At 35.9% G+C, this 67,310-nt stretch overlaps 6 protein-coding genes across 7 annotated transcripts in view; 4 read left to right on the top strand and 2 right to left on the bottom strand.

Annotated features, from left to right (window-relative positions):
- The window catches only part of zmynd10 (zinc finger, MYND-type containing 10), a 4,507-nt gene extending 2,686 nt beyond the window's left edge, over positions 1-1,821 (bottom strand). For both annotated transcript variants that reach the window (XM_059551848.1, XM_059551847.1), the window contains exons 1-6: positions 1,626-1,821; positions 1,439-1,547; positions 815-931; positions 665-718; positions 351-503; positions 174-262 (exon numbers count right to left, since the gene is read on the bottom strand). In XM_059551848.1, coding sequence (XP_059407831.1) covers positions 174-262; positions 351-503; positions 665-718; positions 815-931; positions 1,439-1,547; positions 1,626-1,711 — 608 coding nt within the window. In that variant the 5' untranslated portion in view covers positions 1,712-1,821. The remainder of the gene's footprint in view (positions 1-173; positions 263-350; positions 504-664; positions 719-814; positions 932-1,438; positions 1,548-1,625) is intronic.
- A 1,816-nt stretch (positions 1,822-3,637) lies between these two features.
- On the top strand, positions 3,638-5,297 carry LOC132141798 (fibroblast growth factor-binding protein 2-like). Its single transcript, XM_059551462.1, has 2 exons — positions 3,638-4,535; positions 5,041-5,297. The coding sequence occupies exon 1, from the start codon at positions 3,653-3,655 to the stop codon at positions 4,517-4,519; it is 867 nt and encodes a 288-aa protein (XP_059407445.1). The 5' UTR covers positions 3,638-3,652; the 3' UTR covers positions 4,520-4,535; positions 5,041-5,297.
- Positions 5,298-9,569: 4,272 nt separating this feature from the next.
- Positions 9,570-11,012, top strand: LOC132141799 (fibroblast growth factor-binding protein 1-like). The gene is made up of 2 exons (XM_059551463.1): positions 9,570-9,687; positions 9,841-11,012. The coding sequence occupies exon 2, from the start codon at positions 9,862-9,864 to the stop codon at positions 10,450-10,452; it is 591 nt and encodes a 196-aa protein (XP_059407446.1). The 5' UTR covers positions 9,570-9,687; positions 9,841-9,861; the 3' UTR covers positions 10,453-11,012.
- Positions 11,013-15,585: 4,573 nt separating this feature from the next.
- LOC132142188 (annexin A5-like) lies at positions 15,586-22,042 on the bottom strand. Its single transcript, XM_059551850.1, has 13 exons — positions 21,921-22,042; positions 21,651-21,689; positions 18,934-19,018; positions 18,581-18,675; positions 18,322-18,435; positions 18,096-18,186; positions 17,893-17,972; positions 17,671-17,721; positions 17,371-17,464; positions 17,188-17,283; positions 16,846-16,904; positions 16,457-16,579; positions 15,586-16,356 (listed from the first exon to the last, which is right to left on the bottom strand). Exons 2-13 carry the CDS (start codon positions 21,651-21,653, stop codon positions 16,294-16,296), a joined length of 954 nt encoding a protein of 317 aa, XP_059407833.1. The 5' UTR covers positions 21,654-21,689; positions 21,921-22,042; the 3' UTR covers positions 15,586-16,293.
- Positions 22,043-28,283: 6,241 nt separating this feature from the next.
- LOC132142189 (ubiquitin carboxyl-terminal hydrolase isozyme L1-like) lies at positions 28,284-30,951 on the top strand. Its single transcript, XM_059551851.1, has 9 exons — positions 28,284-28,430; positions 28,529-28,540; positions 28,939-29,067; positions 29,335-29,470; positions 29,713-29,798; positions 30,048-30,095; positions 30,190-30,259; positions 30,351-30,409; positions 30,539-30,951. Exons 1-9 carry the CDS (start codon positions 28,398-28,400, stop codon positions 30,620-30,622), a joined length of 657 nt encoding a protein of 218 aa, XP_059407834.1. The 5' UTR covers positions 28,284-28,397; the 3' UTR covers positions 30,623-30,951.
- Positions 30,952-47,294: 16,343 nt separating this feature from the next.
- Positions 47,295-58,924, top strand: LOC132142191 (neuronal acetylcholine receptor subunit beta-2). Its single transcript, XM_059551852.1, has 7 exons — positions 47,295-47,722; positions 51,521-51,666; positions 52,670-52,714; positions 52,981-53,090; positions 54,988-55,933; positions 57,046-57,188; positions 57,390-58,924. The coding sequence occupies exons 1-7, from the start codon at positions 47,659-47,661 to the stop codon at positions 57,403-57,405; spliced, it is 1,470 nt and encodes a 489-aa protein (XP_059407835.1). The 5' UTR covers positions 47,295-47,658; the 3' UTR covers positions 57,406-58,924.
- Positions 58,925-67,310: the final 8,386 nt, after the last annotated feature.

Below are 67,310 nucleotides of genomic sequence, written 5' to 3' on the forward strand. Positions count from 1 at the left end.
TCTGACAGCACCCATTCACTGCAGAGGATCAAATGTTGAGCAAGGGATGTAAAGCTACATTTATGTTTACAGAGAAGAAATAAACTCATTTACATGTTGGACAGCAAATTCTCATTCTTGGGTGAGCTATTCCTTTAACATTGTCTCTTTAAAATGAGCAGAAGTTTAAATACCTCTCAATGTGATCGGTGATGGAGCACAATACTGACAGAGCCTTGACAGAGATTTCAAACTCTAACATGTCACTTTGTCTTTGCAGATCCTGCAAGAAACAGTGTACAAGTTTTGGTAAATGTAAAGTAAATGATGCTAATGAATCAATGCTGTAATGCTCAAAAAGTGTTCTTCACCTGTAAAGATGTAGTGTCTGACTGCTGTGTGTGTGTAACTCGGTCCTCCGTCAGGATCTGTCTAGAAACAGAGCGTCCTGCCAGCAGCGTGAGTTTGCGATGACAGTAATCCAGTAAATCAAGCACACTATCACCAGCAGCCTCGCTGGACTCCTGTATGTGTAACACACACATCAACATTTAGGCATTTTTATATTGCTGTCAAATTAGAATGAAGTCTTAGTTTTTCGATCATCTACTTTTGCTGCATTTTGTTTTTTGAAATCACACATTCATATAAATACAAACCAATTTCTCCGTGAAGATGTACTTACCTTGTGGTACATGATTGTTTCCAGCAGGTTTATGATGGTAGCTTCATGGTGAATCTGGAATTAGGAGAGAATGCAATGACGGAGAATTTATTTAAATAATAGCCTGGCATGGTTTGGAAAACCTGGTCATTTGAAGCTGACGCCACTTACCACCATGTAGAGAAGAAATGTGCTCTTTGGATTAAAGTCCTGGAGTTTGCAAATTATGGGAAACACTTTATGTTTCCAGACTTTTGTGAGTATCATTGCATGCACCAGTGTGGGTATCTGGAAGAAACCCAACAAAAAATCTGCTTCTTTACAACACATTTGTGAAAGTGTGGTAAGATGTGCCAGTGGGAAAGTTAATCAATAATTAGGCGATGCTTTACAATTCAAAAAGTTAAAGTCGTTAGAATTATTATTATTTATTTATTTTTTTACTATGATTGCATTTCTTTGATCAAAAAAAAAAAAAAATCCACTGTCCTCATTTGTAAGTTGCTTTGGATAAAAAGCGTCTGCTAAATGAATAAATGTAAATGTAAATACAGTAAAACAGTTTTCCATTTAAATGCATTAAAATTAGTTTATTATAGTAGTGGTTAACCAGATTTTTTTAAATTTATTTATTTTTGTGGAAACCAAAAAACTTTTTTTAAGGATTCTTTTAATAATAGAAATGCAAAAATAACAGTATTTGAAACTGAAATCCTTCGTAAAATTATAAACGTCTAACGTTATACTGTCTCTTGTCATCAAATTTAATGCGACCTTGCTGAATAAAATAATTACCTTTCCAAGAGAAACAAAGAGGTCTTTTATGAATTCCTCCTGATTGGCACTGGCATTCAGAATAGCTTGCATATTCAGCTTCTCGATGTACTCATGCTGGCGAAACCACCTTAACAAAAAAAAAAAGAAAAAAAGCGGTATACTTTAGAATAGATGAACCTCTTTAATAGATATTCAGGTAACTTACCTTTGGCTTCCGATGTCGCGCAATGCCATCTTCTCCAGACTCTGCACATAACCTTCGGCTTCTCCGTGCAGAAGAACTGAATCCATCGCTTTTGAACGTCCTAGACTGTGAAACTTAAAAGATTTAATGTTTTCGTTCGCGCTTTATACTAAATCAACAAACGGTGCGGATAACACTTCATGTTTCGTCACTATGGTTACAGGTAAACACTGAGAGAGCGGAAGTGACGAGCTCTTATGACACTGATGCTGACTGGTTCTCTGAATGATATATATAAAGCGAACATTACATTATTCAGTATATACATCCCCTAGACGTACATTTTTTACATCTAAAAGTTACTCCCTGAAGAATTCTGCATTTCTAACAAAATTAAAGAGGTAAATTTAAAATTTTTGCATAATGTTTATCCAACTAACCATGTTGTCAATCTTGTCAATTTATATATTTTTTCAATTATATATATATATATATATATATATATATATATATATATATATATATATATATATATATATATATATATACATATATTGCATTGTACATTTTTTATTCATAAATCCAAATTTCTCAATACGTTACCTAGATTTGATGTCTTCCTTGCAGAGATTTTGCTTATTGTTAAATCTCTTAGACACATTGATAATAATAAGAATAACAAGTTTATTAAGGCTTATTATGATATTATACTTAAAGAATTATTTTCCTGTCTTTATTTATTTATTTAATTATTTATTTTTGTTGTTGTTTTTCATTGTCATTGTCAATTGTATGTCAATGCAGTGCTATTTTGTATTTGCATTTCTTTTGTCTTGGAATAAAAAATAAATAAAAAAGGTTCTTTGAATGATAGATATCCAAGAGAGAGATGGTGAAAAATGGTAAACCAATGCAACATTTAGGAATTACACTAATACATTTTCTTTAGTGTTAGTTTGTTATTCAAAGGCCCTTCTGCTGAGGTTTCACTAGCCCAAACAACGTGTGTAAGCACATTCTCAAAAATTCTTGATCAAAGCTACCTTTTAAAATGCCATTTGTTTGTAATATATTTTTTATATCTACATATATAATTTTAATAAAATTTTTAATGTTGTAGTTGGTGTTTTTTTTTAAATTTTACAGCTAGAAAATGATAAAATGAAGGAAGGAATATAAGACCTTCAGAAATCTCAGGATGTTGCTATATATCACGTTTAAATCCTGCTTTCCTTCATGTGTGTGTGTGTGTGTGTGTGCCTTGAGTTATATTGTCTTACGAGGAGTTGATGTGAAGGCAGTATTGTGAAGCACATATATGCACAAAACTTCTATACACACTGTCTTTTAATCTACCAATGTTTCGTGATTTCTAAATGTTAACTTACCTGATCTCTGCAGTAGCTAAAAGTAAATGCTTACAAATGAAAATTCCCCATGACTCCTCATAAACCGTGTCAGAAGAGAACTTGTTGTACTTCACGTAAACCAGATGTTTGCCGCATTGGTTGAAGCTGACAAAACAAATGGGTTCCAGGTGAATTACTCTCCTTGTCTCTTCCCCTGAAACTAAAACGTCTTTCACATCAATAGTCAATAGCCCACTTATGTTAGCATGTATAATTATATAATGAAGACCATGAATGTAACCACACCCATGACCTTCCCCTCAAACCATCAACACACACTCAAAGAAGAAATGAAAGAACTCAAAACACTATTTTATGAAAAATTAATTCATAGGAATTCTTTCATACGATCTAATAAAAAAAAATTGTATGAGCTACTTACGTTTGAGTTTTTATTTTGCACAATGTGATTTTGTATGAATTCATGCAAAATTCAAAAAGTTATGTTCTCCCATGAGACTGGGTTGCAAATGTCATGCCACACAAAACTATGCGCTCTCAAAATCACTTACACACCGATCACATATACACCACACACACACACACACACACACACACATACACTTCTCCAAAGATTCCTACAATTAGTTCTTTCAGGCAGCTCTTTACTGGAGACTAGAGGCCCATCAGACTCGAAGGATGTGTGCAGTCTGCTCTGCTCAAAGACCCCTTTGTGGGACTTGTATTTATAAAGCCAGCCTGCACCTCCAACACCTTCTACTCAGTCTCTTCTACACCTCCATCATGAGAGCCAAATGCAGTGCCACTGTCCTTCTGGTCTGTTTCATTTGGGCCATCAATGCTCAGGCTCAGAACAGCAGTATCCAGGCGAACAGCATCAACCACATCGAAAGCACCCAAAACAGTCGACAGCAGCAGCAGCCGAAAGGAAGCATCTGGGATGAGCCCATTCGTTTCAACAGTAAAGCAAAAGATAGCTGCGTCATGGTGATCTCCAGCCAGACCAACTTCACCAAGCTGCGTGTCTCCTGCAAGAGCAAGGGGAAGTCATACTGGTGTGATTTCCTGGGCAAACCTAACCTCTGCAGAGCGTATAACAGCAACCCTCGACACTACTTCACTCAGATCATGTGGGACATGAGGAAGCTGCAGAACGCCTGCCAGGGACCACAGGTTTACAAGCCGCACATGTGCCGCTCTGCTTCGGATGAGGTCCAAATGGCGTTTCATGCCTCTTGGCCCAAAATCTCCATCCCCAAACTCACCCAAGCTTCTCAGAACCAGCAAAAGCAACAGCAGCAGGTCAAGTCCAGCATCACGCCTACCAAACCACCCGGGCAAAAACAGCAGCCTAAACCCCAACAACCAGCCAAACCAGCCAAGCCTGCCGTTTCCAAGCCTGTTTCACCACGTAAACCTGCAAAGAGCATCACAGCGAGACCCACCGTGGCGGAGGAGAGTCAAGCAACCAAGATAGCAGAGGAATACTGCTGGAAGAGTCTCCAGGGTGTCTGCGCATACTTCATTAACTGGTTCCAGAATTAATTCATCAAAACCTCTGGTAAGCACATAATTTTTTAGTGAATTACCAATCAGTGCTTATGTGGAAACTTGCTCTATATCACGTGTTAGAAAGATCTGCTACTGTATCTGACTGTAGCGTAAAAACAAACAAACAAACAAACACAAACTACAGTAGCACAACATCACTCTGATGTTCAAACTGCAGGTATTTTACATAAAACTAACTCCTATAATTGTTAACTTTGGCTTGAGGACTAGTACAAGACTAGTTTAGCGTATTCAGGAGATGAAAGACTGAAATTCAGAAGCTTTTTAGTGTGAAAAGTTTACAGTGGAAAGCAAACAGAAATAGGGTTAGACACAAAGCTGACTCAGTGAATCCTCACTGCTGCTTTACACCCGTGTCAAATACCTGCCTAACCAAATTTGAACAGGATATTTATGTTACATCTCCACACTTTAACAAAATAGCTCAAATCAAATTATTTATATCCATTAGTGTTCACATTTTTATCTTTTGATCCATTTTCTCCTCTCTGTAGGTTAACAGTGTCAGAGACTTTCAGATTGTCTGACAACCGGCCAAGTGTTTCCTCCAGAGACCAGGACTCTCTCTTATCCTCTGTGTGTGTGTGTGTGTGTGTGTGTGTGTGTGTGTGTGTGTGTGTGTGTGTGGAAATGTGGTTATGACTGGTTTTGTGTGTTTTTCCATGCAAGTAAACGTACGTACAGGAACAACAGGAATGAAAGAAAGAAATTTGTAACATGTTGCTTAATTAAAATATTTCATATTTCTTAATTCTCTGTGTATGGTGTCTGAACACAATCAGTGTTTTAATTGTATTTATTTATTTATTTTTTTTTTTTTGCTTGCTCTCTGGTCTCAAGAATCTCATGTTCTCAAATTAATCTCACACATTAATTTACATCTAATTTATTTTCAGAAAACAATTATAATCTGATTTCTGGAATATGCTTGCCTCTGAAATCTGAAGCAAAGATTCTAAAAAAATTAATATTAATAAACAAAAATAAAAAGTTATTAAATATGATCAGAAATCTGTAGATGACAAAAACATGTGGTTCCAAACCTAACTGAAACAAGTATGATTTTTGTTTAACACTTACATGTCAGAGCACATCAACACCACTAGGGGGCAATATATCATCTCATTTAAAAATCCTCAAATTAAATGGTTACAAAACTAAACAGTTTTAGTTCCCATTGACTTCCACTGTAAGGACAAAAACTACAATGGAAGTCAATGGGAACCAAAACTGTTTGGTTACCGATATTCTTCAATATATCTTCTGTTGTGTTCAGCAGAAGAAAGATATTGGAATAACATAAGGACGAGTAAATGATGCATTCTGAATTTTTATTTTTTTTCAGTGGACCATCCCTATAGTTAATCTGCTATAACAGGGGCTAATGTATGGAATTACATTTGTTTCAATAATAATGAATGAAACTTTATAAAACTGAACGTAACTTTTTCAGAAACTATCAAAAATATGCCATTACAAAAGAAGGAAAAAACAATGAAAATGAAAAAAATGAACTCAGTCGCACAAATTTAACATGCTCTTCAAATATGCTTCATTCTCTGTTAATGTTTTTCAAAGATTCGTTTTCGCTAATCGTGGATTATGAATTCATTGCCACAGATTTCGCTTACGGTTCGCGGTTTTTCATTTGGTGTTTTGACACAAACCTCTCTTGGGGGCGGGCTTAACAGTGATCTACTCTGATTGGATAGTGAGCTTTTGATGGACAGGTGCTCTCTGACCGGGAAGTATAACACATATTGGAAAGCTCTCGTGATTGTGATTTGTATTACTAAATATGTAAATAATATTTGACCTTCGATCCTCTCAGTCTGTAAAGATGAGCTCTTATCCTTCAAGGCAGCCTGAAGTAAGCTTGTGTTACTGAATGACAATAGTAACCTGCAACAAACTGTAGCACACTGTAACATGAAAAACTTGTATCGATGTTACTTCAGTAACACAAGCTTACTTCAAGCAGCCTTGAAGGACAAGCGGAGGAGGAAGATGATGCCGCTCCATGTCTATGTCTCCTGAAAGCTCATCTTTACTGAGATAATTGAAGGTCAAATATTATTTATATATTTAGTAAAACAAGGCACGACATATTGCATACAAATCACCGCGAGAGCTTTTTTTTTTTTTATTTCTATTTTTATTAATGCAGAGAACATACAAAGGTACAAACATACATCACATAATATCTACATCGAAAAGAAAAAAATCTAAACAAAATTAAACAAGGAGATCAAAGGCAGAGCAAATCTAACAGTCCTTATAGCTTTCTTTAGTAGATACTGAGATTACATTCATATAGTTTTCCATTTCATTTAGGAAAACAGAGAAGACAGGTTTACAGTCGGAGAATTTGCATTTGTGAATGTGAAATTTGTTTTGGAAATTTTTAAATTAATAACACAACTGTTATTTTCGTTTGTGGGGTCAGAGTCATAATACCCAAATATAATGTTTTACATATGTACTGAGAAGACTGGCAAAATCTTACACTTGACAAACACACCAATATCAAGTGTATGACATGACCGAAATAAGTGTACAGTTTCTTCAGAACTCGAACAAAAAGAGCATGTAAGATCAATGTCAGATTTAAATCTTTGTATAAACTTCTTTACAGGGTAGAACCTGTGTATGAGCTTAAAATAAATGTCTTTCACTTTGTCTGTGAAAAAGAAATTTTTGCGGTAGAGAACAACAGATTTAATCACCGCGAGAGCTTTCCAATATGTGTTATACTTCCCGGTCAGAGAGCACCTGTCCATCAAAAGCTTACTATCCAATCAGAGTAGATCACTGTTAAGCCCGCCCTCACGAGAGGTTTGTGTCAAAACACCAAACGAAAAACTGCGAACCGTAAGCGAAATCTGTGGCAATGAATTTAGAATCCACGATTAGCGAAAACGTATCTTTGAAAAAAATTAAGAATGAAGCATATTTGAAGAGCATGTTAAATTTGTGCGACTGAGTTCATTTTTTTCATTGTCATTGTGTTTTTCTTCTTTTGTAATGGCATATTTTTGATAGTTTCTGAAAAAGTTACGTTCAGTTTTATTAAGTTTCGTTCATTAGTATTGAAACAAATGTAATTCCATACTAATGGGGCCATAGCCCTAGAGCTACAAAGACAGACTGGAATTTTTAAATGTCACACTGCCATGCCTTTTTATATATAGTGTATTCTATAAGTTCTCTGCAAACATTTAACCAAAAGAAAGAAGAATGCATGTATTTGTATTATAGAGAGCTCAAATCCCTCTAGATCCCTGTAATCAAAGAGTTATGTTCTGAATATGTGCCAAACATGAACACACCCTACAGACACAACTCATGCATGTTGCACGGTATATTCTGCCTTAAGTTCCCCATGGCCTCTTAAGGCTCAAGTCCCACTTCATTAATTCTTATAATACTATATAATTTAGTATTGTCATTAATATTATTATTCAAAACATACTCTCTGTTTAACATAGAACATTTGCAAACACCTGGAAACTCACAGTCCCATCCCTTTCTATGAAACGGGTCATAGTGGGATTATGGTCACAAAATCAATAATCACAAAGCAGATTCATGAGCCTGATTCTCCACCAGACACATTCACAAGCAGTTTCTGTAAAAAAAAAAATATCACACTCACAATCGTTAATACAAACTTAGCTTTATCATTGTGTGAGATCATTTCATGAGTGATAACCAACGCTTGGTCTTAGTTGTAACAACAAAGACATTTTTCGTGATTGTAATAGTTTCACTTTATCACTTGATCCCTTGGTAAATAAGTAATGAAAATGAACAAGGAAATTGTACTTCCATGGATGACTCATTGTTCATAACTCAAACAAAACTTCAAAGACTTGGTGTAAAATGAGTGTTATTTAGTACCATTATATATTGTAATCAACATTTGAAGTGGATCAAAACCTTTCATCAAAGTTGTCCAAAAACCAAAATCATCACCAGTTCTTGTCTTAGGACAACTGATGAACTTTTTTTGATCCACTTCAAATGTTGACTACTATATACATATAGATATAAAACCATCGCACAAACACCTGAAGACTATATATAAATATACAATATCCAGCGTTCTGTCTTTCTTTACCCAATTTCTAACTGCCTTCCCCTCAAAAGTGACCTAAATTCATTAAGCTCCAGTTAACATTCCTCAAGTAGATGCACAACACACTTTAAGAAGGGTCATTGCACAACTTTAGGTATAATACTTATTTTACACTAATTGTGTGCAAATGCAATTGCAAAAAGTTAATAAACAGTTAATAAAGCATATTAAACTGATATAGAAAGGTATGGTTCAGCTATGAAATTAGGCCAGAAAGACAATGACAGGGACCCCTCACCCCTACCACATGAGTGCACACTCACAATGGCCCATTAACAAAGCATTTTTACACACCAGGACATTGTACAGTACACAAGCATAATGGTGTTACGTTTATGCAGCCCTATGTCTAATCCTGTACATGGAAATAAGGAACAGGTTTTGGTCTTGTGAGGCCCCAGGAACCTTACTTCTGCTGCTATCTGTCTGTGTTCTCCTCAACCATTTACCCATTCAGATGCAGTGTATTTAAATCAGATTTACCTTGCTCTCAGCTCGACCTGAGCCCTTTTTGTTTTATTTGTTTTTTTTTAACCAAAGTGCATGAGCTCAGATCAGTAAGGCCTTTGATCAATCAGTTCCAAAGAATAATACAAAACGTGCTATACTTCAAATAAAACAAGTAAAAAAAAAAAAAAGATTGAAAGAAATAATATTGAATAACAAGAAATATATAAGCAATTTTTGTAGGCTGGGCATTTTGGACTAGGGACACTATATTAGCTAAAGGATTTCAAAGGGTTAAAAAACCTCAGTCCCATGACAGCAATGTAATTCCTATCTTTTATTTCAGCCCCCTCTAAAAATGCAAATATATGAATGACGCAGGCAGTGGATTCCTGCATATGCAGGAGCTCATTAAAGGGTTTCCTCCTGTTTGACAATCTGATTGTCCAGTAGTAAGTGGGTGTGTCACTTGACATATAAATACCTCGAGTGAGTTCATCTTGACGTAAACTGGTCAAGGAATCTCATCGCCCATCTGTCCTCCTTACTCTTATAGGTAAGATCAATTAACTTTCTGGTGTAAATCAAAGTAGTTTTTAACTTAAATGAAGAGTCTAGCTATATCTATAAGACTACAAACTATAACTCTATTGCATCTTTTGAAAGGTAAAAATTGATCATGTTTAATCTCATAATTAATTTGTCTCAGATCGTTGCGTCACTGAAGGAAATGTCTCTCCGTGGGACTGTTGTGCTCCTGCTGCTCCTGTGTCTTTCTCAGCTCATCTTCGCTGCTGACAGCATTAGAGAAGCGAGGAGGAAAGGAAAGAGGCTGGAGAGCCGAGCTGATAAGAACATTTCCGTACACAAAGGAAAGTTTACTACCAAGGACAAGGCGCAGTGCTCGTGGGTGGCGCGCGGAGAGCACAACTACACAATGACTGTTACATGTAAGCCTGGAAACGAGGATGGATTTAGCTGTAAATACACTGCCAAGCCCGCGACGTGCACCGAGTATGGGTCTAATCCCAAAGGTTATTGGAAACAGATAGCCAGATCTGTTAAAAAGCAGAAGAAACTTTGCGCGGATGCGCGCGCACTGATTCGCGCGGGCATGTGTAAGCGTGCGCCGCTGGCCGCGCATTTCAAACTTACGGAAATGTCACAAGAGAAACCCCCCACAGAGAAAACACCGACGAGCACGAAGCTCCAGTGCACGGAGCGGACTGACCACAGCGAGGTCGCCAAAGAGATGTGCGGAGATTCCTGGGCGAGTCTCTGCGCGTTTGTCTTTACTATAGTCCAGAGTGGAGACTGCTGAGCATGTGTGTGCATACGTTTGTCGGTACTTTCGTGATTGCATACTACTGATTCTGTTTAAGGTGTAAAGCATCACGTATTTTATTGAACACACACACACACAAAATGCACTGGAAGGTGGATCAAGATGAACCCACCACTTGTAGTTTTTGCCTTGACCATAGTGGCACAAACTTTAATCTTAACACGTTTAGTAAATTCGTAAACAGTTTTTTAATGTTGGTATTTCATTGGAGAATAGTGAGATGTCTATTTATGTTATGTTGGATATAATTTTTTATTTATATTTATTAAAAGGGCATTTGAGAGACTTAGGCAAAGTAAATATGTTGTTTTTATTTTGAAGTGAGAAGTTTCGGTAGACCCTTTTATTTCTCATAATAATAATAAATTGGATGATGCTCCATCCTCAACTTCGTAATCATCTGGTTTTCATATCCATTTTAAACTTTTTCAGCAAATGTAATTATTTTCTTCAGTCTACTATAAATGTACATGACACCCATTGTATTGCATTGTATGTATTTATGACATGCAAAATAAATATTTTTAAGTATCTGTGTTGAAAAGTATCACCCTGGTCTTGTGAAATGGTCAAAAGATATTTCATAACAATATAAGCTTGATTAAAAAGCTTATACAATATAAGCTTGAGGCATGATGCTTAACAAATATAGCACTTATTTATTTATTTATTTATTTTTGGGGGGGGGGGGGGTTAACCATAAAAACCTTGCTTTTCCTGGAAAGCTTTTGAGGAAGTTGTCAGAACCTAATACTCAAAAACCCTTCTCACACACTCACTCACTTTCATTGTCTGTGGAGCAATGGAAAAGATAAGGTAACCACAGATTCCAAACAGGTCTCTCTCTCTCTCTCTCTCTCTGTGTGTGTGTGTGTGTGTGTACTGGTATTCCCTCTGTTATGGGGACCAAATATTTCCACAAGGACAGTAATACCAGTAAATTTTTGACCTTGTGGGGACATTTTTCTTTTATTATTATAGTGGTCCTCATGATGAAAACAGCTTATAAATCATACAGAATACATACGAAGTGTTTTGAAAATCAAAAAAACCTGTAGTTTTGTGTGAGAGGTAGGTTTAGGGTAAGGGGAGAGAACATACAGTTTGTACAGTATAAAACCAATATGCCTTAGGAATGAACCCATAAAACATATAAATACAACATTTGTGTGTGTGTGTGTGTGTGGTGCACCTCACATGTTACACTTCACAGTGTGTGCTGACATCCAGTCTGCACACAGTCTTTGGAAAAATGCATATATGTGTTTAAAGGCTTGGCTATTGATTTAGTGTGGACAGTTTCAGTTTTCTATAAAATTTTTAAATCATTTTTAAAGAAAGAGGATTTTTTTTTTTTTAATAAAGGTACCTTTTTAAAATCTTTTTTTTTTTAAATCATGTTTGAAAACACACCAATGCACTGCAGCGTAATGTGTAATAAGTCTCTGATTGGGTGACAATATTTTATTAGAGTTTTCAATGGTTATATGACAGCTCATATAAAGTGTTATAATTTGTAATTATATATGCATGACTGTATAAAAGAATGACTGTGTGAAGTTCAGACTGTAATTACCAGATGGCTTTGATCTCCTCTGTAAGTTACACAAAAGATTACATATTAACCATAGATAGGAAGTCAAATTAAGAATACACAGTGACAAAGTGTTACTTGGCCTTCAAAACAAATGTATTAGACTTAAACCCTTGCCTTCATGACCCCAAAGGATGATTTGTCACATGTGTTGATATGATGTCATATAAATGGAATGTATTAGTTACCTCACAAATCATGAACAGTATTTTGAACAGAACACTATAGAATACATAACAAAAATAACAGTGTGCTAGACATATATCGACACCCTGAACATGTGAATGGCATAGGTTTATTTCTCACTTTTATTTTTCATTATCATTATATTTCAATATTTCATTCTGTAAATGCAAGAACCTTTGCAAAACACACACACTCACTCACTCACATTCCCACACTGGCATATGAAACACTTAACATTATTTGACTAAACCCATAATGAAACTCATTCTTCTCACCTAAAGGTCAAATAATGACTCACATAACCATCCATGACATTTCTTTCATTTTAGTTTCCCATGGGCACTGAGACAAGACACACACAAAAGCTGAACATGTCCATCCTTTGATAAATCCTCAAATGGGTGGTCTAACATGTGTGAACCTGTGCAAGACAGCAACACGGTGCATATGTGCACATGATGAGTCGAAAGCATAAACAGTGCAGGTTTACAGCATTGAACTGAAAGAGGATCAGTGGAAAGCACATACATGCATCTTATTCACATTTACTTCCTACTGACTTGAAATTTAAATAATTCTTAAAGAAACAGTTCACCCCAAAATCAGTAAATGTTGACTGAATATTCACTTTAGAGTGCCTAGAATTTAATTTCTTATCAAGTTAATAAAACTATACTTTTTATATTACGATTTCACAACCCTACCCCAAACAGACACCTTTTAACACATTTCAATATTTATGATGTATAAAAGTGTATAATCCTTCAATATGATGAAGACAAATAGATTTGACCTGCTGTCTATGATAGAGTAAAATAACGACTTTGTATTTCGGACATCAAACTAACAAGGGTCTAATATGAGTACTACCATTTGTTAGAATGACTTTAAGTCATAAGATTTAAATAAATCTTATGACCATTTGCCCACACACACACAATAACACCTGGGGACTTTTTCTGACTGGCAGATTTTGGATCATATCATTTCCACAGCCAATAAGAAATACTTAATTATACATCTGATATCAGTTACTGCCGTCTTTCTATCGTTCCCACACACACCCAAAACATTAGATTGTGAACATTATACTTTACAGTTTGCATGATCACATCACACCACATTCCACTCCAACGTCTAGTTAACGGTCAAAGTTTACAATCATGTCATCATGCCGTCAAGACAGGTTTTTGGACCTTGCCATTTTGGCAATATATATATATATATATATATATATATATATATATATATATTTTATATATCTTGTCTGTATGAATATGTGAAATGGTATTACAATTTACAATAACTGTATTATATTTAAATATATGTTTAAACCTTAACTTTACTGTATTTTCAGCATCATTACTCCAGTCTCCAGTGTCACATGATCTTCAGAAATCATTCCAATATGCTGATTTGCTGCTCAAGAAACATTTCTTAAATATTATCAACGTTGAAAATGATTGTAGCACATAATCATTTCTTCCAGGATACTTTGATATTCTTTGACCAAACAGAAAGTTTCAATAGAAAGTTAAAAACAACTGCAGTTTGTTTGTTTGTTTATTGTTTATTTGTAACAACGTAAACGCCTTTACTATCACTTTTGATCTAATGGCCACAAACCCAAGTGTGAGTCATACATAAATAAATCTGTAAATAAATTGATACTGTATTAACATGTAAGTGAACCAAACTTAAACTGAGACTAACAGAGATGAGTCTTAAAACTGCACCTGAGCTCTTTTAACATCAGGATAATTCTACAATCTCTTCAAGCCAAAAAAGAACAGTCGGAGAGGAACACAGTGCACCTCTCATGTATCAGAATACAGGTCAGACATCAGTGTGTGTGTGTGTGTGTGTGTGTGTGTGTGTGTGTATAAAGGGAAGTTTCAAGTCTATTCAAGTTGCAGCTCAAACAGACCCAGGCATTCACTGGAAGAGAACAGACTCGTAGCAAACACATATTTGCGAATACATGTGTGTTCTCATCTCTTCCATTCAAAAATCATGTTTTTACATGACTACTGTTGCACCTGGGCTTCTGGAAGAGCTGAGAGATCAAAGTCGTACAATTTCGGTAAAAGGAGGGGTTTACCTTCACACAAACAAACAGACGCATGAGGCAACCACAAGGTTACACAAATACTGAATATATAAAGCTCCAAATGTCTAACTACATGGATATATTGTATTATGACCTCAAAACTGCCATCACACAGCCTTAATTTATCATGACAGTAATGCTTCCTCTCTTTCATTCACTCACACACCAATGCAGACACATGGGAGATGTGTATTGTTTGGTGGGCTGGGTTTCACATTCATTGTTCCTTTGTGTGGAACGAGGTGGCCTGACAGCCCCACCCATGAATTCAGACATTACTATTGGACGATATCCCTCACCTATTGGTACAACATCTCCTCTCTATTGGCTGTGACATACACAAGGGTCTAGAATCAAAACTAGTCTTCATGAAACTTACTCAGCAGACAAACATCTGACAAAGCACACGTACACAACCAGAACTAAAGCATTTCTTGTATAGACAGATGTGATTAAAGCATGTCTACACTTGCAGGACATTCTTCAATATGTCTATAGTGATACTAGAAGAATTACAAGCAGACTGTCAGTTTAAAGTCTATGGATTCATGATCCTTACTTCATTATAAAACCAGATTATTAGAGCATATTGCACTTTCTGACTATTGAACTATATGTATGACTATAAAACAATCATAAAATCAATCTATAAACAAACTACATGTAATGTAGTCGCAAACTGGTATGCATTAATCATCTAATTCTGTATTTATTTCACACAGTAGCTATTTGATGTCTGTTCTAGAGTCATTTCTTTGACTAAAGCGCCTCCCTGTGGACAATACTGTCACGTTTTAACTTTCTAGATTCAGCTTTCACTTTATAACACTACAATTTGAAATGATAAAGTTATATTATATATATCAAATTTAAAATGAATGCTTAACTGAAAATAGCTTTGTGATGATATTGATATTCAAGGTTAAAACAGATATTTCATGGTAAAAAAGATTACAGCTGATATAAATTCAGTTCAGCTAAAACTTCATTTCAAATTTTAGTGTGCTTTGTTAAAGTGAAAGTTGAATCTATATTATTTTACTTATTGTTCTAAATACTCACATTTACTTTCAAGTTCACTTGAAGTTAGCTCTACCAGCAATATACAATAAGCCACACATCAGAAAACACATCAAATTTATCAGATGGTCATAACATGCAGCTATTCTGACTACTGTCAGATCATTATCATTATGTGGTCAGTCATACAAGAGATTGTCTGTTTGCTTTTATTTCATGAGTTTATTGCGAATATCATGGCAATGAAATATTAGAACATTTTAGTAGTAGCACCTTTTTCTTCAGCTTTTAATGAGCATTAATACCCTTAAAAAGGGCAAACATTTTGCTTATCTTTATTTGCTGTGGGTAAACAAAAACATTGAAACAAGCTTGCTAATAATGCCAGTTATGAGACTGGTTGTGATATTATATTGCTGTACTGAAATGTCAAGGAAGTTAGTAACCATACAAACCATAAAAAAAAAAGTGGAAAACTGATTAATGCATTTAAAATATTGCTTTACTGAGTGCAAATGAGTCTTTGGTTTTATTTATAATAGAGCGGAGTTAACAGATATTTTCATAACAAAAATATCTTTAAAAAGTAATTATTAGGACTTTTTTTCTGTAATAGATCAAGTCAAACAGAGAATGGTTATTGTGTTGTTCTCCGTCCTTAATATTTTTATAGTTTCTACTAAAATATTTTTTCTCTCTAAATCCATTACACATTTCATGAAATATGAATAACACAATTTATTTATTGCTTACTTGAATTAAAAAATTCTATGTGCCATGCATAGCATCTTCACAACCGGACAAGAGATCCTTCTATCGATTTGGAATGTAATGTATTTGTAATTGGTCCTGAATTGGGTTCAGAAGGGGACACAGATCTCCCTGGGATCTGACCCACACAGAGAGTTTATGCATCATCACCACCACACAGCAGCAGCAGGGCTTTACGGTAGTCACCTGAGGTATCACCCTGATTTAAGAGAACGGTGAGAGAAGATTGAGTTCCGCTGATATGGACAAACAAGAAAATCTATAAGGTGTTAATTGCTAAATATGGAGCACAAGTATACCTGAATCGTTTTGTGCAGAGAGGTTGAAAACTGCTTGCGGAATTCAGCTCGTATATCCATCATGTCCACCTCACTGCGGGAAACCATGATCCTGATCAGTGTCTGGTCATCAGTGCCTGAGCCCTGCTCGAGCAAAGCAGAAATAAAGCAACAGGGAAGTACTTTGTAGGGTTATTACAGTAAACGGAAAATGTAATTATAAAAACATTGATATTTGAAATAAAATAAATATTAAGTGAAAAAAAATGTTCAATATTCGAATTTATATTTTTATTCACTTAATGTACTAAAATAACTCAAATTAAAACCTTTATAGGAGATAAAAACTAAACTAAAAACAACAAAATTACTAAAACTTTAACTAAGATTAAAATAAATAAAAACTTCACCTTCATGGCATTGTAAAGGCTCTCGGCAAAATAACCCGGCACACTTCGGGCACACTTCACTGAGGAGGAAGAGAAAAGAGTGTTTTAAGAGACAAAAACCTTCATATGGGTGCATCTTCAATTATAGACACTACTCCCTGTCCTAATATGATAAAAAAAAAAAGGATTTTTAAAAAATTTTATACTTGTTCTTTAACTTCCCATCTATAATAAAATTATAAAAATAGCTAAAAAGGGAAACATTTTTATTTTGCACTTTCTTATAAGAACTTGATTGAAGAATTAACCATATCTGATCGATAGAGAGAGAGAGATGTGTGTGTGTGTGTGTGTGTATCTTACCCACGGCCAGCAGTATTTCTTGGAGGGTTCCTGATGTCTCTCTTTGGATGCTCTCCTCTATTTCATACCCTGAGAGCTTTCTATACTCATCAAACACTGCAGAAAAACCGTTAACAGAAAACAATTGAATATATAGAAACAAAAATACCAGTTTCTTTACCTAAATGCATGTGTCAAACTAACCTCTCCTAAGGTGAGCATTACTACGGTTTCCCAGTATAGTGATGAACTGGCCTTCATCGGTTCCATACTTTTGTTCTCCTGCTGCAAGCAGAGCCTACACCACGAACAGTTTTGAAACGAACTGTTATTACACACCACCAGCACTAGATGGCAGCATTTCAACGTTCTATATCAAGAACTTTCTTTTTGACATCCAAACTTTTTTTCAGAGAAAGAAAATGACCAGTTTTAGTCAAAAAAATATATTTGCAAACATTCAGTTGCATTGGATTTGATGTGCACTTACATACACAAACTTACCTTGGCATCGCTTTGGATGAGGTCCTCTTGTACACTCTGCTGTCTGCTGGCCTACAGAAAAATCATTATATCAAATATATATAGTAATGCAACTAAAATGACAAAACAACCACACTTAAGTTTAAGGTCGTTTTTGCAGTGGACTGAAATTTCCAGTGCTGTTAACATGCACAGATACATTATTGTTCATTTAAATCGTTGTATTGTTAATGGACTACGTACTTGTAGCAAAACAACCAGCATCCTCCTGAAATGACCTCCAGTGTCACCAGTCACATCTTCCTCCAGATCATCATTATGCTCTATAATATACATACAGATGTCATTAACATAAAAGAGATCATCATTCAACATATTGCTTTACAGGCACATATCAAAACTAATAACTAAGACTTAAAAGACTTCTAATGCACAAACACAGTTACCTCGCTTGTATGAACTTTTGATCTCGTTGACTTGATTAGGTAACCTTGATGCCAAGATCTCAATCAGCACTTTCTCATCTGTGCCTGCACCCTAAGACAACAAATGCAAAAGTGCAGATATAAAGCAATCGGTCTAAAAAAAATAAATAATGAAATTTCTTTTTCACTACAATCATGAATATTTTTTCTTTTAATGACTGACAGCCCTAAAGTTATAAGTGTGTACCTTAATAGCATCCCGCAGACATGTGACATCATACATGATGGGAGGAGTCATCAGAGCTACTATCAGACTCTCAAACTTCCCACCCAGCTCTGACTTCAGATTATCCACCAAATCCTAAACAGATGAAAAGAAAAACACAGAATGCATCTTTTAAATATATATTTTCTCAAGTGATTGTTTAATGTATCATGCACAAATTCTAATAAAACAGTGTTTAGTATACATGGCCTGAGTACATAAATTATGCTGATGAGATTACATTTCCATGCAGGGTTTTGAATGCAGCCTTGATCTCTTGGCGCTGTGCATTACTGCGTGCTGTCAGCAGCTGGAGAATAGCATCCTCATCAGTGCCTGAGTAAAAATAAAAACAAGTAATGTTGATAATGAGTAATCGTATATCCATCTCTTATACCCAGATGCAATATTCTCAAGTTATTCATTCATGAGAATGAAGCAAACTAATTAAACAAGCAAAATGTATAAACACTAATGGATCCACACACAGCCTTGATCATGCAAATAATAATAAACTAGTCACACTAAATGTGTAAGATCTCTGCAATAGATTCTAATTAGCAGTTACACATTTAATACAATTGTCAAACTCACCGAGTCCTTTCATGGCCTTGTAGAGAACTTCAGCATCATTGTTAGCATTGAATCCACCATGGGCCTTCACTGTGCCTCTGCCAGCCTAAAACAATTAGAAACAAAAAAAAAAATCAAGTGTTTCATGATCCTTTTTAAGAGTATGTATATATTTAACTTCAGGAACTACAGTAATACATCTCTGAGTCACAACCACACCCACGTTTCCTCTGACTCTCCAAAAAGATGTGCATTTAAACTTTTACATGCAGTAGTTTTCCACATGGAAACTTTGAGAGACTACCACAGATCTTCTGTGGTTTGTGTGTGTGGGAGACAGAGCGGTGATACCAGAATACTGGACACAATTCATACTATACCACATCTACAAATTAACATTGTTTTCCTTTTTAAAAAAGTATTGTACAGATTTACTTATTATCTGCATCCTGTTCGTGACCTAAAACTGTGACCTATCTAATCAAAGTCAGGAAGTTGTGTAAGATTCCAGAAATAATAACCAACGGATGTAAACCAAGATTTTGCAAGAACACAGTCAAAGATCATGCTGATCATGTGATCTTTTGGGGGGAAAAAAATAAAAATTTCATACAGTTCTTAAATCCTTCAGACATTTTCATTAACTTGAACATGGAAAACACTGTCTGTTTGTGGATCAAAGGAGTCAAGGTAAAAGATACCAGCAGAAACACAGGCACGCTGGTTTGTTCTCATCTCAGTTAAGTCCTCTGGGTGACAATCACACTACTGACAACAGCCCTCAACAAGGCCTCATTAAAACAAACACACACTAAAGCCCTTTTCTGAACCTCGCTGTATGCACACAAGCACAGACCATACTGCAAATCAATCTCGAATTGCTTTGCTTCTATGTAGCTGTTGTACACCTATTTAACACTACAAGACATAGCTTGCTTTCAAAATCACATACTTTCCTTAGTATATATTAAGTGAAAAGAACAGTATGTCTGAATTAGTAGGTAAAAAGCACCCGGATGTGCTACTGGCGAGATTCTGAAATGTGCATACAGAACGATGTCAAAAAGGCCATAGACAGTATTTCAGGACTTGGAACTGTTTATTATATATATATATATTTATCATACATTTCTGTGGTAAGGGGTAGTATGCTATAATGCGTACAATGTAATGTGCTAATACTATGATAAAATGTCAGAAGCTAATCCCCCAGAAATTGTCCAATAAGCAAAATGTTTATTGTGTATAAACTTGCAGACAGCTGCTGATTTAGACCTGCCAAACAACTTTTACTTACTACTCACAGCTTTTTTTATTAGATAAACTAAATGATATTTTGTTTTCTGGGAGAGGAAATGTATTGTTTGTTAATGTCTCAGCTTCAGGAATGTGTTGAATAACTCAGGCCTGAATACTTTCTGTGGTTATCTAAGAATCAGGAGCCATCCATTTAACATCCAGCCCTAAACAGAACAGAATCCTACTTGTGTACGATGGCAACATCATGCCTTACAGATTTAATCTGTGCAAACAAGACATTTAAGGAAAAAAATGGCAGATTCCTGAGACATAGTATAAAACCTATCACACAACTTTTTCTATATCTTTTTATAAAATTTCACACCTGTGTCCACTCTTTTATGAAGTCACATTGATTTATATAGCACTTTATACAATGCAGATTGTTTTAAAGAAGCTCATCAGTAATAAACAGGAAAGTAACAATCAATGTTTCAAAATTTGTTAATTATAATACAGATTCAATTTCAGCTGTAAAGCAGCTCCACAAAAGACAATAGTGTCATTATTCAGCTCACCAACAATATCTCACAGGCTAGTTTTCCCCCCTTACATTTTAGGTAATTGTGCTGTTCATTTTCCATTTTATTTAGATTATTGTACTTCATTTAGTTCAAATTTTACACAAAATAAACAAAATATGATTGTCAACACCATCAGATTCCAAATCCAATTTATACATAACAAACATTTCTCTTTCTTCAGTTCTTTAGCCTTTTTGTCCTAGTAGCCTACTCAAAACCCTTGTCAGTAGGAGTCAAGTTACTCAGCCTTTGTCCAAACAATAGAGCGAGCAAACATCCGACATATCCAAATTTAAGGAAATTAATGCAATATTAATTTGCCTGCAGCAGACAAGCTGCCATTGTTCTCCAATCTGCACGTTTCTGGTCAATCTAATTTATTTATCAATGCACATTGCAGCTTAGGTATTAATGAATGAAAAGTGATTTCATTTTCTCACTAAACGTAGTCGTATCATAGCACCAAAACATTACATTGCTGACTTTGTTCTGTATTAAATATTATTACTATGCGCCACGTTAGCGGAATTAATTCACCAGTTTACTTTAACTCAATGTAAATGAGGGAGACAGACAGGAACGCCCTTCGGGTGGCTCAGCTCACGAGAGTGACTCATCGATGCTCTCATTTACAACTGTTTTGTTTCTTTCTAAATATTTGCAGGATACTGAGAAAGAGTTTGTAGTAAGGATTTCTGTAGTAAGAGTTTGACAGCAATGCAACAATTAAACATGGCTCCTAGCACATTCAATGTTTTTTCTTTCTTCCCTAAGCAACTATTATGGGCGTCGGCACATGAAATGTCGCAAATCTATAGAGAACATTAAGTATCTTCAAAAACAAAGGCGTGTTCAAAATTAAAACACGCTACAAATGATGTTAGACTTCCATTGCGGCAGTAAACTATAACTTACCATCTTTGAGATTCACGTAATACTTCACAGAGTCCGAAGCTAAAAAAAAAAAAGAGAGAGAAGAGACAGAAAATAACTGTGCAGTGATAAACAGCAATGTGAATATAATGCATAATGTTATTATAATAAAACAATATAAAGCTAATTTATCAAATACTGAGAAGAGAAAAAGTTTGAAATGTTTTCATACAGAAGAGTCGTACCTGTGAACTCTATAGAAACATGAGTAGATGAAGGATTAGTGTAGAAGTGCAGTTTCCATTCACTTACCGAAGAAGAGTTTTAGTTTAGGAGCAGATTGACGTCAGGGCAGACCGAAGCAGCAGGAATGAGGAATGAAGGAGGAATGAACTCGACTGCGATGGGTTGAGCCCATAGAATAAATAAAACCCCTGAGCCACACCCTGGCAAATCAGCCAGACGCTGTGGCTTCTGGGTAGTGGTGTTTTTCTGCTTTCTTCTTACATTTCAACATATCTGTGCATACGAAAGCAATGAATCACATCCGAGGACCAGGCATTGCAGAAGATTACAGTACTGAGAACCATGTAAGCATTTATTATTCAAACTTATAAACATCAACTTTCTCCATCCAGGAGGCTGGTTTGTGCTTCTGGTGGGTCCCCCACCCTGTTGGTCAACAAAGTATTGTCCCAGCAGGTGCTCTAATGGTTAATAAGACAAACAGAGGAAAGCTATCTGCCAGACAACATATTAAGTCTATTCAAACACACAAATGTGGGTGTCACATTACACAAATCTAATGGTTTATTTGGAAAGTAACCCATTGTTTATCAACTTCCACGTGGATGTGTGCAAGAATTGCTGATCAAATTTCAAGCCCATACACAATTGCAACTGCAATGTGCTTTAAAAAGACAGATGCCCATATAGCAGATGAATACATAAAAAGCCATACTCCTATGTATACCATCACAACATTTTAGATGGAATTGTTTTTAATGTTAGTATGTGCACATGTAGTGTTAATTCACCTGTAATCTTAGTGTTTGATAAAATTGTTGCTTTTATAATAATAATAATTATTATTATATTAAATCAGCAATTTTCAATAATGCTGTTGTCCCTTTTACATGCAGTTATAATTAATGGGGGCGTGAGTTTTCAAGCTTGAAAAAGGACACAAAAGCATCATAAAAGTACAAGAAAATTTGTCTATATGATCCATGCATGAATTCTTGTGAAGTCAATAAAGAATTATGTGATGCAACCATTAAATGGATTTTTCATCTAAAAATGGAAACTTGCTGCAAATTTTCTTACCCTCAGACCATCCATAGATGAGTTTTGTTTCTTTAACAGATGTGGAGAAATGAAGCATCACATCACCAGCTCATCAATGGATCCTCTGCAGTGAATGGGTGCCGTCAGAATGAGAGTCCAAACAGCTGATAGAAACATCACAATAATCCACACCACTCCAGTCCATCAATTAACTGAATCAAAAAGCATGTTTAAAATAAACAAATTAATCAATAAGACGTTTTTAACTTCAAACTGCTGCTTCTGGCTTAAACATGAGTTCTCTGTATCCATAATATTACTTTCTTCAGAGAAAGTCTGAATCAGAAGAGAAATATGCAAAGATCAAGCACTGTAAAAGCACAAGTTAAAACAATTTAAAGCAGTTCTAAACTGTGTCAGTTTATTTCGACAACAGGTGAAGGACCTTATTACCAGAGGAATGTCATTATGGATTATGGCCAGAAGTGATGGTTTAAAGTGAATTACTTCTTACTATTATACAGCTTTCCTCGTCAAAAAAAGATAATTAATGGACTGTAGCATGGATTATATTGATGTTTTAGCAGATGTTTGGACTCTCATTCTGATGGCACCCAGTCACTGCAGAGGATCCATTGATGAGCAAATGAATACATGTAATACATTTTCTCCTAAAGTGTAATGGCCCAATACATTTTAAAAATAAAATGTAAAATTTTTTCTGTGCCCCCAGAATCATTCTAACCTTTCACCCCAACTGTTGAGATTTTCAGTGAATATTGCGATTTAATAAATTACATTTACATTTATTCATTTAGCAGACGCTTTTATCCAAAAGTGACTTACAAATGAGGACAGTGGAAGCAATTAAAAACAACAAAAAGTCCAATGATATATAAGTGCTATAACAAGTCTCAGTTAGCTTAACACACGTAGCAAGGGCTTTTAAATAATATATATAAAAAAATAAAACAGATAGAATAGAAAAAGAATAGAGCAAGCTAGTGTTAGAGGTCTTATATATATATATACACACACACAAAATTGCATAATAAATGAAAAAATAAAATACAAAAAAGATTAGAATTAGAATAGTGAGTGCTAAAGTTAGAGGGTCAAATAAAGGTAGAAGAGACGGGTTTTAAGCCAATTCTTGAAGATGGCTAAGGACTCTTGGATTGAGTTGGGGAGGTCATTCTACCAGGAGGGAACATTTAAAAGTCTTGTGGGATGGCACAATCAAGCAACGTTCACTTGCAGAACGCAAGCTTCTAGAGGGCACATAAGTCTGAATTTAGGTAAATGGGTGCAGAGCCAGTGGTAGTTTTGTAGGCAAACATCAATGCCTTGAATTTTATTCGAGCAGCTATTGGTAGCCAGTGCAAATTGATAAACAGAGGTGTGACATTTGAGAGATGGCGCCGCACATGGCTGCTTCAGTGCTTGGCTCTCCAGTGTTTGTACTGTTTTTGTTCGTTTTTCCTGTTTTTTGTTTAACAAACACGATCAGTTTCACCAGGGATGAACTGCTGAACATTCGGCAGAACACACCACATGATATTTTTCCGGATTTCTATTATACAGACGTTTTACTGAACATTGTTATCGGAGGAGCAGCGGCGCTGATCAAGCGCTTCAAGACGCGCAGACGGGGAAAGCGAGCGGGAGCGCTCGTCAGACTCAGGAAGCGCGGATTTCGAACGCCGTTGCCTAGCATCCATCTCGCAAATCTCCGCTCTCTACCCAACAAAACGGACGAACTCCTTCTGCTCTCTCGGACAAATAAGGATTTCTCTCACTCTGCTGCTCTGTGTTTCACGGAAACCTGGCTGAATGACGCCATACCGGACAGCGCACTCCATCTGCCGGGCTTTCAGCTGTTTAGAGCGGACCGCGACGCAGAATCAACGGGGAAATCGCGCGGCGGCGGGACATGCTTTTACATCAATGAACGGTGGTGTACAGATGTAACTGTATTAAAGAAGATGTGCTGTCCTGATCTAGAAACGCAGTTTATCAACTGCAAGCCGTTCTATTCGCCGCGGGAGTTTCACTCGTTCATTCTGGTTAGTGTTTACATCCCTCCTCAAGCGCAAGTAAGTCTGGCTTTACAGAAACTCGCTGATCAGATCACAGACACAGAACAACAACACCCGGACTCTGTTTTAATCATTCTTGGGGACTTTAATAAAGCCAATCTCTCCCATGAACTGCCAAAATACAGACAGCATGTTACCTGTCCCACCAGAGACAGTAATATACTGGATCACTGTTACACCACAATAAAGGATGCATATCACTCTGTTCCACGAGCAGCTTTGGGACGTTCTGATCACTGTCTGGTTCATCTTATACCGACCTACAAGCAGAAACTTAAATCTGCTAAACCTGTAGTAAAGACTGTGAAGAGATGGACCAGCGAAACAGAGCAGGATTTACAATCTTGTTTTGACATCACAGACTGGAGCGTTTTTGAAGCTGCTACCACCGATCTGGACGAACTCACAGAGACCGTAACATCCTATATTAGTTTCTGTGAGGATATATGCATTCCTACCAGGACTTATTTAACATTCAACAATGATAAGCCATGGTTTACAGTAAAACTCAGACACCTTCGTCAGGCCAAAGAGGATGCCTACAGAAATGGGGACAGGGTCTTGTACAATCAGGCCAGGAACACACTGAACAAAGAGATTAGAGCGGCTAAAAAGACCTACGCTAAAAAGTTGGAAGACCAGTTTACTTCCAACGACTCTACTTCAGTTTGGAGAGGACTGAGAGCCATCACAAACTACAAGACACCATCCCCTTGCACTGAGGCTAATCAACGACTTGCTAACGACCTGAATGAGTTTTATAGTAGATTTGAAACCCCCAACACCCACTCTGACCATCTCCCTGCACAACCATTAACACCTCCTGCAATCCCCCTCTCCATACCTCCTGCAATTCAAATCTGTGAAGATGATGTGCGCCAGGTCTTCAAGAAAAACAAAAGAAGAAAAGCACCAGGCCCAGATGGCGTTACACCAGCCTGTCTGAAAACCTGTGCTGACCAGCTGGCCCCCATCTTTTCACAGATCTTCAACAGATCTCTGGAGTTGTGTGAAGTGCCTTCCTGCTTCAAACGCTCAACCATAATCCCCATTCCAAAGAAACCCAAGATAACAGGACTTAACGACTACAGACCTGTGGCTCTAACGTCTGTCGTCATGAAGTCGTTTGAAAAACTGGTTCTGGCTTATCTGAAGGACATCACTGGACCCTTACTAGACCCCCTGCAGTTTGCGTACCGAGCAAACAGGTCCGTGGATGATGCAATCAACATGGCATTGCACTTCATCCTGCAACATCTGGACAAAACAGGGACTTATGTGAGGATCCTGTTTGTGGACTTTAGTTCGGCTTTCAACACCATCATCCCAACAACCCTCCAGACCAAACTGACCCAGCTCTCTGTTCCTAGCTCTATCTGTCAGTGGATCACCAGCTTTCTGACAGATAGGCAACAGTTAGTGAGACTGGGGAAATTCATGTCAAACAGCTGCTCCACCAACACTGGTGCCCCTCAGGGATGTGTTCTCTCCCCTCTGCTCTTCTCCCTGTACACCAACGACTGCACCTCTAAAGACCCCTCTGTCAAGCTCCTGAAGTTTGCAGACGACACTACAGTCATCGGCCTCATCCAGGACGGTGACGAGTCTGCTTACAGACAGGAGGTTGAGCAGCTGGCTGTCTGGTGCAGTCTTAACAACCTGGAGCTGAACACGCTCAAAACAGTGGAGATGACTGTGGACTTTAGGAGAAACCCCCCTGCACTTTCCCCACTCACCATCATGAACAGCACTGTGACTGCAGTGGAGTCATTCAGATTCCTGGGAACCACCATCTCTCAGGACCTGAAGTGGGACAATCACATTGGCTCCATTGTGAAAAAAGCCCAACAAAGGTTGTACTTCCTTCGCCAGCTGAGGAAGTTTAACCTGCCACAGGAGCTGCTGAAACAGTTCTACTCAGCCGTCATTGAGTCAGTCCTGTGTACTTCAATTACTGTCTGGTTTGGTTCAGCTACAAAATCAGATATCAGAAGACTACAGAGAACTGTTCGGACTGCTGAAAGGATTATTGGTGCTCCCCTGCCCACCCTCCAAGAACTGTACACATCCAGAGTGAGGAAAAGGACTCAGAAAATCACTCTGGATCCCTCACATCCAAGTCACCCCATCTTTGAACTTTTGCCATCTGGCCGGCGCCTCAGAGCCGCAAATACAAGAACAGCAAGGCACAAGAATAGTTTCTTCCCCCAGGCAATCTACCTCATGAACAGTTAAATGTTTCCCACTTAAACTTATGCAAAAATGTGCAATATCCTTATATTTATTTGTTACCCCTCCATCCTAGAACATTCCTGCATCTCACTCAATCCTATTCCATTATCATTTATAGCACAATTGTTTATACACTTATTTATTTGCCAATTTGTAAATCTCCTGTAAATTTTTTTTTTTTTTTTTTTTTTTTTTTTTTTTTTTTTTTTTTTTTTTTTTTGTCTGTGTGTTGTAGTCTCTGTTTACTGGAAGCTTATGTCACTAAAACAAATTCCTTGTATGCGCAAGCATACTTGGCAATAAAGCTCTTTCTGATTCTGATTCTGATTCTGACGTGTATTCTTTTTGGCTCATTAAAAATGAATCTTGCTGCCGTGTTCTGGATTAATTGTAAAGGTTTGATAGACTGGCTGGAAGACCTGCCAAGAAGGCATTGCAATAGTCCAGCCTGGACAGAACAAGAGCTTGAACAAGGAGTTGTGCAGCATGTTCAGAAAGAAAGGGCCTGATCTTAAATTAATAAATGGTTTTAGAATGCTTGGAACTACTTTTAAGCATTTATGGTGTTATTTTGTATTTTAGTAATCAATATGGTAAATCTCTATGAGTGTGTAAACTGAATTTAACAGACACAGAAGCTATTTAAAAGTCCAAAATGTGCAAGTCATCAGTTATTTCATCAGAACTCAGCTCAAGGTAAAGTGTTACGTAAGTTGGGTAAAAGTTGAATTTAGTCCTTCAGTTCTGATGTATGCAGCTTCGAGTCAATTCATATTGACACATACAAAACTGTAAAATGTCCCAGTTTTTTTTTAATCAAATGATTCGTCAGAGCTGGAGAACAGTAGTAGCTTCCAGAATCGGCCGACGGTGGACCGATCTATTGCTGGAGGATCTCAACCACCACCTAATCATTTTTGGCATTCTCTCTTTTCCGTGTTGTGTTGACTTTTTGCGCTACTCTAAATATACAGAAAGGTTTCTCTAGCGGGGTGAATAAGTGTGCCACGAGTGCATAAATAGCTCGTTTATGTGAGCGGACACCCCTCCGGTCTGTGCAAATGGAATATGACCGGTCGCATATGATCCTCGTGCGCCTTCAGTCTGGTTTGTGTTTCTCGGGCGGCGCCTTTCAGATCTCAAGAAGTGACACTCACGAGCCTCTGCAATCATGGAGTGGAAACCGATGGAAATAAACCCTGAGGTTGAACGCTTCTTCATGATTTAGCCTCGCTAGCTGGTTTATCGTGCATGCTTTCGCTTTCTCATGACCGACATATTTGTGCGTTGTATTGCTTTCAGATGCTGAATAAGGTACGTTCGCTGAGTCATAAGATGAGGTCATGATGAGACCGTCTGCTGGACAGGTCTGTGGCGTCTGGGGCTGAACTCCTACGGACCCGAAATTGAGATGAAAGGGCGTGGGCTCACACGCATTATCACCTGCTATGCACAATAACAAAGACACGCAGCATTTTTTTATACGCATGCTTAAAACAATAACTTAAGCATGCATATAAAATATATATTTTTTTGTATAATATCACAAGTTGCAGATATACTAGTCATTTATAATGCATGGTCATTTCAAACTTTGAATATATCAGACACGGATTTAGTTTGATTTGAATAGATATAACGTGTAAAGAATAATGTGATTTTTTTATTTTTTATTATTAGTTAGGCCTATAATTTTTTTTGTCTTTGTGTAGGTGTTGAGTAAGTTGGGTGTGGGCTCGAGTTGGCGTTTTGTGGATGTTTTGGGTCTGGAGGATGAGTCTCTGTCAGGGGTGCCCTCACCCTGCTGTGCCATGATGCTGCTCTTCCCTTTAACGCAACAGGTAGGTATGAACGCGCGCGCGCACGCACAAAGCATTACCGTGAACGCGGGTGTGGTCATCACGTGGGGAATCGATATGTGAAAAACAATGTTGCGTAGTATTATTATAGCTGAGAAGTTTAAAATGTGAAAATTTATTTTCGTACTAAATGCAATTTTTTTTTTTAGGTTTTTGGTGGCATTTCAATTCAGAGTATCTTTACTCGCACAGAATGAAATGTATTCGTTATATAACTTTAACACCGACATCTTTCTGCTTTGTTTTTAGCATGAGGAGTTTCGTTCCAAACAGTCTGTTGATGTCTGTAAAGATGTATATTTTCTGAAACAAACTGTGGTCAACTCTTGTGGAACTGTGGGTTTGGTGCATGCTGTGGCCAACAACCAGGACAGTGTTGATTTCGGTCAGTGGAGCCATGCCATGAACTTCTGCTCATAAACATGTTTTCTGAGGATGTATTGAGCTACCTTGTTGATCTGAAAAAATAATGTTTTCTTTTATTGAAATTTGTTTATTTTTTATACAATTTTAAACCAGTCTGCAGTAAGTTACATTTGCATATAAAATACAAAGTTACAGATTGACACATTACTGTAAGTTTGGTTAGAGAGGCGGATTCGTGATTCAGCACCCTCTTGTCTTTAGACAGTGACTCTGTGCTGAAGAAGCTTCTAGAAGACACCTCTAAGATGTCTGCTGCAGAAAGAGCCAAAGCATTTGAACAAAATAAGGTATTCTAAGTGTCCATTCAATGCTGGGCAACACAAAACATGTGGTTTGCCACAATCTTTTCCAAAAAACAATATTACCTTCAGAAATATCATAGTAAGGCTTATTTTAATATTTGTGCAGTATTCATGACCTCCAGTAGGTGGTACTATTGTACAATTAAAATTTCTTAAGTAAATGAAAATGTACTTGTTTTTGGCGTTTATTTAAAAGAATGCATTTAGGCTTAGTTTGTGTGTTGTTTTATTCAGGCCATCCAGGAGTTTCATGATGCAGTTGCTGATGAAGGACTGTGTCAAGTAAGACAAGAATGATATACACAAACACTAGGAGTAATGAGTTTAAGTTAAATGGTTGTTTCTTTCCCCCCCTCCATCTCTCTTATTCTAACAGCCAGAGCCAGACAAAGTTAACTTCCATTTCATTACCTTTGTCAATGTGAATGGTCAGCTTTATGAGCTGGGTAAGTGGATGACATGTATTTCAGCTTCTGTTTCTCTGCTGACGACTTGCATTTAAATGACGATGAGTTATAAAGTGTTTTGTTGCCTCAGATGGCAGAATGGATGGACCTGTGAATCATGGACCTACAAAGCAAGGAAGCTTCGTCATGGTAAGCACAAGTTTTCCTAGGCATGTGTGTTTGTAGTGTGTATTCTACGGTTAAAATGGAAGGTTCAGAGCATCTTAAAGCAATGAGTCATCTTCCCGTGACTAAATGACTGACTACATCTCTCTGTAGGATGCTGCAAGGGTGTGCCGTGAGTTTACGGAGCGGGAGAAAGGGGAGGTGCGTTTCTCTGCTGTGGCTCTCTGCAAAGTCTGAGGAGCCAGACCACTTAGCTTGAACCATGAGCAGTTCCTGAAAACCCTTCAAGCACTTACTACACAGAGCACAGAATCCAATCCTGTATTACGCTACACAAACTGCCTGCCTGTCTGACTGTGAATTACTGTTTCTTAGTTCTTTTTTTTGTTTGTCAATCTGCAACTACTAAGCTCTTTGTAAACATCAATTAGCTTTTGTTGATTTTACCTCATTTCCTTCAAGTGTGAATATTTTGGGCACTTTTTGATGGGGGCAACATTTAGCAGAAATTATGTGAACTTGATAAGCTTGGAGCCTATGTTCAAAATAAAGACTGAGAAGGGTAATTTGCTTTTGTGTGTATTGTTGTGTGTAACATACCAAGTATTTGAGTAAATGTAATTACTGTACTTGAGTATCTTTTTAAATACTCTGTAGTTTTACTGAGTATCAAAGGTATTAGCAACTTACTCTTCACTCCACTACATTTGTAATAACGAGCATAGACATGTATAGAAAGGCTAGATGGCTCAAGGCGGAGTCAGCTGTGTCGTCACTTGGCGGCCATCTTAGGTCAGGAGACTGCGCTGCTGCTCCCTGCTGCTGTGGACGGAAGGTGAGTGACATACGCCAACTAAAATGCTCGTAACTTGCTGAATTCTTGACGGATTTACAAACGGTTTGGTTTATTACAAACCTTATTAACGTGGCTATGATTTGTGCTGATGCCGATGTTTAAATTGTAGCTTCACGTTTTGAGAAACGCTTAACATTGCAGCGTAGCTGTGTGTTTCATGGCTGCCCTCTACTCTAAAGTGATACCACAGTCGACATTTTCAATTATTAACAGGTTTCCTGAGACCAACAACGTTTCTTGACAACCTAATCTTTTGTCTAAATGTCATTTTGTGGATGTGGTTGTATTTATTTGCTGGCTAGCAGTGAAGAGGTCGTAAGTGAGTCACCAAGCAATTGTAAATTGGTGGGAGAGGCAGGGTTAGTCTTTCGTTTCAACATAGCTTTGAGTTACACATGATTTCCAAGTGGTTTGGTTTCTTAAAAACATCTTTACAGCTGTATTCAAGGGCGTAGATTTGGTTTGAACATTGGGGGGGTTGAACGTTGTATGCTGCCCATTATTTAAAAAAAAAAAAAAAAAACAATTTTTATGTGTATTGTTATTGGATAATTTATTTCTTCCTATCTATCTATCTGGCAACATGCTTTAACTGATTACAAATTCAACATATAGAAATATGAAAGAGACAACATTTAGACATTTATTTTAAGATTTTTACATTCCACCTTAATGCATTTTAATTTTTTTTCTAAAGGGAAACACATCTTTAAAACATTAAAGGCATTAATGTATAGCCTAACTTTACAAAGCTGCTGTTTTTCTATACTGTTTCCTATTTTATTTTATTGATTGAATGGCATCTTCTTTACCTGATCACCTGCTCCTCCTCTTCCTCTGCTGACTTTTCTACCCTGCTGCTATATTTACCTCGAATCTGTTATAAAAACATGTTAAGAGATTATACACCTCATAACGTTATGAAATTTGTGTATAATCATCATTCATAAAATTCGAACATAGCAGAGATTATCAAAAGAAAGAAATTAAGTATTGAAACCGCCAGTAGGCGGCAGTGTTTCACTGTTTTAATGAGTTAGCCACTTAAATCGTTAATTCATCCAATTCGTTCAAAAGTCAGATTAATTTAGTAAGAAAACAAACACCGATGTGAATACTTTTGTCGTTGATAATTACACTATTGACACTATTGAAAAATATACTAGCAAAACAGACAGCTGCTTTGGTAACTTGTTATACTGATAGTTATAGCTAAATACATTGCAATGGATTAGCTAGCTAAAATATATGTGGTGTGTACTAACTATTACACAATATTCTCATACCTCATTCTCAGTATGCTTTATTTTTTTTTGCATCCCTCTCTGACCAGCAGTTAAATATAGTCCGCTGTGCAGCGCTTTCTTCATTTTTGGCGTTAACATTAACCGTGTGCTCTCCCATTCAAACACCACTCGCTTGTTTTGGTGAAAGTGCGACTCATTGGTTGGGCGTTACCAATCGGTTCAATGGAGGGGGAGTATTTTTTGTCTGATTTATTATGACATACTCATATTTGATTAGGAACAAAATTATTTTTACAAAATAAATGAATTCTATTTTTTCATATTATATTTTTCATTTGATCTACTGTGATTTTCATGTTGAAATAATGGGGGGGTTGTAACTGATGGATTTGAATATTGGGGGGGGGGTTACCTCCCCCCCATCCCCCCATAAACTACGCCCTTGGCTGTATTGATTATATTGTATTGATGGAAAGAGTTTTGTGTCCAATTGTGTCTTAATGTTTTTATTTTTTTTGTTTATTTTGTATATTTTTTTGGTAAGTTTTTTCTAATTGTGTGCCTTTGGACCTAAGTAAAAAAACAAAAAACAAAGACCCATCTCTTTTCTCTTTATTTTACAGAATGGCAACTTGAGACAGATTTATATTATACATAAATTTACACATGTATTTAATAATGTAAATATTAGTAATAAACTAAATTGCACTATTTCATGTTTCATGTACCTTATAAATATTGACATCATTACTGTGTGTGTGTATGGGTATACCTAGTACTTTACCTGTCTAGTCTACTTAATATACTATTTTCTTAATAAACTCCGTGGCTATAATTTTTCACAAGTATGCAGTTAAATAGCCGCATCCCTGAAGTTTATGACACACCAAGCCGTTTGAAAATCGGTTGAAAATTGAGCAAAATATAGTTATTTCAACACTACATGCACAATAGACTTTAATGTTATAACTGGACGAGCGGTCCTGTCCTAAGATGGCCGCCGTGTGACGTCGTCGGGTCCCATTGGCTCTCAGCGCCGGTAAGCTATCTAGCCTTTCTATACATGTCTATGATAACGAGTCTTGCCATTTCTGCATGGCACTTAGCTTTTTCTGCAGCAGTTTATTTCTGCTACAAAAGAAGTGACATCGCCTACTACAGGGCACTTAAAGAACTATATCTTGTGCATTTTGCCCTTACTCATCCGAACTTGTCAACAAGGCTACTTTACACGAATACCAGTTCCTTGGCAAGTAGTTATGGATCACCGATGTATTATATATGAGATGAGGACATGACTGCAGCTGCCAATGAGGCCCAAACCAATGCATCCAGTGCAAGAAAGCTTTGAATTTAATTTATCCGTGAAGTGAGGAGTTTAATTTTGGTTTTGGAAAATAAATGTGATTGCTTTCCTCACATATTCCTTGTTTTACACTGGCATGTCTCTTTGACTAGATGCTTCTTTGAGCCTATGTTTAGTATAAGTACAGTTCTTAAGTACTGTTAAAATCAGATAACAATACTTAAGTACCCAGTTTCACAGACAAGGCTCAAGCCTCAGACTAAAATGTGAGTCTGAGCTGTTTCAGCTGAAAGAAACTTGCACAGAAGTTGTTTTGGAATTGGTGACTGTAAAGGAGTGTTTTTCACTGTCTATCTGTACATTTACTCGAGTGTGTTTTCTCAGGTACACTTTACACCGCTGTATACCTGCTGGAATAACAGCATCACTGGCTGACCGTTTAACTTCTCATTTAGACATTACACTAGTGTGAATACTGTGCAGTTTATTTCTGAGATGTGTATACACACTATTGTTCAAATGTTTGGGATCATTTGTTTTAATTAGCTAATGCTTTTATTCAGTAAGGATGCTTCTATGCATTAAACTGATCAAAAGTGTCAGTAATTAGGCTACATTTATACTGTTACAAATACTGTTTTATTTTTATTTTTACATGTGTCTAACTGAACTGTGAAACGTCATTCTCCCGTGTGTGTCACGTAAACGGAGAGCTGGTTTGTGATTGTTGCACGTAAAACCAGAAGTTAGTTCTAACGAGAGAGAAATTGACCGTGGCGTGGGTCATGCAAAACGGCAGATCTATTGCTTGTTATAAAACAAATAAAACCCGAACAGAGCAGCATTTACAAGCCAAAAGGAAAAGCGACAGAATCAATAGTCGAATAATAAAATCTAATAAATCTAGCATGTTCTAACTGTAGCATGCGAAAAGCTTATTGTTATTGTAAAGTTATTGTTAAATTACATGTAGCCTACACCGAACCTCATTCATCTGTGCCGAAGAACATGCACTTTTATTTTTACAATTTATTAATTTAATTTATTAAACTTTGAACAAAAATTACATTTTGGGGCTCTGAAAAGTTTTTTTCTTTCTCTCTCCCATATTCTGTTTTACTTTCCACCAAATTCATGAAAATGCATAAAAAAGTATGTATTCGCAAAAATTTATTAAAATGTTTACAATAACACGAGAGAAAAAAGGAAAAAAAAGAAGTGTTGTCTGTAATTGTTTTCTGGATCTATGATTTAATAAAAAAATCTGTTAATATACTGAAGGAATTAAACATTAACAATTTAAATAATATTTTAAAATCTAATTCAGTGCTTTTCAAACCTGTCATGGAACCCCTGTTAACAGTTAAACATGTTTGTGAATATAAAAATATATATATATATATATTAAAACTCATTCAGTGAGACATGATGCAATGTCATACTTTGTAATCTGTAAGGATGGTATTATTTTAACCCAAGGGTATGCCATATTAATCTGATAATATGAGTGCTTATTGTGCACCTAGTGTGAAATTATCATTTCTACAGAGACAGTGCTGTTTCAGCGTAAGTTGCACAGTATGACTTAAATTAGGAAGCCAGAGTAATCCATATCCATTCACTAATTTAAGCTTTCACTTCAGGTCTGCAGAGAACTGTAATGCATCCGTTTAAGTGTTATTAGCATGCAGTTTGTGTTGTATTCTGTGCTAATTAAAGCTCTCAAAGTGCCTGTTTATTTTGAGGCCTCGAAAACTGCCATTCACGCTTCTGTTGATGGATTTCTTCCACTTTAAACACAGTGAATCACCCTCCTGCCTGCTCCCAGAACACAGTATCAGCTTCACTGCATGAGTCCTGACAGGAACATACTTCAGGGTGTCTTGGAAAGATGGCCAACAAGGTCATATCAACAAGCTGGGATATCTCTTGAACTGGTGTGCAGGAACCTCTCTATTTGTTGTTTAGTTACCAATGTCATTGGACCGGTCATTCAGGTGTAATCTACTGGTTCTTTTAACCTTAAGTATTTTTCTCAAAATTATTTAGAATTTAGTTTTTTAAGTTTTTTTAGTTAGTCAATTTTTTTTGTACAATAACACAATGCAATAAATTTGTTTCACTTAAATTTTTTACAGTTCTTATAGTAATTCTGTGGTGATAATTATTGTGCTATTTATTGTCACAATATATTGGTAAATATTTAGGTCAGATACATTTTAGAACTATTATATATAATTAGGAAACATAGTACAGATCAGTCTTTGTATTAATTTTGCATGCCTTTTTCCTTTTTAAAGATATTTTGCTTTTGTTAGGAAGGGAATATTCTAGGATTTTCTGGAATATTCTGGAATATTTTGGTGCTTCCTGGAACATTCCAGAACGTTGTGGGACAAAACAAATCATCAAGTTTTGGATGACTGACTTTTGCTGACTGTGTATGTTAGACTGTTGTTGTTAGCTCAGTGTTATGTATGTAGCATGTCAGTAATAACAGATTGGTTTCTGTAAGTCATACCAAAAGTTTCAAAGTAACAGCATATATATATATATATAAAATTGTTTCACGTGTATTATTAATATTAGAATAGCCACTAGATGGCGTCATTGCAACATGAATGATCCCTCAGAGACATTTCATTACTTCAGATCACTGGTTCTCAATTCCAGTCCTGGGCACCACATTTTTGTTTTTGGTAGAAAAACTTCATCTGTGTCTGTGTAAGTGTGAGATAAACAGCTGTTTAACAGTATGCTTACGGTTATATTAAAGGGGTCATGAACTGCCTTTATTATTTTATACTCCTCTCTGATGGCCACATTATAAATGTATAATTTTTGCACAAAAATATCATCATTTAGAAGAAATAGGCTATTTTCTGTTCTGTTTTGACCCCCTCATCCTAATGCTCTGTTTGAATAGACTCGGAAGTAAACGCCCACTGCTGTGATTGACTAACAGTTGTGTTTGTTTGACAGCCTACATCCTTCACAGATGGACGCTGCTGTGATTCAGGTTAAAAACTCATATCAAGTGATCAGTAATAAGACAAATAGTGACCACATAATAAAAACAGTCACTCACACTTGTGTGGTGTGACATCACTGTCAGATTCAGTATATTCTTTTAGTTTCAATCAACCGTGTGTTGAATTGTGCGTTGTTTGTTAACAAGTTCTTACTGGTTTTTCATTAAAAATATAGTTCATCCACTCTTTCCTAATGTTGGGATCAGAAGGAAGGTGATGCAAAGATTGTCTTTTACACAGCATGGCACTCTAAAACTTGTCTTGTTGTCTTCGGAGCATATTTATCGTTTGACTCTTTAGTTATTTATACTACATGCATGAATCGGTGGGCGGGGCTAAACAGGCAGCGATGTAGAAGCAGGGTTGATCTTCATCTTTCTAGAGTTTGTCGTTTTGGCAGATTGTCTTCGATTTAAGCTGTTTTTAGACTAACAAGAGAGTTTCAGAACTGAAAAAAAGTTGCAGGATGTTTGTATAGTAGTATGACCTCTTATATTTCAAAAGATCATGGCATTTTCTTAGTTCATGACTCCTTTAATATACAGTTCAGCACACAAGCTTTTGTATAAATTCTAATCACATTTTGGTTGTTTGTAATCTAAAACTCCCCCTTGTTTTTTTTGTTTGTTTTTTTTTTACATTCTGCTCTTACATTGCAAGCTCTCAGATGTTTCTTGTGCACTTTTCTGGTGCATGGTTCTTAAGAATCTTGCTTGATTGAACCAGTCTTCCCCCTCTCTCTGTATCTTTCTCTGTTTGTCATTCGTTTCTCTTTGCCCTTGAGGCTGATGCCATGAGGAGGCAGCAGCTGGTACTGGGTGAGAAAAGGCTGTGTGTGTGTGTGTGTGTTACTGTATATAGGTAAATGACCAGTTTGGATAGTCTGGAAACAAGGATGACTTTGTTTGTTCGACTGAGCCTTTGAGATTACAAAAAGCTCCTTGATTAAGAATCCGGATGATGCATCATGTCTGTACTTGTTATGCAATCTGCCCCCAAAATCAGACAGCCATGAAACAGACACGGGGACAGACTGTGCAGTGACATCAGTGAGACACTGGAAAATAAATACGGGCTCCTGGGAGCTTTTGGGTCATGACATGAAGCTCATTTGTTCTCCTGTCTATTAAACATTAAAAATGCTTTTGATACAAATGGTGGATTGAAAACACCTCTTCTAAGATAAGCATGTATACATTTCTGTATTGGTGTTTATTTTATTTTTTCAAGTGATACAGTTTTCTTGAAATCAGAATGAAGAAAATAGGCTCAAAGGAATACAATTCTTGAAAAAGTTACAATATTTTATTTTTGTTATTTCTTCCAAAAAAAGGTCAAAAAGTCTTATATGACATTTTAATGACAAGGTTGTAAAATATTATGTGGTACGACTCACCAAAATGACATTTATGAATTAATCATTCCACGTTTTGTAAAAATTTAATGTTTGTATACTTTTATTTAAATTGTACTTTTAATCATGGTTACAATACATTTTTAATCATTAAGTTTTTTTTTACTTTTTGCAATTTGCTTTTAACCTTTTCAAAACCGTATGAAACCAAAATAAAAGCAAAGATAACACTTCTAAAAATCGTTTAAAACTTTGTTGCTGTAGAAACATTTTATTTAATATGGTAAAACACAAGTAATTAAGAATGAGAATACAAATGGAAAAACACCTAGTGCTATTCGAATCAGTCATGAAAAATAAATGCTTTAAATCAAAATCTTTGAAAAATAGCTAATCTATCCTCGTGATTTCTAATTAAATGTGTTCAGTTTCATGTTTATGGCACCAAATACACATTCTGCATCCCAGTGTCCAGGAGGTTGTAAGATGTACTTCATAATTTGGTGGTCGTTGCAGGTTTGAGCTGAGATGAACACAGACCTGTCTCTTCAGGCAGATTCTTACTCTGAGATTGTTCACCGTCCAGAAACACAAGGGCTGGTCAGTGCTTTAAATGAGTAGGTTTGAGTTCGCTGACTCCAGAGGATGAGAGAGAGATGCTAATTAAATCTAACTCCACCTATGAGCTTCATACTGACCTCATGTGTCAGTCAAAGAGACCTATGGAAGCTGATTCAATATATTTAATTATCTAACGCTGCACAAGTCTGTGATGACTGTATGCCCCATTCCAGATGAATCCCATTGGGCTTGTGATGCTACTTTTGGGTGTTACCTCAACTAGTTTAAATTTTGGAAGTTTTGAAGCCACATCATGCCGTTAAGAAACAGGCTTTAAAAATGAAACAAATCCATTATACATTCTGATTAAAGCAACACACTTGTGAGCTCAGCAACATAAAAAAGCCTTGTACACGGAAGACAACAGAGGTGGATGATCGCAGGAACCTCTCTATAAGAACCCATTTGATTTGCAACATCCATTCATATGCATTATATGCCATATGCCAAGAATAGAAAGAATATATTAGACTTTGTCAAAACATCTAAAAGAGCCGGACCAGTTCTGAAAAGCATTGTTTGGACAGATGAAACTAAAATCAATCACACTGATGGGAAGAAAGAAGCATGGAGAAGGCTTGGAACAGTTTATGATACAAACCACGCAACATCATCTATAAAATGACCCAAAACATACTGCAAAGGATTTTTTGAAGTTAAATAAGTGGAATATTCTGCCTCAATCACCTGATCTCAGCCTGATCAAGCATGCATTTCACTTGCTGAAGACAAAACTAATCAGAAGTAAAATAAGTGCAGAATATTCAGCAGTAATATAAGAACTAAAGCAATTATACATCACCTCTACTGAGAAAGAGAGAGGAAAATGCCTCAAAAACACCTTACATGTTCTTCAAGCCCTTTAGCTCATCATTATTATATCAATAATATATGCTCCATCAGTAAAACAAGTTTTTAATTGAATCAAAGATGTTTGCTTAAGTTGAAACTTTATTAAAGTGTTTGAAATCAAGATCAAGTGGGCTTTAATTGATAGTCTTAAGTTAATGCAGTAACAGGTTCTGAATCAAAATATTTGTGTGTATGAGAATGCCTCATGAATAAAAATCAGATAATAAGTCTAACAAGGTTTGTTCAAGGGGACTAAATCTCTTCTTAATTGGCTCTGTCCTATGAGTGAATGTTCAGACTCATTAGACTGAGTCCAAACACTCTGGAGTGTGTTTGTGAACATAGTTTTTCTTTTCTTTAAATTGTTACTATACGTAATCAGACAATATTTATACTTGCATTTCTAAACAAGCATTTTAACTAGGTTTTAATATGAACAAAACATTTTTGAGTCAGGTATGGATTTAATATTGCTTTTATTGATACACCATATGGAGTATATTTTATTGATGCATAATACTTGCAATATTTGACATTAGAATATTTCCCCCAGAGGTCTATGTAATGAAGAAAAAGTATGCTGCAGTGAAATTTTCATGTGACTACTGGATGCACATTTAGGAAGCTAGTTGTAAATCAATAGAAATGCTGTTGTTTTTTATTTATTATTATTATTTTGCAATTGGAACATTTGTTGTAGTTTCTGTTCACCACAATAGAAGTTTACCCAACTACGGTGACTTCCATTTCTTAGAACCCCTTAAATAAGGAAAAGGTCCTTATTAGAGTGTTTATTTTTCATGTTCCCCATCACTTCATTTGCCCATCATTTTCATGAAGCTGTCATGATTCAAAGTAGGGTTTGTATGGAGGTTTGTTTTTGCCACAAGTAAAAAATAAAAAAAGCTTATTGTGACTTTTCTAAGTTTCTGAGAACTGACAGAAATGTGAGATATAAACTTGTAATACTGAGAAAAAGTCAGAATTGCAAGATGTCAATTTGCAATACCAAATACAAATCCTGAGATACAAAGGTGCAGCTGTTTTTACAGTTTTAATGACAAACAAAATAATTGTGAGATGTGGAATCAGAATAAAAAATCATAAATCTGAGTTTGTATCTCGCAAATCTGAGCATAAATCTTGCCATTCTGAATTGCACATTCATATCTTACATTTCTTTTCTTATAACTTACAGTATACAAAATATGTAGAATTTTGGGAGAAAAATTTGCAGTTACCTCCTATGGGCTTCCATATGTTTGCAAAGCAAATTAGCTCTTGAATTTAATATTTCTGTGAATACTGTCTGAATCTTTTTTAAGTAGTTGATTTCTTGTTTCAACCTCTAAACCCATCTTTTCCACAGTGTTTCATCTCCTTCGGTGTAAAATTGTGCATGGTTTTGTGTAACTTCTGTTTCTCTGTCTCCCACAGTCCTCACGGTTGCTAGAGTAATCACATTATCCACAGAGTGCCATGTGCACAGATGCTGCAGACTCACAGAGCATGTGGCAGTGCAGCTGAGCTTGACATTTGACTCAACTCAACTCCACAATTCTGCATTTACATTTGCCACACTCCATCCGTCCCTGTTGGGCAAGAGGAGACAACAAATTAGCACAGATTCCCAGCAGAGAGCCAATGAGGCAAGAAGAGTGCAGCGTTATTGTGAAATGACACTGGGGCAACAGGGGCATATGTATGTATGATCTTTGTTTCTGTTGTTCTGTTCTTAATGAGGAGGTAAAGATGGAACACATGGTTTAGCTTAATGATGAAATAAACCAATGAATTTGCAGGGACTGGGCAAGGGACAATTTTTTTTTAAATAATTAGTAAAAATAGCAGAACTGGTATTTTGTGGAAGAGGGACGGGAAATGTGTAATAACATTTAATGGTGTGCTCTGGATATGATTAGAATGCCTTTGATCAGCTCTCTGGTAATCCCTTAGCCACTGGATTCTGTGAAGGAGCTCCATAATCTATACAGCTCAGCTGGTTTAATGCTAGAAGACTGTAGTTACAGACTACCGTAAAACACAGTGCACTTCAGTGACTTGATCTTGGCAAAAGTAAAAATGTGTATAATGTATTATGCAGTTCATGCATCTGGGTCAATTTTTTTTCCACATACAGGTTTTTGAGCCAATCACCTGAGTCATGATTTAGATGCGATTCATTGCACTAGCTCCACAGTGAAATTATATCATGGCAACACTGATGGTGACACAAGAAAGTGTCCAGCACATGGACACAGACATGGAGAAATATTGCATTTCATAAGTTTTTCCAAACATGCATGGCTCTCTTTCTTCTGAGAAACACAAATTGAACTCTGCCTTTAAGCGGAGCTATTTTCCCAGTCGAATTTTAAGTCAAGCAGATTTTGAATGCAACTTAAAAAAATAAAATAATTTTAAGTAAAAAATTAAATGTTCCTCAAAGATGAATTTAGCTGTTTTAAAGCCAAATTATGTAATATGTAATTATATGTGCCTATGTGATTTGTGCACAATCAAGGAGTTTTTGTGTGAGGATGGCTGGGAGAATTTTATAAAATATTAATTTATCGAGACAACAAAACCAAAGGGTTTTAACAATTTTAACAAATTTAATAGTGAATTTTCGAGCAAATATTTTTTTTATATAAATTATTATTTGTAGAAAACAGCATGATACACTTGCATGTGCAGCTTAAATTTTTCAGTGTTTTTAAGAATCATAATTAATCAGTAATATCTGTCATGTTGGTTGAAGAGAGCTACTTTGATGGCAAAACAAACAACAAAAAGTACCCTACTTAATTAGTAATGGGTAATAGATTTTATTACCTTTGGTGAAGGATTACATTTTTTAGTCCTTCATGATAAGACATGGTTACTGAAAAAGAAGGCTTTGCTGGAGAGAAGAATACTTGGCCGTAAGCAGGATAATAATGTACTTTTCATTAATGGTGAACAAAATCTGTGAGAGATGTCATGGGATGATGTCACACTGCCAGTTTATTCAAGATTTAAAAATCAGGAGATGAATAAGAGAGAAAAAGTTTCAGACTTGCAGTAATTCTGTCAATAAAATAAAATGAATAAATAAATAAACCATAATCACACCCAGCCCAGTATCTATATGGTTGCATGCAAGTAAAATATATTGCTGATATAGACAAATTGACTGCAAAGCAGTTCCAAAGCTGGCATTTCTATGACAGGAAATACGTTTGGGTATGGGTGTATATTTGGATATGTGTGTGCATGACAGACAGTGTCAGAGATAGTCCCAATTACACTTTCCTCACCTCTAAATTGCGCTGCACTGACCCCCTGAAACGGATTTGACCCTTGGTTATGCAGCGGTCAGGGCTAAAGCTTTCCGCTGTCTTTGACCTTATGGTCTTGCTGACACTTTCATGAAATATAACAGCTGAATGAGCAGAATCACATTCAACGAGGGGGGACACACATCATGAAATTGACTGGCTTTAAAAGTTGATGTATTTGATTTCTTTGACACTATTGGCACCAAACAGAATTACAAAGTACGGCTGTTTCCAAACACGTTTAAAACAAATACACTTCAAACTCATCCTAGTGTTTTCAATTATGGGTGAGTTGAAATGTTTTCCAAGGAGAGGCTCTTAGAAGAATCCTTTTTTTTTTTACATAAAAATATATAGGCCATACTGGTTTCACTCTTATAAGCAAGAGTGAATTGTAGACCCCTAGATCACTGATCGCTGTCCAAAGGGGAATTTGGAGGCCAAGGCAATACCTTGAGCTCTGTCATGTTCCTCAAATAATTCCTGAACAATTTTTGCAGTGTGGCAGGATGCATTATCTAGCTGAAAAAGGCCACTGCCACCATTGCTATGAAAGGATAAACGAGGAAAATGAAAATTCTCTCACCATTTACTAAACCCCATGTCACCCTAGATGTGTGTCTGATCTTTGATAAACTGTAGGCGAGTGCAGGTCCCTCAATGTGGATGCTTCTGAAACCTATCAAAACAAACTCCACAGTAATTCATAAAATTCATTCAGAAATACGGTCCTTCTGCATCTCTGGTTGCACAAATGTTTATGTCTATGAACTATTAAAATGGCATTCAGCAGTGGGCCGGGAAGCAATGACTTATAATTTAAATATTTAAAAAATTGCTATTTTCTCAAACACACCTATCTTTTTTTTCAGAAGACACTTTTTGTCAACTGCATCATACTAGTTTGCTATTGTGAAGCATCAAATATAAGAGACCCATGAACTTGCACTGTATGTGTCACGCCCCTGGACTCATTATGTTGTGTTTTCCTCCCTGTGTTCAATCTCCCATGTTGATTGTCTCACACCATGCACCTGTGTTTAGTAATTATCCCTTGTATTTAAGTTCCTGTCTTTGCGTTTTTCCTCTGTCGGGTCTACATCGTCCATATCTGTGATGTTCCTTGCTCCTATTCTGGATTTCCCTTAAATTAAAAGATTGTTAATCGTGCTCCTTGTCTCCTCTTTCCTTCCATAGTGAAATGTGACAGAAGACCAACCCAAAACAGTTTAAATTGCATGTCTACCCTACCTTTATCCCTAATATTTAAGTTCCTGTCTTTGCGTATCTGATATGCCGGGTCTACATCGTCTGTATCTGTGATGTTTCTTGCTCCTATGCTGGATTTCCTTTGTGTTTTGAGCAATTAAAAGATAGTTAATCTTGCTCCTTGTCTCCTCCTTCCTCCCACGGTCAATTGTGACATTGTGGACTAACAGCAATTAATTATTTTTCTAAGAATCCCTGTTGGTGTTCCAAAGAAGAACCAAAGTCATGCATTTGGGATGGCTTGGGGGTGAGCAAATGGAGAATTTTAATTTTTAGATGGAGTATCCCTTTAAAACTCAAGTGTGTGTAAGATTTTCAAGCATTATATGTGGTATCCACTTGCCACATGTATTTGTGTTATTTGTATTTGAAATGTTGTGAAAAGTGTCAGCTGTTTGTTTTTGCCAGAGGGTTGGATGGATGGAGGATGGATCAGAACTGAAATGTCACCTTTCTTAGAAAACAGGTGTTTGTCCTCCAGGAATAAGTATAAAACTGGCACATCCAATTAATCATCTCTTACCATTTTTAAAATCTGTACACATCCCTCAGATATTACAGTAATCTGTCTCTCACACCTATTTGCCCGTCAATCTCTTTTACTGTGGGCCACACAATGCGAGATGTGATTCAAGTCCATTACGACAGATTGGAATCTCCATCATCCCGTAAATGGGATGTGTGTGCAGAACACAATTTACCCAACACTCCTGTCATAACCCCCCTCTACACATAGCAGCCACAGCTTTGATTGAAATTAATGACTCCGTGTGAAACATCTGTATGTGTTTTTAAAGCAGCAACGGATCTATGGGTAATTACAGTACATGAGGCACAGACTGAGGATGCTGGTAAACGCTGTTGAAGAAATGTTAAACTTTTAGAAGAGTGTGCCATAAAAGCATGAAAATGTCAGTAATGTTTTAGAGTAATGTTTAATGTGTTAACGTTTGTTAACTCTAAGATTCATTTTACATTCTTGTTTTACATGTATGCACTATCTACTTACTAATTATACTAACCCTGAACCTAACCCTAACCTTAACCCACATTAAGTCCAAGTAGTTACCTTTATATTACTCAGTACTTTCTTGTGTAAGTTCACTGTAAGTGCATATACTGTAAAATAGTTAATCCACAAAACTCTCACTGCATTTATTGTGATAATTTCTATGTACACATTTTACACATTTTCAGTTGTATAAACAATGAATAATAGTACATTTATACATGAATAAATGCTATAAAATTAATTGCTGGTTCATGATATTGTATGCATAAACCAATGATAACACAATTAACATTATTATGAAGTGTTACCACGGCATTAAAATGTAAAAAGTGTCTTTCTGGATGTCACACAACAATAAGCTGATGAATCTCTATAGTATATTGTTTTTGTATTAGTATTAACTACTCTAAAAAGGCATCCTCTTGAAGGAGGCCAATTCTAAATCAGGTTATGATTAGATCCTCTGGATGCCAAAGACATCAGTTCTTGTGCAGTTTTGCCACATTACACATCTTTATAAGCTTCAACATTAATATCAATATATACACTAGGTATCCCACTGAAATGAGTGTCTCAGATATGAGTGTCCGATGACACAATGAAACATAATCAGTCGGTATTTATTGTAGAGTCTATATGAAAGTGTGTGTGCAGTGTGGAGATTATTCTATGCTGTGAACAAGATTCTGCTTTTAACAGTTGGCAGGTTACCTGCTGTGGTTGTAGAAAGCAGAAGCTTGCCTTTTAAAGCTCTAACCTCACTGCCTCTCCTTGTGTTTGTGTGTCAGTGTGCGTGTGAGAGACAAAGAGCAGGCATATGCAGAAACCTTATGACTATTCAAACGAAAGATATCTTATTAATGCCCCTTTTGACAATAACTATACCTCAAAGAAAGGCATCATTGTTTAAAATGTAGCAGAAATCATCATTCACATGTATACATTTGGTGAGTCAAGTGTTCTGCTGATCATTTGCTTTAAATTGGTTATTATATAATCATCTGCCAACCCTCATGCTATGAGAAAATTGTTTTGCTGGCATGCAACAAAAGTTATCACTTATTAATATTGTTTTAGCAGTTGGTGATCACTGTATGTTAAGTTTAGGTTCAAGTTGATGTTTATAAAAAAAGAAAGAAAAAAGAAGGGGTCTGAACCCTTGTTTCCTTGAAATGTTAATTATACCACTAACACATATTACACTTGTGTTATACTTTTCCCCACTGGTTGTGTCTTTACTCGCCTGAAGAAGTGAGCCAGAACCATAATTAGTGTCACCCAGAAAGGTTTTTGGTGTTAAGGGTGCTCAGGTTCCTTGACAGCCTTTTTAAAACGACATTAAAATAGAATCGTTCAGTAGATATTAAAAAGTAGATAAAGGGAGGACATTTTTTTGGCAGGTATACAGTATGTGGGTCAGCAACTAATCAAATCAAATCAAAAGTTGTGGATTGATATTATTTAATGAACTTGAAATAACACTGAACAGTTGTATTTTTATTAACTAACATTAACAAAGATTAATACATAATGCATTGCTCATTGTTAGTTGCATTTACTAATGTGACCTTATGGTAAAATATTACTACAATATTTCTAAACGTTTTAATCAAAGTTGGAATAGACTTTCAATGGAGGGACAGAAATCTCTCAGGTTTAATAAAATATATTCAATATAGTCTTATGGATTTGGAACAACCTGATGACAGAAACTATAACACAGTGTTTATTTTTAGGTGAACTAACCCTTTAATGATTGATAAGGCAAGAAGTCGTAAAATGACCTATACCTTATTGAAGCTGCTGATAATAATCATATTTTTGAGTCCTGGAGTCCCATATGAGACTGTATCACTGTTCTCACAGATCCCTGCACTGCATCTGAAGATTACTCAGCCAGGAATACATTAAATGATATAAGTGCATACTATAAGAATATTGTTATTGCCTAAGTATGTGAGCTTTAAAAGGTGACGTGTGTGTTGCGTGTCAATTCTCGCGCTTCATCGCTTAAAAGTTTACATGGAGTCATCTACAGTGTACTGTCATTTGCTTTCTTGTTGTCACGAAACATGTTTGCAACAGCCGCGTCTCTTTCTCGTTAAGACATACGTACTGACTTGATGAAAGGCTTAAGCGCGCTTCAAACGTTAGCGCGCGTAATCTGACCGGAGTCTGTGGACGGGCTCGCGCTTTTCTCGGCGCACTGGAGTACATTGCCTTAACGCGAGCAAAACATTTGTCGATGATTGAGAGACGGCTGCTGAATGCTGAGAGAGAAAGAGCAAAGCCCGGAGCACAGAGAATAACCCTGGGCTAGGGTAAAGCACCACAGCGCCCGTCCTGGAGAGTGCACTGGACATCACTGTGAACCTTCACCCAGGACAGAAAGAGAGAGAGAGTAATGGTCTTCGTGATGGCATCAAAGTGGCTTATTTGTTTCTGCCTACTTTGGCTCTGCGTGACAAGTAAGAGGCTATTGCATACTTGTATTTAAATAATATTTATTATAATGGTTTGTCAAATAGCCATTAGTAAAATATTCAGAAATAGCAGCACGCAAAAACTAAGCATGAGTATTTTTTTTTATTACTGACATTGGTAACATGGTGTTAGTCTCTCTCTCTCTCTCTCTCTCTCTCTCTCTCTCTCTCTCTCTCTCTCATAATGGATGCATGCGTTCATGTGGGACACATGTGCATAGTGGAAGACTTGTTGATTAAGTTTATTATGTCCAATGTTTATTAAGTAGGTCAAATACTATTCTTTGAGTTTTTGTGCTTCTGAACTTCAGGAAAGTCATAGTTATTTTTTACAGTTTGAATCCTATGCTCTGTAAATCTACATATTGCTCCAGAAGACTTGAATTATAGTGCCTGCGTTATAAGAACTACTTTTGATGCTTTATTTTGTTTGGTAATTGTTGAAGTTAAACGGTGCTTGGTCCCCATCCACTTTCATAAAAAAGAGCAGCATGAACATTCTTTTAACTATTTCTGTGTTCCATGCAATTTTAATTAATTAATTAATTTTATATTCAATGTTTATTATTATTATTATCTAACTACATGTCATGTGTCTGTGTAGGGTTAGACAAATATATTATTATATATAAACATTTAAGGCACCTGTGTATAAAAGTATTTAAAGTTAAGATGTTTTTTTAGCTGGATTATTCACTTATAAGTTGCCATATGACCATAGACTTTTTTCATATTTCCAGTTTTGGAATGTGGAAGTAAAGGAAGTATAAATAAAGGTTAATTGAAGGCCTTAACAAATGTCATTAAAATATTCACTGTACTCTAACAGCAAAATATAAAATGTAATATTAATGTAAAAAAAAAAATTGCTTGCTATTTTTTTTAATAATGCACAAAGCGCTATAAAATTGTTATAAATGTACAATAAATAATATACATTTAGAAAGAAAATGTATTCTGTAGTTACATGCTAAATTAAATCAAACATCACCAAACTGTTAAGAGTCCAGAAGTTAGATTCTTATATTGAAATTCTGTAGAAGCCTTGATTTGGATTAATTTCATAACAAGCATCGTGGTTATTTTTCAGAAATATTGGTGATATTGTGATTACTAGTGTCCACAACCAGGCAAAAGCCTATCTTAAATATCTTAAAATGATCAAATATATATGTAATAGATCCGAAAATGCAGGATTACGATCGATGTGCAGATATAACCTGGGATAAGACCTATACACAATGTGAGGGATGAGAGCACTTAACCCCCACTAACATCCATTAACATCAGAGCAAGCTTTACAAAAACACACAACCTCTTCAGAAGCAGTTCAGTCACATGCACAAAAATCACAGCTCAGCTGAATAGCCTCAAACACACACACATAACATGGTAATTGTAGCAGTATGATATCTTTCATCTTTGTTATCAGCTCTTTCAAGAATTGTTGTGCATGTTTGTGTGCATGTCTTTTACTCAGGCTTTCTATCCACCTTAGTTTTCCAGTAAGAGCGGGTGTGGCCATTTGTAAATTTTATGAGTCTGGCTTCCGGTGTCCTCCGCTTCCAGCTATTTTTAGCTGTACAAAACAGCTTGTTTTGCTGCTTGAAAAGCAAACAATTGTGTCTTAAAATGTTATTTTAATGTATTATCTTAATCGTGAACACACTTGTTTGTAGTGCAAACAGTTTTACTGTTCAATGCATGTTGTTATATTCTTCTCGTTATTTCCCTACAGCAGCTAATGAACCAGAAGTCTGGCACATTCACAGAAAACATATTTTTCTTACTTCCCCGTTGAAAAATAAGGCAGAAAATGTCTGCACTTAAAAGTATAAACCTGCATTAAAAATGTGTATCTGAAGAGAAGCACCTAAAGAGATACAAGGACTCTCACTTAATGTACGAGTAGCACAATTTGGTAAAAGAAAAGGGTCTACAAGGCTCAAAAGTAAATATGAGCACACTATTGACATCAAGAAAGTAAAGATCATCACTCTATTTTTTGTAGTATGATGTAAAGTCTGGCTAACAGCTTAAAAGACAGCAGCAGTGTCATGCCTTATGGATCAATAAATTATAAGTCAAAAACACTGTATATATTATGGCAGTTGTGGCCTAATGGTTAGCCAGTCAAGCTGGTAACCCAAAGGTAGTGGGTTTGAGTCTCAGTAGCGGCAGCCTATGTGATGTGCAAATCTGGGTAAAAGGCTATTAAAACTACCTGTGTCAACTGGTTTATGCTTATGCCATTATGACCTTACTCTGATAAAATTAAACAGATTAGGTTTGAACATGCCAACGTGCATTGTCTAAAATGTAAAATATGAAATGTTTGTTTATTTATAAACATTCCCGTCATTTTATAAGGAGATTTTGGTACTCTCTGTTACTGCATTTGAATCCACTGCAGCTCATATAGACAATGAAAGAATGGTAAATAAATAAATCAATAAAATTATATTAGAGTCAGATGCTGCTGCAGATGTTTTGTCTGTCTGATGAAGCATTAAGCTAGAAATGGTGGTAACACACAGATGGGTCTGAGATTAGAGATACTAGGTCAGACACACATATATAGTCACACACTGATGGTCTTTCCAGAGGCTTTTGCTTAACATAACATCCTTGAGCACTGAGTTACACATAAACACACACATAAACTGATGTGAAGTGGATCAGGACCTTGCTTTGCTTAAAGGGACAAGCCATGCAAAATGACTAAAGCTCAGCATAGCCACAGAAGCTCAAAGGTGTGTGTCTTCCTGTGCAGAACAGATCCAACTGAGTCTGACACACTCTTGGATTCATGATGTAAACTAGGTGTGTGTGTGTGTGTGTGTGTGTCAGTATTCTGTTTTGAGAGGAGGAGCGCAGTCACTGGAGATCTTACATGGGTGGGGAGGAAATGACGTGTGTGTGTGTGTGTGTGTTGCTACCGGCTTGGCAAGTCATTGTTTTGCCATGTCATTGGCACACCCCCTCCACAGCATTGGTGGGCTTATGAGTTATGATGGAATAAGATGCGGAGAAAAATGATTCTGACATGTTTGTGTTTTTTTGCTCTGCAGTGAAAGCAGATTACATGCAGCTTAGCAGACACCTCTGACCTTTTCACGATTTTCTCAAAAGCTCCAGAACTATAAGAAACTGTAGGAGATAGCACTGCTTTATATCTTTAATGTCTTTTGATGATTTGATGTTTGACATTTAAAGACAATTTAAAAGATTTTGGCAAACAGACACTAGATGCAAAGCTAGAACAGTCTAGAAGGGATCATATAAAACAAGATTATTGGAGTATGTTAACAGAAAATACTTTCAGATTTTCATCTTTATAATTTCACATTTAATACAATGTGTTACTTGCCATTTTTGAGTTAAATTTGTTTTTACACCTTTTTTTAATGTCATTTTTCTTCTGATGTGATAATTCTTCTCTAATTCTTCTTCCTATTATTATTATTATTACTTTGGCAAATCAGTCATAATTTAGTTCATTTATAGTAATTTATAAATAAAGTGAACACAATAATCTGCTCTAAAATGTGCAGCTCAGACTCACATTGATCACAAAAAAGTCACAAAAATACTTTCTTTTATGTTCTAGCTAACACACAGTCATACTGTACTGCACTGAAAAGTTTATATAGATATAGATGTATATTAGATATAGATATATAGATTTTACACAGACATTGCCAGTAAATTTCACAAACAATTCCTAATAATATGACACCTTTAATAGAGAAAACATGTATTGTTTGTGTTTGTGTATTTTAGGGTCTCTTGCTGCTGATGCTGAGGAGAGGCTGGTAGATTTTCTGCTCGGGCCTGAGCGTTACAATAAACTTATCCGTCCTGCGGTCAATAAGAGTCAGCAGGTCACTATTGGCATCAAAGTCTCTCTTGCACAGCTCATTAGTGTGGTAAGTATGTCTCATATGCACACAGCAAACACAAAATATTCGAGAAGAGGTGGGCAGCTAGAGGTCTACTGTTTCGCAGAGTTTAGCTCCAACTCTAAACAAACACACTTGCTTGTGTGATTTATTATATGTGATATCAGCATCATAAATATATAGGCTACAGTACAAACTCATGACCCTAACCTATACTGTATAAACCTTTTTTAAGTGACTCTGGGTAAGAGTGTCTGCTAAATGTCTTAAATATAAATGTTAGATACATTTCTGTTTAAAAGTTTTAAGTCTTCATTGTCACATGATCCTTCAGAAATCATTTCAACATGCTGATTTGCTGCTTTTTAATGAACTGTAGATAGCGTTGAAGTGTTTTTCGCCCCCAGAATTCTTTGATGAGCAGAAATAAAAATACTGAATATAAATATCAGTTTCATTCTGACTCAACTTTATAGCTAATATTTAATATTTACATTTTTTTTAAATATTTGATATTTCAATAATTAACATTTAAGGCATTTTGCATTCAACCGTGTGAGTGTGTGTATAAATGGTGCATTTGATGTTCATGTCACAAGCACACAATTGCATTAGAGCCGTGGTGCAGCAGTAACATGCCTGTGACACATTAGAGACGTAAGGTCATTCACACTGACAGGTGAAATCACATTGACACTCTGTTGTAACCAGGCGCAGTGCCACACAGTGACAAGTGACAAAACAATCTGTTACTATTTTTGTCTTGTTGCACTGTGTAGCCCCGCCCTCTGTGGAATCTCATTTGTTCAGATCTGTGCTTCACAAAGCTGTAAATTAGAGCAAATCATTCAGACTGAGTTTCACATGCTTTAACCCTTTCGTGTCATTTCTAGATAGAACTCAGTGTTAGTGCTCACATGGTTGATGCATCTTGTGTCATGTCCTGATCTCATCATAACCCTGTCACTCCACCCGATTATTTTCTATTCACTTTTCCGCTGTTACATGCAATGTTCTGCTCTTTTTATAGAATGAGAGGGAACAAATCATGACGACGAATGTGTGGCTGACTCAGGTGAGCTCACCTGCTATGCCTGTGCTCTCATCTGGATAGTGTTATAAAACACAGTCTAATCAGCTGTCAAACACATGAGTGCATTTACTGCGTGTGTCAAATTTGAGTTGTAATTCAATTATAGTTCATTTCTAAAAGTGAGGGAAAATCCTGTTTAACCAAGTGAATGCATTTAGCTGTTCTGTTAAAAGTGTGCTTGGCAGCAATTCTGGTACATTGTCTAACCCACATTGAAAAATTTGAACCACACTTTACTCTCTCTGTAGGAGTGGACTGACTACAGACTGGTGTGGGACCCGAATGAGTATGAAGGCATCAAAAAACTACGAATACCATCACAGCACATCTGGCTTCCTGATATAGTACTCTATAACAAGTATGCTATAACTGTGACCAGTACATTTATATATCATTATCTACTGTCTATAGATATATATATATATACTGATATATAAGCACTGTAAGTCGCATTGGATAAAAGTGTCTGCTAAATGCATAAATTTATAGACTTAGTTTGGTATCAATAAGAGTTTTAATTTCTTTTGAAGGTCTCTTCTGCTCACCAAGGCTGCATTTATTTGATTAAAAATTTCAGAAAAACAGGATTTTGTGAAATAATATATATAAAGGAATATGTTATTGCTAAGTCAAACAAATAATTTATAATTGAAATTAATATTTAAAAGTGAAAAAAATTGATTTATTAATAAAAGCATTCATTTCTAAAAAAATAAAATAAAGTACTGATAATAGTACTGACTCTATATTATAATGACAATATGAGGTTAATATGTATGATTTTCTATTGGCTGAGTAGTTCAGATGTTTATTTTCACTGATCACACACCACAAAATAATTTTTTTTTTATTTTTAGCAATTTATTTTATTTAGATTTGCTATAAATATATGATTATAAATTATATGTAAAAAAAAAAAAATATATAACAACCTCATTGTTAAGCACTGATACATACTTTCATTCAGTATAGTTATGCACTTTTACATGTGTATCATAATGTTTGATAAACTAATGTTTTATTTGGAATAACTTTGTTTTTGCCGTTATTAGTACCACATTAGTTAAATTTTTGCAGCTTTTTTCAGTTCTTATTAAGGCCATGGGATGTTGTGAGACCTGATGCAGAGCAGTGTTTAGTGTCAAACACAATACAACAAGCAAACTGTCACTGTTACACAAGACTGGATAATTATGCTAGAAAGTTGCCAAAAGTAAGAGTAGTCTCCCTTGTTGCTGTTGTTTCATGTCGTTCACGTATATGGTCTTGACAAAGCTCAGAAGAATAAAGAAAAAAATAAGTATGACTAGCAAAATGTTTAAAGTGTTTGATTTAGGTCAGATGGTTGTTCGTAGTGGAAGCAATATGTGTTATATAACCTCTATTTTAGTAGATAAAAATAAAGGATGCACTTACGCATGTTCATTGCTTAAATGGCTAAATTTGGTGGGATGAGACTTTAGTTAGCTTACGTCTAGAGACACTGGCGCATCGAATCCTTTGCTTAAATAAGCATTGAATTTCTATGATAATTTTAATTGAAAAGCTGTACACTAATATTTTCAAGGGCACAGAGGGAGAGAGATCCTGGATTAAAGATCTGTTAATTAATGCATACTAACCAGGAACTGTGTGTGAAGAGGAGGCGTTCTCAGCATCTCATATTCACGGGTTTTTCAAAACGGGGGCTATGATTTAAGTTAACCACACACACACACACACACACACACACACACACACACACACACACACACACACACACACACACACACACACACACACACACACACACACACACACACACACACACACACACACACACACACACACAAATTTAGTTATTTAGAAGATGCTTTGTCCAAAGTGACTTACAAATGAATACATTTATAATTATATACCTAACCTAACCCTAGAACGCCAAATTTGATATTAGTTTAATTTTCAAGAAATCAAGAGATTAACAATTATTTTAAATAAAAAATGTATGAAATTAACACATTAATTTGTTTTAGAAATTGTTGTTATTTAGAATTTTTTTTTTAAATTTACATAAATTGTTTATTTGTTCTTTATAATATATTTGCATAAAATACAAATATATTTTAAATAAAAAATGAATGATAAATAAATAAAGTAAATAAATATAGAATGCATTTAGAACTGCATACATTTTCCCAGTGTAACTCCCTTTTTGTTCTTTAGGAATACACAGAATACAGTTTATTGATATTCATAATATTCATTTTTTCTTACAGTGCTGATGGTGTATATGAAGTATCATTTTACTGCAATGCCGTAGTCTCCAACACTGGGGATATTTTCTGGCTCCCTCCTGCCATCTACAAGAGCGCCTGTGCTATAGAAGTCCGTAACTTCCCTTTCGATCAACAGAACTGCACGCTTAAATTTCGCTCTTGGACCTATGACCGCACAGAACTCGATCTTGTCTTGACGTCTGATTTTGCCAGTCGTGATGACTACACACCCAGCGGCGAATGGGATATTGTTTCCCTCCCTGGCAGAAAAAACGAAGACCCCAATGACCTCACATATCTGGATATCACATACGACTTTGTGATTAAACGCAAACCTCTCTTCTACACGATTAACCTTATCATTCCATGCGTCCTCATCACGTCTCTTGCAATTCTGGTTTTCTACCTCCCTTCAGACTGTGGAGAGAAGGTGACACTATGCATGTCGGTTCTTCTGGCTCTTACTGTGTTTCTGCTACTGATATCGAAGATTGTTCCACCAACATCATTGGCTGTTCCATTAATAGGAAAGTATCTGATGTTTACAATGGTGCTGGTCACATTTTCTATTGTGACGAGTGTGTGTGTGCTCAACGTGCACCACCGTTCTCCATCGACACACTACATGCCCGAGTGGGTCAAGTGTGTGTTTCTTCATAAGCTTCCTACTTTCCTTCTGATGCGACGGCCTGGAAGGTCTAATGTACGGGAAAGGTTTCGACGGAAACACCAGCGAAAATCATTCTCATCTCATCAGGATGGAGACTCGTTCTTCTTAAGTGATGACCCTGGGCGTGTGTGTGGGGCCTGGAGGGTCGGTGAACTCCCTGAGGGGTCGGAGTTCAGGCAGAGAGTGAAAGTCAGGCACGACCAAGATGTGGATGAGGCCATAGATGGTGTGAGGTTCATTGCTGAACATATGAAGATTGAGGATGACGATGAAGGGGTGAGATGTGGTTTTGTATTTTATTGACTGATTGACTTCATCGATTTATTTATTACTGAGTTTGAGTGGATTAGAGTGAAGTTTTAGTAAATCAACAATACAGCACAATAACTATTTTAGGGAAGTCGTGGCCTAATGGTTAGAGAGTCGGACTCCCAATCGAAAGGTTGTGAGTTCGAATCCTGGGCCGGCAGGAATTGTGGGTGGGGGGAGTGCATGTACAGTTCTCTCTCCACCTTCAATACCACGACTTAGGTGCCCTTGAGCAAGGCATTGAACCCCCAACTGCTCCCTGGGCGCCGCAGCATAAATGGCTGCCCACTGCTCCGGGTGTGTGCTCACAGTGTGTGTGTGTGTGTGTTCACTGCTCTGTGTGTGTGCACTTCGGATGGGTTAAATGCAGAGCACAAATTCTGAGTATGGGTCACCATACTTGGCTGAATGTCACTTCACTTTCACTTTTTCACTTTCACTATTGATCTGATGAATCTTATGGGTCAGTTCTTTTGAGGGAATCAAAAAACATGCAGCACAACCGGTGTGATCTGATTCCCGAACAAATGACTCTTATGAGTCGGTTCATTTTAATGAATCAAAAAACATGTAGCACAACCAGTGTGAGCTGATTCCCGAGTAAATGAATCTTATGAGTCGGTTCATTTTAGTGGATCAAACAACATGCAGCACAACCGGTGTGATCTGATTCCCGAACAAATGACTCTTATGAGTCGGTTCATTTAAGTGAATCAAAAAACATGCAGCACAACCGGTGTGATCTGATTCCCGAACAAATGACTCTTATGAGTCGGTTCATTTTAGTGAATCAAAAAACATGTAGCACAACCAGTGTGATCTGATTCAAGAGTTCAAGATGCATATTATGAATTTTTAACAGTACAAATTTATAACATTTTACATGCTGTTTAATATGCAAATTATTATATTAACACTGAAATGTCATAACACATTTAAAGTGTAAACATATATTTATAATTATGCATTATTGGAATCATCACATATTTTGTAAATGAAATCAAATACTAAAAGATGCATATTTGTAATGGTAATGAATATTTAAGTAGGTTTAAGTTTTTTTTTTTTTTGGTTTGCAGATCATTGAGGACTGGAAGTATGTAGCCATGGTGATTGACCGTCTCTTCCTCTGGATTTTTATCCTGGTGTGTGTCGTCGGCACACTCGGACTCTTTGTTCAGCCTCTCTTTCAGAGTTACAACACCCCCGTGGCAGAAGAAGTGTGAGTCACATCTTTCTCTCTCTACTCCTTCTCTTTTATTCATGATAGAGGAGTGTTTGGAGGCAAGGGCCTTCCAGAGTTTTATAAACTTCTGCATTTAACAATAGTGTCACCTTCGATGTGGAAAAGTTACTGATGCATCTGCCTCTCTCTGTCCTTCCCTGCCTTTTCCCATCATATTTTTCTCTTTCCCATTTGCAGATATGGGGATTTCTAAAATATCTGCTGAGTGATCCTGTGACTTTGGGGCATACCAGCTTTGACATATCACAAACACGAATCCACATTAACGTTCAGCAGAACAGAACCATTGTGGGTGCGAATTCACTAAACTGTAGCATTAGCGTGTGGTGTTTCAGTGCAAACTTATGAATTTTATTCACCAACCACCCGCAATACAGTTTAAGTAGCACAGTGCATTTGAATTATTTTTTTTGAAAACCTCCTTTCTATGCAAATTAGGCTTCTTATAGCATGTGTATTAACGTTGCGCTATTATCGCCCACAGGAAGTTGGCTGTAAACACAATTGTATGTAAAACAGATACCTGTTTACATTTTCTACTGATCGTGGTAACAGTAAATTATCAAATGATGATTAATTGGAGTAGAGTGTTATAATCAGCCGTAAAAAATGCCATTACTCAATTTGCATAATTTCTTTAGATGCAGATAAACACATTTGCTGGTTCTGTTCCTTCTTAGTGAATTCCCTATGTGTGTCACATGACAAACAGTCTCAAAGCTATAAACCAATGATCCTGTTTCTTTAATTAAAGGTGCTGTATGTGATTTTTTATTATTATAGTAAAGCATACAAATACCATAATTGATTTGCAGATATTTAGGAAACATGCTTTGCAAACTTGTTTCTCTGAAAAGCAATGCTACAGTCGGTTAATCTACTTTTAAATGTGCATTCTGTGTCAGAATGTCTGTTTTTGTTTTGGTCTGTGTGATTCCTCATACAGTCAGGGAATCCAGCAAACAAATTGGGTCAGAGATCACAGATTCTATCCAACCTAAAAAGCTTTGGATCCAACTAAAAATCTCTGTTTCGAGAGGAATATTTAAACATGGATGAATCATCTTGTCAGCTTACATTGTAAGGCTCGCTGCCTTTTTTTATCAGTTGAATTCTCCCTGTCGCATGTTCTCAATCTGGCAACCCATGTGAGCATCGAGTCTGAGGAGGAGGGACTGGAGAAACAATATTTTTAAGCTATATATTTTAACTAATAGCTCAAAATTACATACTGCACCTTTAAGAGTTTCTCATTTGAGCAATAATAGCATAATATTTTAGCTGTCAGCTGTCATCTTTGCAGCCAAATTGTTGTATAACATTTATATGGTTTATGTAGTGTTCACTTTTATGTTTTTTTTCAAGGCACACATTCACTTATATCAAAGAAGGGTTTACAGGGTTTCAAGAGCAGGATTATCAGAGACCTTGATGCAAGAACTAATTTTCTAAGACGTTTTTTCTCCTCCTTGCTTGACCTCATACAAATGCATTGACACAAACTGTAGTTCACTCAGTATTGTTTGAAATGAACGTTTGATTAATGGCTGTAAGTGGTTTTACGGAATTGAAGCACATTTTAATTGCCTTAAAAGAAAGTTTCATGCTGTGATTGATCACTTCACCACCACGAAAGTATGATCAATAGACTTTTCAAAATAAGCATTGCAGTTATAAAAATAATACAATAAATATTTTTTTCCTTCATGTGAGAGCTGTTTTTTTAATTTCTGCATTTTCTTTGTATTTATTTTATTGCACATTCAATATTTATGCTCCATCTTTAAATCGAGAGGGTCCATTTACAAGTACACACAAATGCATTTTTCCTCGTGGACAATCTTTCATTATTGATATTTGGTTTATATATTACACACATATGATACACACTGTGGTGCTTATCTGTTTTAAAGTGTCGATGTGTCTGAGGTATCAACACGTAGACAGAGTTTTACCTTTTTAACTGATGCTTCAGTAACATGCACGCACTGGGTAGCATAATGAATGTAGATGCTTTCGCTAATCTCTCTTCCGACATTAGCATGGAAAATATTCCATTGCTATGGAAACCACTAAGATATGGGTGTGCACTCATTTTAAAGTGGCCTTCCCCATGTAAATCATATTCCCTGTAGAGGGATAAATCCTTCAAGTGGTAATGACAAAAGGTAGAGCTTTATCATTTTAAATACTACCATGAATGTGCAATTAAATAATTAAAATTGCCTTTAATAGCCTTTTTTTGGGACTTCATATGCAGTATATCATTTTACGTGCACAATATTCTTCAAGCATAAAAAAAAAAAAAAAAATTTAAACAAACCCTGTATATGTGTGCGTGCGTGTATGTGTGTATACACATACATTTTCAATTTGAAATACTACTAATAATATAAAATGTGTTCTTACCAGTACTTTATGAAAATCGTTAAATATTCCACAACAAAAAGGCATGCACAACAAAAAGGAAACTTTTCAGAATGTAAGACCTCAAATATATATTAGAAACCATCAATCAGACGACAGAAGGCATGTAGTAGTTTGTGCACAAAGTTTAGATCATAGAGGTAATTTAGAAGGCATCAGAGTTTTATGTATCACATATGAATGCAATGCTTGGATCCCTGCCATGAAGTACCATGAATTAACCATCTGAGACAAAATTGCCATCAGCATTTGAAACAATGAGACAAAGGACAAAAGCGGACTGTAATGCTTCAAAGCTCTCCTCACCTTCACAATTTAGCTTTTCTCTAGAAATTGTAACTATTCTCTGCTTTTTTCACCCTTGAAATGTTCCAAGTGTGTGTGTGTGTGTCCATGAATGACATTCATTATGTAAGTTGTTCATAAATGAATTAGTCTTCTTTAGAGTCATGCTTATAGTATTCCTCTTCACTTCTCAGTGTTGAAATAAACATTATAATGTATTGTTTAAATATCTGTTATGTATTCATAGCATCTTGAGGAGCATCACAAGAAGCTGTTATGCATTTAAACTGATCTTAATTTGACTCTCTAAAAATTATTTGAAATAAGGAGACAATTAGAGCGATATGAGAGACCTGTGGCCGTGAAATAAGAGGAATGAAAGAAAATCCATAAAATATGTTATTTGTCAAGAGTTGAGAGCTGTCAGGCCTATTTATATATTTATTTTTTTATTTGCACATATATTTTCAGCTGCCCATAGCGATGATATCGGAGGAAAGATTTAACATGGTGGAAACTTCATTGCCTCAGCAGAGATGGCTGCTGTTGTCTGCAATGCTGCTGATCAGCAGAAATGTCCCTCCATTGCTTATAGCGTGCTGAGATATCGATGTCTCTCATATTTACTGTCAGATTCTCAAATATGCAATGGTGCATTTAGAAATGTGGAGAGGAGGGATGCATTTGTTTGCTTTCAATACAATAAAAGCGATGATGATATAATAATAACAAATAATACATTTATTTATGCTCAAATAAAGTGTTTATTATCTAAACATAGTATAAATTTGTGTGTGTTGGGGATATGACCTTGAAACAAGGTCATACTTTTTTTTTTAGGAATTTTAATTTTAATTTATTTATTTTTGACTCAATTCACAGTTAGATTTTTATATTATGTTTGCGCAATTAAATTGTTATCACTTGCAATAGTTTGATCTAATAGCTTTTTAAACTATGTTTGAAAATATACTCTCACAAAGTATACAGAAATGTCTGTAAAAATACAACCAAATGTAAACATAGATAGATGATAGCTGATAGAAAATAGATAGATGATAGAAGGAATTAAAGACTCTGAAAAAAAAGTTCACAAAGCCTCCAGAGCCTCTCTTTAGATTATTCCAGAATGTTTGCTTTGGTCGAGTATGGCATTTCTGTGCTTGTTTCGCCAGAATTATCAGTGCAAACTGCTTGGCCCTTTAGTCAAACCAGTCTTCTGCAGATTTGCCAGACGGCTCTTTGCCTGTTGTTTTGCTGTGCTTTTACAGCTGGAACATTGCCCATCTCAAAATGTTGAGAGTGTGAGAGAGAGAGGACGAGAAAGAGAGAGAAAAAAGAAAGCATGGGACAGAAAAAAAACTATAAATACCATTAGAAAGAGGTAATCTGAGAAGTCTATGCAACACACACACACATATAATTTCATTAGCTTGTGAGTCTCTCCCAGATTTCTCTCATTAAATATTGTCTTAAGGTCGCACGTCCCCGGAGGCATATGGAGAGACTGTGCATGCGTTTGATCACTCTAACTGCCATTGAAGATTAAAAATAACACTAACCACACACAGCTGTCATTTCAAAACAGCACACAAGGACTCCTTAACACTCTGTTAGGACTCTATAGTCTACCATCACAAGGTCAAATTTACAGGCTTGCTTTGATTGGATAATTGCTGCCCTCTTTGCTGCCCTTTTGCTGCTCGATTGAACCCCCCCAACCCCCCCGCCCAAAAAAAACCTGCTATTTTAATTCAGTAAGTATTATGTACTAAAATTCAAAATTATTCTTGTCTCCATTTAAATGTCATGCATACTTAAAAATCTCACTATTTCAATAAAGTTGTCCTCTGACAATGTTTCTAAGATTTCTACTAATATAATTTCCACATCAAATACGCAGAATTTATGCATCATAAATGACCATTTTCACACCTTTGGCATAATTTGACAAAGTTACATGTTGATTGTAAATTGTATAAATTGTTTTTACTTGTAAGATGTTTTTATACAGTAAATCAGTTTCATTGCAAATAGTGCTATAGCCTAGTGTAAATAAAATTAATATATGTAATATATTTACCATAAAAAATTTTTTTAAGTTATCATATTTTAAGATTTAATGTCAGAGTCTGTAACAGAGGGTGTAACAATAAAATCTATTCAAAAACACACTTGAAAAGTGCAGAAGGCGAAATTTGAAAACGTGAAAAAAAAAGAAGTTTTAAAATGTTGTTGAAATTACATATATAAATGCCGGAAAGTTAAGAAATACTAAATGTTTTGCTCAACTACTGTAACTACGCTCTCTTCCTCCTTTAAAGAGATAGTTCACCCAAAAATCTGTTATCATTTACTGACCCTCATGTCATTCCATATTGTCCACAGAAAAAATTAAACATGTGTTGGTGGGCATGAGGGTAAAAAATGACATCATTTACATTTTTTCATGAAGGATACATTTAAGATGAGCTATCCCTAAAGATTCCTTAGATTTGATTTACTAGACAAACTCATGCAAGTCACTACTCTGTAAACTGTATATAGGTATACAGAGACTCAAAGATCACATGTAGTCATTTTTAAAGCTTTATCTATTGATTATAAAACTTATTTATATTACGTATTATCTGTATACATTCTCAGAAAAAAAAGGTACAACAGCTGTCACTGGGATGTTTTATAACTTTATGTAGTTATATGTACCTTTTTTACATGGCGGTATCACCCCAGTGACAACTTTTATGTACATTTATGTATTTATGTTTATGTTAGTATATTTATGTACACTAAATCCTTATATTTAATTGTTAATTGTTTAATTGTTCACCCAAAATGTGTCTGTAGGAAACAAATCCATCATTTAGGTATTTTAACTGTAATCTCTGGTCAAATTACTAGTCCATAATCCATAATAATGCTTCCTCCAATGAAAATTGTTCTTTCACATAAAATTTATGCACATATTTGTTTAGTCCTGTTTTCACTCGTAACTGGTGCTTGATCTGTACATATATCTCTCCTGATTCAGGTGAGACGACATTTTCACTGTAGAAAGCAAAATATATCAGTTGTTTGGACTCTCATTCTGACGGCACCCATTCACTGCAGAGGATCCACTGATGAGCAAGTGATGGAATATTTAAGACAGTTTGAGTCACACCTGTTATTAAATATAGATTTCAGTTCCAAATACTGACTCTCTGAAAAGTAAACAGGTGAATATCAGTAAGTAACTATTAAGAGTGCTTACTCTGAGTCTTCCAAAAGATCATTGCATTTACTAAGATCTTGTCAGGAGCAACTGGATTTGTTGGTCTTGTCAGAGGCTGTGAAGATGGTCTCTACTTTGCAGCAATGCGCCATGTTTCGTGATTCCAGATATTCACGTTGAACAATAAAAGCACTCAGGTACAATCATCTAGGTTTTGTAGATGTTGAAGTGAATAATTCACAAGGCCATAAAAGTCCTATTGGGGAATGCAACTTTATTTTTCTATTTTTAATATGCGTTTGAAGATGACATTCCTGTTCTAAAGAGAGAAGAAGCTTTTAAAAGAGTATTTGGGACATGGCAGGGTGGATGGAGAGAGGAAAAGCAGACACACAGATTTGAGAGAGGAGAGTGAGACATTAATGGCTCTGTGACTCACTATGTCTTGCTTTTAGGACGCCATGAATTAAAGATGGAGAAAAGAAGAAAGGAGGAAAGAGAAAAATCATGGTGTGATTTTAGTTTTATGATGGACACATCACCTATTCACTCTGTCCGGATTTAACATATTTTTATACAGATTATATACCAATATATATATATATATATATATATATATATTTACATACATAAATTTTTTATTTAAAGGTGAGGTCTAATGCTATGTTGAGTTACTGTATTTATGCTGTTAAAGAATGCTAAACATTTTGCAAATGTGTTTGTTGATGAACGTTTTAAAAAACAAGGCACAGTTTGACGCTGGATTTGCACAATGTTTGATACTGAAAGATGAAGCCGTTCCAGCTATAAAAGATCCCAGTCATGATTCAGAACTGCAGACAGTAAGTGAAACGGCATCAAAATGTCTGTGTTTTGTTGGGAATCGGGTAAGTTCTCATCACTCTTTAGCTCCGCCCACAGTGCGCCTCCAGGAGCTCTGCTGTTTTTTGGAGAGATTCAGAAAGCTGTATTTTTCTTTTATAAATATGATAAAACTAAAGACTCTTTGGAGCTGTAAAAATGCTATACTTCTATAATAAACATGAGATTGGGTGAAACTGTTTGTGTTATGTCCCCTTTAAATTTAAGTTCACAATTCTGTATTTTTATGTGCTTTTGTCTTGGTTGTTATTATTACTATTTTAATCTTTCTTTTTAGCTTTAATTTATTTTTAGTTCAGTTTCAATTTTAGAACTAATATTGGTTAATTGCAAAAGCAACGTTTTTTAAAATATATATTTTAATTTTAAGTTTTTAATTTAATTTGTATTTTATTTCGGCTTTATTTTAATAAATGGAAATTTATTAATTTTAATATCTAATAATATCTATTTTTAATTTTATTTTCAGTTTTAGTTAAGGAGATAATCCACCCAAAATTGTTAACATAAATTGTTAACAAAACCAAAACATAATTTTGAGTGCACCCTCCCTTAGCAATAACAAAACTGTTAAACTCTAATCTTGATAAACTATATAGCGCTTTTGCATAATGCGATTAGATTTGTGTTGTCAGTATTGTGACCTTAAGATAGAGCTCCTAGGGATGCTGGTTGGTGTCATGTCCTGATCCTCGCTCTCCAATCGTTTCCAGTCACCACTCACTTTCTTGTCTAATTAAAGGCAAAAAGCTGAAAATATAAGTATATAAAGGCAGAAAGCTTAAAGCATCAACACGCCAACCCCAAAGTACTAGTCAGTTTATATTAACAGACACATAAATGCTTCTTCAAAAACAGGGAAAGCTTCATAGACACCGCTTTGACCACAAATCAATGTTTTAGCACCATGGACAGCGGCAGTGCTGTAGCCATAAAATGGTATGATTCTCCCGAAGTATAGAAAACAATACCGACAATTCTGCATGCGTACACAGTGATCCCTTACCAACACACACATTTTCTCTCCTATTTTCCATTTCAAAGCCACAGACAGACCACTTTTTTTCTGCGGTTGTAGTTGCTATTTATCCAAATATATGTATATAAATAAATGTGTTATTTTTGTACTGCAGATTAGTACGGAACAGTTGATTAAATTAAATGACATTTATATAATCACAAACGGTTTTATAAAATTTTGTTATGAGTGATTTTAGTAATGGGGATGGGGTAAAAATTAAGAAGACTGATATTTACATTTTAAGTGTACTACTTATATACATATTTTGCTGAAATAATTACCGAAACTAAATCTAAATTGAAATGAAAATAAGTGCATGAGGGAAAAGACAAAAACACATGATTTAACAAACAATTGTGTAAAGACTGATACATGCCTTCAAATTGCTGCACCTGCTCCCTCTAGTGTACACACACTCTGAGAGAGAGAGAGAGAGAGAGAGAGAGAGAGAGAGAGAGAGAGAGAGAGAGAGAGAGAGAGAGACCTGGTGCCCAATCAATACTCAAATTAGAAAGATCTTTTTCCAAAAAAAAATTTCAATGAAATCTGACACATACAAACTCCCAGCACTTGTGAAAAGCCAAATTGACAAGATATGCAGAGCCAAATGAGAAGGATTGGGACATGCTATAAATAACTACCTTTATTTTTTTTTATGCGTACATATCTATGATGGTTAATGTTCAGCAATGTAAATCCTGTTATTACACTTATTAAAGGAATAGTACGATGAAAATCTGCTGAAAATGTCCTCATATGAAGGACTTTTTTAGCAGAAACAGTGGTTTAAAGTTAAAATCGTCTATTTGTAACCATAACTTTTCATGTCAGAAATCATTAACTGTTGGACTGGAGTTGGTGTGGATTACTTGTGGATTATTGTGATGTTTTTATCAGCTGTTTGGATTCTGAACTCTGACGGCACCCATTCACTGCAGAGCATCCATTGATGAGCAAGTGATTGAATGCTACATTTCTCCAAATCTGTTTCTGATGAAGAAACAAACTCTTTGACTTCATTAATGGCCTGAGGGTGAGTAAATTTTCAGCAAATATTAATTTCTGGGTGAATTATTTCTTGAAAAGTTTAATTTTGAAACACATACACAGAGAAAGGATAATCCATACAATGAAATCTCCATCGATAAACAATGAGATAAAGACAAAGACCTGGATAATGCAGACTGCTGTTTCATTTAACAAGATTTAGACATGATCATATTTTATTTGTGAGAATGTACACTGCTATTAGCACTTTGACAGACGACATAAACATTATATTTTTGTTCATCCTGCCATTATCCACTTTAGACTTTAAATTTAAAATGTGTATTCCTCTCTCTGTGTATAGGCATTTGCACATAGATGCTGGTAGGTTTTATGGTCTGTTTGCTCATGCACATGTGTTGAAACATCAAAATGTCCCTTTCACAAATACACAGATAAACACAGCCGTTTGATGGGAAAACAACAATAACACATCAACAGCTGCATGCTGAGCCATGCGCGTCCCTCTGGCATATACATGCGTGTTTACATTTAAATGTTAAACATGGATTTACATAAATGATAGCCTTTCATCTTTTAATTCCTGTGAAGTCTTTGTGTTTGCGCTATATCAATACAGTGAGATTTAAACTAAATTTTCATAAATACTCTGTTTTTTTGACGTCAAAGGCCAGACATTTATAATGGGAAGCTAAATGTAATCAATATTCCTGAGGCTTTTCCAGCGGCACTTCGTTAGTCACCTGCTGTAACCTGGAACTGCTTTCAAAACTTGAAACAAAACTTTATGCACCTTAGAAAGCCTCTTCGATGTGCAATTAACAGTAGATAAACCTCCTACACAGGCTACATTTCGGTCTGATTTTCTGTGGTGCCTAGGGTGATATGAAAATATGTTGTAAGTGTTCTTTTGCAATAAAGGGACAAAGGGAAGATGATGTTTTTAAAGAAATAGTAATTAATTCCAGTGACATTTGCATTGTAAAATGCAAAAAAAACTTGTTGTTGCTTAACAAACAGCTTTGGATTTACAAATGATTGAGTAAAACAACCTTTAAGGCAAAGTCTAATCAAAAATTTACTCATACTCCCTCTGTACAACTTTGTTTCTGGAACACAAATAAAGACATTTTTATTCCCTTCCATTATATTTTTTGACTATACAATGGAAATTTTGGTAAGCAAAATGTTTCCATTTATTGGGGGTTAACAGAAGAAAGTCGGTCCTACAGGTTTCTAATGACATGAGGGTGAATTAATA

This window comes from Carassius carassius, chromosome 6 (genome assembly GCF_963082965.1).
Source record: "Carassius carassius chromosome 6, fCarCar2.1, whole genome shotgun sequence".
Taxonomy (NCBI): domain Eukaryota; kingdom Metazoa; phylum Chordata; class Actinopteri; order Cypriniformes; family Cyprinidae; genus Carassius; species Carassius carassius.

Coding starts and splice junctions, on each gene's coding strand:
- LOC132142188 (XM_059551850.1), bottom strand. Junction 18,187..18,321: donor GTCTGCGGGATGCTATTAAG/GTACACACTTAT, acceptor TTGTTGTCTTAG/GGTGCAGGCACAGATGAGAA. Junction 17,465..17,670: donor TCATCCAAAGCGATGCCAAG/GTAAGTTTGTGT, acceptor TTCGTGGTGTAG/GCTCTGCTTGCAGCAGGAGA.
- LOC132142189 (XM_059551851.1), top strand. CDS start 28,398: ATGGAGTGGAAACCGATGGAAATAAACCCTGAG. Junction 29,799..30,047: donor AAGCATTTGAACAAAATAAG/GTATTCTAAGTG, acceptor TGTTTTATTCAG/GCCATCCAGGAGTTTCATGA. Junction 30,096..30,189: donor CTGATGAAGGACTGTGTCAA/GTAAGACAAGAA, acceptor TTATTCTAACAG/CCAGAGCCAGACAAAGTTAA.
- LOC132141799 (XM_059551463.1), top strand. CDS start 9,862: ATGTCTCTCCGTGGGACTGTTGTGCTCCTGCTGCTCCTGTGTCTTTCT.
- LOC132142191 (XM_059551852.1), top strand. CDS start 47,659: ATGGTCTTCGTGATGGCATCAAAGTGGCTTATTTGTTTCTGCCTACTT. Junction 47,723..51,520: donor ACTTTGGCTCTGCGTGACAA/GTAAGAGGCTAT, acceptor TGTGTATTTTAG/GGTCTCTTGCTGCTGATGCT. Junction 51,667..52,669: donor TTGCACAGCTCATTAGTGTG/GTAAGTATGTCT, acceptor CTCTTTTTATAG/AATGAGAGGGAACAAATCAT.
- LOC132141798 (XM_059551462.1), top strand. CDS start 3,653: ATGTGTGCAGTCTGCTCTGCTCAAAGACCCCTTTGTGGGACTTGTATT.